The following is a 60,948-nucleotide window of genomic DNA, read 5'->3' as shown; positions in this document are numbered from 1 at the left end:
GAATAAATATAACCAACAATATGAGAGACCTCTACAATGAAAACCATAAAATGCTGATGAAAGAAACTTATCACAAATAAATGGAAAGATATCCCAGATTCATGGATTGGAAGAATATTATTAAATCGAATATACTACCTAAAGTGACCTATAGATTCAATGAAATCCCTATTAAAATACCAATGACATTCTTCACAGAAATAGAAAAAAAAATCCTAAAATTCATATGGAACCACAAAAGACCCTAAATAGCCAAAGCAATCTTGAGCAAAAAGAACAAAACTGGAGGCTTCATACTACCTGACTTCAAAATATACTACAAAGCTTTAGTAACCAAAACAGCATGTACTTACATAAAAACACACACATGGAACAGTGGAACAGAATAAGGGGGCCAGAAATCCATGTATTTACAGACAACTGATTTTCAATAAAGGGGCCAAGAATATAAATTGAGGAAAGAACACCCTCTTCAATAAATGGTTCTAGGAAAACTGGATATCCATAAACAGAATAAAACTAGACCCCTATCTCTCCCTATGTACAAAAATCAACACAAAATCAAAGACTTCAATATAAGACCTAAAACTATGAAACTGTTAGAAGAAAACAGGGGAAATGCTTCAAGACATTGGTCTGAGCAAATATTTTATAGTTAAGGCCTCAAAAGTAATGACAATAAAAGCAAAAATAGGCAAGTGGGATTACACCAAAGTAAAAAGTTTCTTCACAGCAAAGGAAACAAATAACAGAGTATAGAGACAACCTACAGAATGGGAGAAAACATTTGCAAACTATACATCTGACAATAGGTTAATATCCAGAATATACAAGGTACTGAAACAACACAAGAGCTAAAAAAACAAATAATCCAACTTTAAAATGGGCAGAAGATCTGTACAGACATTTCTCCAGAGAAGATTTCCAAATGGCCACAAGTATATTAAAAAAATGACATCAGGAAAATGCAAATCAAAACCACAATGAGATATCTCACCTCAGTTAAAAGGGTTATTATTAAAAAGACAAAAAATAACAAAGGCTGGCAAGGATGTGGGAAAAAGGAAACTCTCATGCTGTGTTGGAGAGAATATAAATTACTACAGCCATTAAGGAAAACATTATGGGGATTTTCCTCAAAAAGCTAAAAATAGAATTACCATATGATTCAGGAATCTTGCTACTGTGTATATATCCAAAGGAAAAGAATTCAGTATGTTGAAGAGATATCAGCACTCTCATGTTTATTGCAGCACTATTCACAATAGCCAAGTTATGAGATCAAACTAAGTGTCCATCAACAGAAGAATGGATAAAGAATATGTGGAATTTATACAAAATGGAATACTATTTAGCTATATATGAAAAGTGAAATCCTGTCATTCATGGCAACGTGGATGAGCCTGGGACATTGTGTTAAGTGAAATAAGTCAGAGAAAGATAAATACTGCATGTTCTTGTTCATATGTTGAAGTTAAAAAAGTTGATCTCATATATGTAGACAGTAGAACAGTGTTTACTAGAGGCTGGGAAGAGATAGAGAGGAGCAGGAAGAGATTAGTTAATGTCTATAAAATTGCAGCTAGATAGAAAGAATAAGTCCTAGTGTTCTACAGAACTTTAGGTAACTATAGTAAACAATAATTTATTGTATTTTTTCAAACAGCTAAAAGATTTGGAAAGTTACTAACATAAACAATAAAGGTTTGAGGTGATAGATATGCTAATTACTGTGATTTGATCATTACACATTATATACATGTATTGAAATGTCACACAGTACCCCACAAATATATAAAATTATGTCAATTAAAAATGTTTTTTAATCTATACATCTGACAAAGTCCTAATATCCAGAATCTACAATGAACTCAAACAATTAGCAAGAAAAAAAACAATTCCAACAAAATATGGGCTAAGGACATGAATAGACAATTATCAAAAGAAGATATACAAATGGCCAACAAGCGTATGAAAAAATTCTCAACATCACTAATAATCAGGGAAATGCAAATCAAAACCACAATGCGATACCACCCTACTCCTTCAAGAATGGCCATAATCAAAAAACCAAAAAACAATAGATGTGGCTGTGGGTGCGGTGAACAGGGAACACTTCTACACTGCTGGTGAGAATGTAAACTAATACAACCACTATGGAAAACAGTGTGGAGATTCCTTAAAGAACTAAAAGTAGAACTACCATTTGATCCAGCAATCCCACTACTGGGTGTCTACCCAGAGGAGAATAAGTCATTATACAAAAAAGATACTTGCACGTTTATAGCAGCAGAATTCACAATTGCAAAAATGTGGAACCAACCCAAATGCCCATTAATAAATGAGTGGATAAAGAAACTGCGGCATCTATATATACACATATGTGTGTGTATATATATGACTATATATATGATGTGTGTATATATGTATGACTATATATAACTATATATATAACTATATATAACTATATATATAACTATATAACTATATATATGTGTGTATATATATATATGATGGAATACTAAGCCATAAAAAGAAATGAATTAATGGTATTTGTAGCAACCTGGATGAGACTGGAGACTATTATTTTAAGTGAAGTAACTCAGGAATGAAAAACCAAAGTCGTTATGTTCTCACTCATAAGTGGGAGCTAAGCTATGAGGATGCAAAGGCCTAAGAATGACACAATGGACTTTGGGGACTCAGGGGGAAAGGGTGGGAAGGGGGTGAGGGATAAAAGACTACAAATTGGGTGCAGTGTGTACTGCTAGGGTGATGGGTGCACCAAAATCTCACAAGTCACCACTGAAAAACTTACTCATGTAACCAAATACCACCTGTTCCCCAATAACCTACGGAAATAAAAAAAAAATGTAAAGCTTCCAAATAAGTAGGAGCACACAGATGTGCATGTATACAGATCTGCATGGAAACGAGTCTGGAAAGATACACACCAAACTGTTCACGGGGATCACCTCTGGAGTAGGGAGCAGAGATAGGGCAAAGGAGGCCTTCCCCTTTCTACTTGAGAGACATCACATTGCTTAAATGTATTTCTTTGCAAGTGTTACAGTAAACATATATATTTAAATATAAAAATATATAAAGATTTAATGATATTCTTTTGAACTATTTATATTAGCTGTTCAATCAAGATATTTCTTAAATATTCTTATTCAAAAGCTATCTTAATTTTATAACACTATCTTTAGTCAATACTAATTTACCTAGTTTACCATTCCAGTAAGGAGAATAGCTGAATAACGATTATGGATAAATCATATGAAACTTACCATGTTAAATATTAGTTGTTATTGTGACAGTCCTAATGGCAATAACTTTATGTTCTTTGGCTACTGAGAATCGTCTCATTATTATCTTAGTGTTTCAAGTTTATGTATTCTAGAGTTCTAATATGGTAGCCACTAGCCACATGTGGCTATTTAAGTTGAATTATGTTAAATAAAAATTTAGTTTCTCAAAACCACTAGCCACATTTCAAGTGTTCAATAGCTAGATGTGGCTGGTGGCTACTCTACTAGATAGCCACAGACACAGATATTTCCATTATTGTCCAATTGTATTGCACAGTGATAGTCTAGAAAATACTTACTTTTAAGGATATTGTTGCTGGATATAGACACTTTGGTTGACAGGGTTTTTTTCAGCACTATAAAAATGTTCCATACTTTTCTGTCTCCAGTGTCTCTGAGGAAAAGCCAGGTGCTAATCACATTATTATTCTTTCAATGCTTATAAGATTTTTGCTTTATCTTTGACTTTTACTGCTTTGACTATGCTGTGTTTTTGTGTGGCCTTTCTGTTTATTCTGCTTGGTATCCTGTGTCAACTTGAACCTGTATATTTATGTTTTTTATCAAATTTGGGAAAATATTGGCTATTATTTCTTTAAATACTTTTTTCTGTTTCATCGTTTCACTCTTCTATTTCTCAGACTACAAGTACATGTAATAAATTAAACCACTTAATATTCTCTAACACAGCAGTCCCCAACTTTTTGGCACAAGGAACTGGTTTCATGGAAAACAATTTTTCCACAGAACAGGAGGGTTGTCGGGGATGGTTTCAGGATGAAACTTTTCCACCTCAGATCATCAGGCATTAGATTCTCATAAGGAATGTGCAAACTAGATCCTTCGCATGTACAGTTCACAATACAGTTCGTGCTCCTATGAGACTCTAATGCCACTGCTGATCTGACAGGAGGTGGAGCTCAGGCGGTAATGCTTGCTCATCTGCTGCTCACCTCCTGCCGTGTGACCCAGTTCCTAATACAGACTGGTACTGAACCATTGCCCAGGGGTTGGGGACCCCTGCTGTAACAGATCTCTGAAGCGCAGTTCATTTTTATTTCAATCTGTTTTTTCTCTCTATTCTCTATATTGAATAATTACTATTGATTAAAGTTCATTTACTCTTGCTTTTGTAAACTCTATTGGCTGTTAGTCCATCAAGTTAAATCTTTTTCATATATTGCATTTTTTAGGTCTAGAATTGTCATTATTATTATTATTATTATTATTATTATTATTATTATTTTGACAGAGTCTCACTCTATTGCCAGGCTGGAATGCAGTGGTGCAATCTCGGCTCACTGCAATCTCCACCTCCCAGGTTTGAGTGAATCCCCTGCCTCAGCCTCCCAAAGTAGCTGGGACTACAGGCAAGCACCACCATGCCCAACTAAGTTTTGCTATTTTAGTAGAGGCAGGGTTTCACCATATTGGCCAGGATGGTCTCAATCTCCTGACCTCATGATCCACCCGCCTTGGCCTCCCAAAGTACTGGGATTACAGGGGTGAGCCACAGTGCCCAGCCCATTGGTTCTTTATCTTTTCTATTTTTTGGCAGAGATTTCTATCTCTTCATTCACTATAAGCACAGTGTATTTACTGCATAGAGTATGGTCGTAATAGCTGTCTTAAATCTTGTCTGTTACTTCCAATACCTGAGCCATCTTGGTGTTGACATCACTTAATGTTCTTTCCTCATGAGGATATACACCATTGTCCTAATGATTTGTGTATCATGTAATTGTGGATTGGATCCTAGATGTTATTAATATTGAGATGTAGAGACTCTGGATTGTTAGTTTTCTCCTATGAGTGTTCTTCCCTTTAAATTTACCACAAAATTATCTTGTTTCACCTCAGAACTGCAAATTCTGATTTCTGGATGACAACTCTGGTCCCAATTCAGATATTTTATCTTTAACTGGAGGCTTTGAATCTGTTTCATGTATATGTGAATCATGGGTAAGCTACCTATGTTGGAGACAGAATATGGGAATCCCACGTGTAACTCTTTTCCTCTCTGGTGGCTGAGGTTTCCCCGGATTCAGTTTTCTGGTCCCCTTTCTTGAAGGACTGTAGATTCCTTCAGCAGCACTCTGTTATCCTGCATGCCATGTCTAAAGAGGAAAAGTCCTGACAAAAAGCAATATCTCTATCTGATTCCCCTCCTCCAAGAAGATACTCCTCTAATAGACTCTGCCTACTTGTGTTTCTGCTATAGTGTTGTCAAGTGGCTGCTTTTTGTATTATATCCAGATTTCATAGTTGTTTTCTTGCAGAGGTGTCAGTCCCTAGGAGCCTACTTAGTCATTAGGTAAAGCAAATCCTTCTTTCCTTTTCCTTTGATACTTGTTTTAGTTTCAGGAGGTCCTGACCTCCAGAGTCACTATTAGTTATTCAACAGAAGTGTTCCTTTCTTCTAGCCAGCAAACAAGATGTTCCATTAGTGTTTAAAGAGTATTTGTTTCTCAATACTCTGTTTTTAAAATTTATTTATTTTCCTACTTAATTTGTTTATAAATAAGTAGCTTTCATAGAGGGTTGGGGGTTCTGAATAGGTCTTGCTGCATTTTATTCTGTAATTTAAGAAACAAGTCATCAAGAAAATTTATAAAGCTGATAGACTTGTGCTTTAGTGATGTGATCTTGTAATCTTGGGATTTAGTGCTTTTTAAAGTTAACGTTTAAAAAATAACAGTAGATTTATGGAAGTGTATTTCCACAGTAACATGGAAACAGTATTTGACTTGAAAACAACAGATGTGGGCCCCTGGTATGGCACCACTGAATCACTTACTATGTTTGAATCTCTATTTTTCCATCGCTAAAAATGTCCGTTTCAACTCTAAGGCTGGAGCTAGCTTTCAGCCATATAGAGAAAACCTCTAAGATATATAAGTCTAAATATTACTATGTTCAATAAACAGTTACACTTTCTTAGTTTAAGGCAATATTGACACACACTAAACAACATAATCAGTTCAGTGCTCTATTCATTCTTTCAAGACTTAAATTCAATGCTATTTTCAAAGAGCCCTATAGCTTGTTATGATGATGGTGGTTATCCCACAAGTTTACAATCATTATTGCTCAAATGTTTTGTGTTACTGGCAAAGTTATAATAACTCCTTTATGAACCTTTAGGGTGTCTATTCCATCTATTCTACCCCAAATTCTGTAATTTTCCAAACATCATGAATCCTGTGGGTAATTGTGTCTTTGGGCATTGTAAGAACTTCGGACTAAATCTACTTTAAGCCATGAACTGCATTAGAAAAGGAAAAATCCTTTAAAAGGCAAGACATTTGGCACTGTAGAGATTAGAGGGACCTTGGAAATTGATTTCAATCTGTTGATTGATTGTGAATTGGTAGCTGACTGTACCCATCTCTGGGTTACTTGTAAGCATTCCAAGTAAGCTTATTAACATTAAAATATAAATGTGGGAGCATAGCTAGCAGCTTCCAGAAGGAAACCCCTACCTCAACCATGAGACTCTTACTCCTCTCAATGACTTCATAGTCACCTGTCATTCCCATATTCTCCAGCACATTCTCAGTGTTCTCAACACACCATGGTATTCACAAGGCTTCTAAGACACAAAGAGTTATTCTCCAAATTAAAAAGGAGTCAAGCTGTAGTATAGATGTAAGCTGTCCGATAGAAATATCATGTGAGCTACATATTTAATTTTAAATTGTCTAGGAGCTACTTTGTTAAAAAGTAAAATGAAAAATTAATAACATATTTTAACCCAACACATCCAAAATATTTTCATTTTAACCCAACACAACCAAAATATTATCATTTTAACCCAACACATCCAAAATATTATCATTTACCTTGTCACAAGCATTAAAATCAATGAAATACATATTTTACCATTCTCTTTTCATTTTACGTTTTCAAAATCCAGACCGTATTTTCTTACAGCACATCTTAATTTGTACTAGCCACATTTCAAGTACTCCATAGCCATATGAGGCTAGTGGCTACTATTCTGGACAGCATACCATCTAGTACTTTTTTTTCCCTTTTTCCTTGAATATGGGAAACAATAGCAGGGCAACAGTTTCTTACAATATAATTTCAACTGTCATGTCTTTAGTCCACCTGGAAACAGACTTCTGTTCATTCACGCTAGTTCACAGACCATGATTGAATAAAGAGATATTTTGGGCACAGCTTCAAAAATACAGGATCACTTTTTCTGGGCAATGATAGACTGTTGGAGGAACAGAACTAGAGGCAACCTCAAGCAACTATCAAAGTGCTATTCTCTCACTGTCTAGAGAGACAAATGACCCAGCTAAGCTCAAACAGCTAGTTAGCAGCAGAGCCAGGTTGGTAATCCACAATTCTAGTTTGCAGTCCATGAACTTTCTGATGCAGTATGTTGAATTTTACCACACTAAAATATGGTACTGGAGGCTACTGTATATATATTTCTATGGCATGGCATTAGTATTTCCTCGTATTTTCCCTATGCGAGCTCTCAGTGATACATTTCTTAGGTGATGAACAAGCTCAAATAACTTCTAAAATATAAGAAATGTAGACCACTTCTGAACTACAGAAATGAGGCCTAAGATATAGCGGGGCAGAACACTGGAATCAAGAAAAAAAGTGAGCTATAGTTCTAGCTCTGATGAAAACTAGCTGTGTGACCTTGGGCAAATCTCTTAACCGCTCCATGACCCAATCTCCTTATCTGCAAAATGACTGGCAGTGGGAGGATTAGATTATTTCTAAGGTCCCTTCCATTCTAAGATACTTATTCTAATTCCTGCTAGACAAATGATTATATCATAATAACCTTTCTAAGTTAGTCTTCTACTCAGAGGGAAAAAAACGGTGCCACCTGTTCTCTTTATGGATACTTCTAAAAATTAATCAAATAATACTGAATGATTTTATAAAGAAGAAAAATGTTAAATCTCAAGTAATCACTACCATAATAGTGTTTATCTATAAGCAACCATCCTACAACACTAAGCATTATAAAAAGCAATAGCATGGTTAAAATTACACTTCTCTTCAGAAAATTTTATTTCACACAAATAAAAGTGAGAAATTCATAAAATTATATTGTATGGATAGACATTTTTATTTTTACATTTTGAACAGAAAGCTACTGGTTTATATGGAAAATTTCAGTTTCAAATATCTTAACACTACTCCCACTTACTTCCAATTCATTCAACAGACGTGTATATGGCATTTTTGCTGGGCCAGGCATCGCATAATGATGAGCCAAATTGACAAACTTGTCCCCATGGATCTTATAGTTTGGTGGATAGGTCTAAAGAAAATTAAACTAAATGCTCCTTTAAGGACTGAGTATATCATACGTCATGTCATCCTTCTAGTTATCAAAAACTGATCCCCCAAAAAGCAGCCGTACAAACATATAGACCATAATCCATGTTTACCTTGCTACCTGTACATGTGACTAAGATGGCAAAAACTGGCACATTGGTTCTAAAGAGAATCCTGGAAATACAAATTCCTGACAATACAGTACCATCCTTTATGCTAAAGTGATTCCTCAAAACTCTAAACAGGACTCCAGAATGAAGACAAGCCCTCTACTCCTGATTTCTAACAATTAGCAACATGGAGAATTGATCAAAAGGAGGGATGCAATGTTCAAATTCTGTTTGCTGGCCATCATTTGAATTGGCTGTAAGTGATTAATATTTTGCTAGAAGACTCTCTCTTTTTATATTTATATGTGTTGCCAAAAAATTCCCAGGCCTTCCATAATTCTTTAAGAGTTCTCAAATCCTAGTGAAGATTAATGATCACCAAACACTGCTCCTGCTACTATTGTGTTTTCTGTTAAAAGTATGAAATGCAACATTCTATAGAAGATGTTTTCCAATAAAGGAGTATAAAGAAATTTCCTTAAAATTATAAAAATTACAAATTCTGTTATGCCTTTTATTCTGAAAATACCATAAAATTAAAAGTATCAGTGGTCATGCTTGGGAAACAATATTGGCATTCCTCATTCTTACAACTAAAAGCCTAAATCCAAAGCCTTTTTGGTATAGACTTTGATTACTACAGTCCTGGAACAAAACAAGATGAAGCAAAGGCTTCCCTATAACAGAACAAGGGAAAACACAGACCTATGGTAGCTAGAGAAGGAAAAAACATTGTAAACCCAGTGTCATCCTCCCCATATCTATCGAGTGTTCTTTGTAAGACTGATGTCTACCTCTGATAACAAGAGGGGTAGGCAGAGTCTAAAGTCAGAATATCAAACACATTTGAAAAGAAAACAGGCGGAAAAAGAATCACTTCTATCAGGCACTAGCCAAATGTCCATTTTTATGTACTGGCTTCTTTCAAAATATTCAGTCACACCTAATAATTGGCAGAGAACACAAAAACGCTCTCACTCCCATGCTGTTGCATTCACTTCCCCTGGGGTACATGGCCATTTGTAGCCACTAGCAGCCGCAAGGAAAAAACCACAGGAAGACCAGACACGTTCAATTACACCCCCACCCCTCCTGCCTTACACCTCTCTGTTATTAATATACTTTAGCCTTGTGGGTTAGGAAAGGGTCCTTAAAAGCATCAAAGTAACATTTTTCTAACATTTCTGTTAGAGAACTAAAGGATTTTTTTATTAAGAAAAATATAAAGGCAAGCTAAAATATCAAATATCACGTTCAATTGATGATTCCTGAACACTTTTCATTTAATAAGTTTCTCAATGGTTTGTTAGAACTGAGAACATGTCTCACTCACAGAATAAGATACATGTTTTATGAAATCCCTACAAAAGAAGAATGATTATCCTTGCTTTGGAATAATTCTTATTCTTCCTGCTTTTCACAAAAAATTGGTTTCTCTTCTTCATCTCTATGCTGCATGCTGTCTAAACAAAAATGTATAATTAGTTGGGTCCAATCTCAGAAGGAGTCACAATAGCATACGCATTTTCTCATCTACTAATTCCAAAACTGTGTGGATAGAACCCTTTATTTTTAAGTAATATCTACAATTACTGGGATAGATTAACTCATGAATTTCACCATCAATTTAGTAGTAGTAGTTACTACTAATAGTTCAGCAATATTCCAAGTGACTTATTTAATATAAATTATTAGAATATGCAGAATGAACAAGGCTCTGACAGTTATTTTCTATACAAATATCTACTGAGCACTTAGAATGTGCCTATGGCTCTTCTAATTCCTGGGAATATCATATTAAGGTAAGCCCTTTGGTATCTGCAGTCTAATGGAAGTGATCAGGGAGGTAAAAACCAAAAATAAGTACTTTGCTTTGTGAGCTCATGGGCGCTTACATAAGAGGACAACCTCGGCCACATTTTGGGGCCATAAAAACTTCAAGGGGAACATAAGAGGCCTGGAAGTGATAGAAAAGTTAGTCAGGTGATGATGAATAAATGTGCTTTAAAAAATCATTGCACACAAAGTCAGCTGAAGACTGATGAATGTTTGTGAGCATGTGTTGCTCCCAAGCCACCTAATCAGGACAAATTTTCTGGAGAAGATCAGCCTTGAGCACAGTTTTAAAATAAGGAAATCACAGCCTTAGGGTAGAGGGGCAGTCCTTTTTGCTCTATCTGTCTTTGGTCTTACTCTAAAAACAGACAAGAAACAAACGGTGTCTCTAGGACAATCCTAAAAGAGAATACGCTAAAACACAGCAAGCCAACAACAACAACAACAAAATTAGAGGTGAAACAGCAAGAACACAAATTCCTTGAAATATACTGGATACCTCCAGACTTATTCTAAGTTCCTGTGTCTGCTCTGCTCTTGGCTTCAAGACTTCTGATATCCGACTCCCCAAAATAAATGCTCTTGATGAAGGCTCTCATTAAGGAGAATTACCCTTAAGGATGCCATCAGGATGTCAAAGCCTAATGCACACTTTCTTGATAGCAGGACAACTCCCAGTTATAAAAACAAGAGCGGTAGTAGGAGTCACAGCACCAGCAGTGAAATTCTGCTGCACATTTAGAAAGTTCTAGGAGGGCTTTATGTTCATAATCTCATCTCACCCTCCCAAAGCCTCTGCATGGTAAGTATTATCATCACCCTTAGTTTATGAATGAGGAAGTTCAAGCTTAGGGAAGTTCACTGAAGTATCTCCAGTCCCACAGCTGGTGGATACAGGAGTGAGATGTACACACAAGGTTGCCTAATTCCCAGGCCTGTGGTTTTTAGAGCATGATCCGTCCTGGTTTACTGCCTCCAAAACCATCCACCAACATATAAGGCCAACACCAGCTGCCCTACAACAAAGGAGAAAGGCAAGGAAAGGCCTCAAGTAGAGCAAGAGAAAGGAGGAAAAGGGTTCGTCCAGAACCTCTACAGTTGCAGATTAATTACTAACAGAGAAGGGACTGGAGAGATAGGACAAAGGAAAGATCTGACCTAGTTTGTTGAAATAGCACAGTATTTACGTTGATTAAAAGAATATGCAAAAGATAACATGATGCACAGTGGCCGTGCTTCCAGAGTTACCATTTCACACGTTTTAAATTTTTTCCAGCTCTTCAAACAAAGAGGCTGGACTTCCTCTTTGCCCCTGGGCAACCAACACTAAAAAAAATAATTTTGAAGGTAAAAATTTTCCATTCTTCCTTTTTACATATTGAGCAATAAAATACCATTATATTTTAAGAAAGAGTAACAATCCTTGCTTTCCTCTTTGAGTTTTAAAATAAATTGTTCCGTGTCATCAATGAGAAAAGAAAATTTGGTTGATTAGCACTGAGTTCTCATCGCAAATAATTAATATTTATCCAACACTTTTTCTTAATTTTTATTGAATTGTTTGAAATCTTCCTCCTTTTTTAATACACTGATCTTCAGTAAACCTATAGGTGTAAATCACATCCTTAAAATATCAAAGGTAATGATTATAACTTGGGGTCTATAACCCACAGGCAAATCCAACCCCTTGCCTCTTTTTGTAAACAAAGTTTGATTGGAACACAGCCATACTCACTCATTTACTATTGTCTACGGCTGCTTTTTAGCTACACCAGCCAAGTTCAGTAGTTGCTATAGAAACCATACAGTCCACAAAGCCTGAAGTATTTACTATCTGGCCCTTTATAGAAAAACTTTGTTGATCCCTGCCCTATGCCATTGATACATCCACAGATAGAAGACTTCATTATTCCTCTTAACATCTGTTTTCTGGATACTCATCAATTCACTCATTCATTCATTTGTTAATCAACTAATGTCTGTGAAACATCTTCTGTGCCCCTGGCACATAGATGAAGAATGGGTTAGAGACTAGTGGGGAAACAGACTAAAGAATACCACCAGGTGATGGCTGGTCTAATAAGACAGGAGCCTGGTAGAAAGGAAGCCCAGGAGGCATCAGGCTGAGGGAATCAGATAAGGTCTCCGGCAGTATACAGTTTGGGTGCTTCAGGTATTATGGTTGAGATACTATTACCCATTTTAACAGTGATGTCAAAAATCACTGGTTTACATTATGCTTTTATGACTTCACAAAAGGCACATTCTGACTTACTGATAGATCTTTAATATTATAAAAGTGTTGAGACAGTTTGGAAGAGATGTAGCTTCTCTGTGACATCAGGAGAGCTGATCATCTCCAAGCATCTGATAGTAAGGGCGCCAGTTCTTCCCCGAAGTTGTAAGGACTAAGTAACATTAGGTGTCAGACAGAATACAGTCAGGGAAACTATCCAACACAAGATTCACCTGCGCTTCGTGGCCCACCACAATCAACTGCTTATATTCCCTTTTTTGTTTACCCACCAATCCCACCAAAACCTCATTGGTCTATGTTGAACCTTATAACTGGAGAAGTTAGCCTCATGTGTGAGCAGAAAATAAATACCTAATAAATAAATGATTGATGCAATCAGTGAGGATGATCGCTCCTTTGGTGTTTTAATGAATGGCAAAGGATGAAATGAATACTATGACATACACTGTCTAAGTGAATATCTAGGATTCAAGCTTAAGTATAAGCTTAAGCTTAGCTAAGTCAGCGTAAATGACATTTTAAAATATGCTTGCTTTGTTTTTGTTTTTGACTTATTGAATACTTACCTCCCTGGTAATGGATAAAAACAATGGGAAATTCTTAGCAACCTAAACAGCCAAATAAGACTTATATTGAACTATTATAATGTGATCAATTTATTTTTAATCAAACAATAAACATTTGATTGGACTGGGTACCTGGAAACAGGCTGTGCTTTACATACAAATTAGCCATATGTTTATTAAAGAATGTTAATAAAAGTATGTTGACATTTTTCCTTTCTTAAGTGATTTTAAAGTGACATTTTATTTCTATATATTTGCATTTAAATATTTAAATAATTGTCCATTGACCTAAGCAAAATAAATACTGCAAAAGAAAACCAAAAAATGTTCACTTATTAAAACAACAAAGAAATTGCTTCATTTTGGAAGGAGAAGTACCCCAGATAATCTTTTATTCAACAAATATAAATTGACATTTTATTCAATTATGAAAGATTGCTAGTGTAGTTGGAAACCTTTACAATAAATGTTTGGGGACTCTCAAAGCCAGTGAGGGTATGATCTATCAATTACAACATCAGAAAATATACTCTATTTTAGCTTGATAAGATTTATATGCTGAAATGTAAACACTCCTGGATTTAAAAAATGTATATATGATTGATAGATTTCTTGGCTCTGATACCATTAGAGGATTTGTTTTGTTTTGACTGTAGTCTCTGCTATAAGTAGGAATCACTGTTTTAAAGCATTATGTATCTAAATAGTTCCAAATATTTTTAAAAATGTAAATGAAAAGAAAAATCTACACCTAAATTTTCTCTTGCCTTTTTCACGTGGGCAAAAAAAAAAAAAAAACTAATGTGACAAGTTTACAAGAATCTCTATTATTCTTCTCCTTTATGTAGCCCAGTTTCTTTTTTACTTGTGATAGCCCAGGGTGTTCTCACAAAAATTAATTTCAAATCTAAAAGGCAAGGATAATCACTACTTTCAGCAGTAAAAGGTAACAGAAAGAAATTGCAGTTTAAGCACAGTTAGCATATAATTAAGAACAAGAAAAATTAAAGTATTCTTAAATATGTGTTGCTTTAATTTTTCTCCTGATGGCTTTTCAGATTACCTTAAAAAGATCTATCAAGACTCCTCCTCTAGAAAAGATCTATTAAAAGCCACAGACACTTGGAGATCCACGAGAAGGAAAAAAATGGGTCATCTTATAAAATTGATTATGTGAGTTGTCTACATGCAGTGCATATGTCAGCAACAAGGAAAACAACCTCCAGATACATTCTGCAGGCAGATTTTCTTCTGGAGAAAAACCTATGTTTTCCTATACATTGTGAAGCCAACAGGGTAGGGTAGGAGCAGTTCAGTTTCATCCATAAGCATCCACATCAGGCTGGTTTTTGAAAAGAGAGCCAAACCCACAATACCCCAGAAAATAATATTTTGTAATAACAAAAATGGTATATATATATTTTTCCTATCTAAATCTGGAATCCTGACCACCTTGTTTTAAACAAGACAGAGATTGCAAGCTTCAATCTGTTTGGATAGAAAATAATTTATATAAATGTTTTGTTCAAGCCCAAAAGGGAAAGAGAGTTTAAATATACAGTGCATGAAAGATGCACGCCCAACTTCAAAACAGCTTAGTGCACAGAAGAGGAAAAATAATCTAACCTTCTGTTAGTCATTCCCAACAGTTTTTAAGCTTAAATATCTTGCAATTTGTGACATCGTTTCAGTGACCCCAACAGTGAGAGATTAACCAAAATTTCATAACTGCCCTGCCCTCCTCCCCTCATGCATCTTGAGGGGAGGGGGAGAGAACAAGAAGGTCAAAGAACAAATGGAAACAAAATCTGTGTTTTGCACTCTTTCTCTGCACTTGAGAAAGAAAAGGAGGCACATAAATCTGTATAATACTAAACCAAATCTCTTTAATTCCAGTCAGCTTTTATCATTCAGCCACTGAGTCTGTGTGTGGAAAAATTCATGCTAATTCCCCCTAGCAACAGCCTCAGCCTATCAGGAGACTTTATGTACCATGCAGCTGCCAGCCAGAGAGAATAACTCTAAGTAGGTCAGGCCTGTATTTCTAAAAATGCTACGGTCTAGTAACCCCACTGTCCCGTCTGTCTGCCCTGCCCCATAATAACCTCAATTGCTTGGTGACACAATGACATACTATCCTGTTAGAGTGCAATCACATCATGCTACATTATTCTGCTGCGAGCATGACTGCTGGGTGAAGGACCCTCGGAGGGGCAGCATTAATCAGGCGGGCATTCATGTCCAGCAGCACTTCGCTCTAGAAATGGGGACTGCATTAATGACCAGCTGTTTGAACTAACACAAACAAAATAATGTCTTCCACCCTGTTGGGTGCACAGAATACACTATTCTGATCTGGCAGGTTCCGCTTCTTGACTAAATCGAAGATGTAAATTAAACAGGCTCAGACAATGTCAGTTTTGGCAACCTCAAAGTGAGTATATTTAAATTATATTACATGTGATTCAAAAAGCTATTGATTTAATATATGCAGCTTTCCATGCTACAATTTTCCCTAATCCACATTTTAAAAAAAGAAAAATGCATACATGGGTAATGCAATACATATGCACATATTACCCAGCAAGCTAAACACACAGAGCTGAACTAAAATTGACTTCTCTTTGGGCAGAGAAACAAAGCAGGTCAGGAGTAATTGTGCAGCATGAACACAAATACAAACAGAAAATGAATGCCATGGAGGAGCACTGAAAACAAATAAGAGTAAACATTCTAAGCCTACGGACCAATCAGCTCCTCCCACTGTCTCTTTGTGGAGGCTGTAGTAGCACCCAAATCTCCAAGCACAAGAGACAAGGGAGGGAAGTGAACGTGGCCTTGAAATCTCAACAACTGTGGTACCCTGACTTCCCATAACGATTACTGACTAGCTGCTGTTTGGCTTCAAGACAACAAAAGCTCCTTCAAGGTTTAAACTCGGGAGATCACCAAAAATCAAAACTCCTTAGTTGTTTTTTAAATTCTAAAGTGGGAATTTTAGAATTTAATTTACCCTATTTACTCGAATGTAACTTTTGACTTCTCTCTATTGAAATGCACAAAAACAAACAAAAAAATTTATGTGTGGATACAGAGATAGGAGACTGGCAGTGCCATTTTTGGCTATTTAGTAAAACATCTTGTACTGATAGAGCTTGCATTGATATTTTCTCGCATGGTTAATTTGCATGTTTAAGCGTTCACAGTTTCATTTAATGAACATATCCCCCCTGACAAATTGATAATTCAGCCTTCAATTATGCAGAATTCAGTTAAGTCTTATCTGTGTAATCCATCAGTATTTGATTTACAAACAGAAAATTTCTTAATCCATTTGCCCTTGTTTGAACTGGGTTTGATAACTTAGTTATGACTATCTTCTTCACTTTGTGGCACACATCACATAGTTATTCTTGGATAGGATACAGTCACTGATGCAACCATGAACCGCTAATTACAAGCTGGTGACATTCTGCTTGTCTATGCAGCTTTGAAGTTCTAAGGCTGTTTTTCTCTTGTGCGCTTGCTCTGTTTCATTCTCTTCTCCTCATGCCACCCACCCCCAATCACTTACTCTCTCTTTCCTCTTTTCACTTTAAAGCTTGTCTGGATTCACTCTAGGACTATCTGGAGAAAGAGGTAAGAATGATCAGATTCTGTAACTTATTGCTTTTCCTTTCCTTCTGTACTATCCCTGCACACAGATCTACAGTTTGAAAGTACAGTAATAAGATCCTCACCCAGCCCCATCCGCAGGAATGCATCAACAGCTGGCCAAACATAATCCAACACACAGAGCTGCCTTTGTAGAATTAGTAACAAACAGTGGAAGGGCCAGACAGGCGCCTCAGAAGAGCTCCCCATGACAACTGGGAAACCTCCTCACCCCCAGGGTTGAGCTGACTCCACTGAGCTGGGGTTGGAGAACCCCAGCTCTCACATCTGAATCTACAACAAGCCTCAAGTGCCTGCCCTCAACCTCACTAGAAGCTATTCGGAGGGCATTCGGCTCTCCATAACAGCAAGTTAGAAGCAAGCATTCTCCATACTGACAACGGCCATACTCTGCCTCATGGCACATGCCTTTTGAAATGCAACACTGCAAATCTCCAAATCACATGAACAGCATTTACACCTGTACCTAACCATCTCAGCTGTGAGCTGGTAGGACCACCTCTCGTCTTTAGAAAATAATTTCTTTTTGCAAATTATAGGCTGATCCCGGCATTCTGAAACATGTAAATATAACACTGTATTCATCTCCACTGAGCATTTAGCATCTGAAGCCTGTGGTAGCCAGCTGGTCTCAAAGTCATCTGGGATACATTTATTTTGATTAAATTGATCAGATTTCTATTTACAGGATAGAATCTTTTGCCATTACTGAATACAGCTGTGTTTACAGGGATTTGTAGAAGAAGAAAACAAAACCCCACAATCGGTCCTAGCAAAGCACAGAGCATTCAGAACTGGAAGGAGTTAAAACAGAGGGGGCTTGCTTTCACAGTAAAAAGAAAATTCTGCATGCAGCTGCTTTGGCCATGCTGTCTCACTAGTCAGGAAATGGGTGTTGAACTGGAGCTGAAAACACAAGCTGCAATCAAGCCCGATCCAGCAAAGTGACAGACTTCCTGTGTAAAATGGTCAGAAACCTTTTTTCATGTCTCTACATGCATGCACATGCATTTAAATCCATGCTGCGAGGCTGCGATTTTCTCTGGGGACACTGGTACAGTCACCTAGCCCATCAGTTCCTTCGTCGACAGCGCCGGGGACATCCAGACTACAATTTACAGTTCCTCTATCCATGTGCTGGGTTATAAATTATGCCATCCTCCCTAGAATGAGAATGCACAGCAAGCGGCAGACAATCACCCGGCATTCGGCATCTCTTTCTTTTCACGCGCTCCCTCGCTCCGCCTTTCTCCAGCTCTGCCTTCTCAGGCAGATACATCAGATACCTTGTTTATCCATCTTCAGCTCCACTCTGAGGTAAAATGCCACCACATCTCGCCATGGGTTGTCCCCCCAGACTAAATCCCTGGGAACAGCCTGAGCTGGGTGCACGCGGCCGAGGCGACGGCTGCCCTTGCCCTGCGGAGCACGGGTGGGCATTGGATGTAAGGTATTCCTAACTTCCCCTTCCCCAGTCCTTGGCGTCCTCTCTAGCCATCCCACCCCAGGTCTTCTGCAGCTTCACCCTGTCCTCCAAGTCCCCTCGCCCAGCTGCGAGGCAGGAGACCCCGGCCGGAGCTCCGCCAGCAGGTCCTTCTTTCGCAGGGCGCAGACGCACGATTCCGGGATCGGGTGCACCTTGGCGAAGCCCAGGCGGGAGACGGCAGGAGCAGCTCAGGTAACCAGGGGAAGCTTGGCGTGCCCACGGAGATGCAGCCCTGGAGCTGTGAGGAAAGACGGTCTGGCTTCAGAATTTAAAAAAAAAAAAATAGAAAAAAGAAAAAAAAAAAAAAGAAACACAAAACAGCGCAGCTCGGCGCCAGCGGGGGTGGAAAAAACAGACACAAACCATAAAAAAAAGCAAGAGTTAAAATCAAATTTCAAAAAAAAAAAAAAAAAGGGAATACAGAGATCAGAGTACTTCATGCGACTTTTATTTCTGACGTTTCTTGGTTTATTGGCCTCCCCACCCCCTCCAAAATCTGTTCTGTCCCTGAACACCACTGTCTGTCCATGAGTGCCAGTCACAAAGACTCTTGCTCCCAAGTGCTGCAGACCCAGCATCACATGAGAAACCACATGACAAACTGCAGTCGGCTGCTGATGTGGTCAACTATTTCACCCAGGCAGGGGGAGCAGGAGGGAGACAAACCTCAAGTGAGACATGCCCCTCTCAGGCGGCCAGGAAGACATTTCCTTAAAAGAACAATGAGAAGCATGCCTCTGAAGCTTGCTTGGGAATACATATACACTTTTACATATGCACACTTACAGAGACTAAAGAGGCCGTGGATACTTGAAGACATTCTGAGGATGCTGTACCACAGACACTAGCTGGATGGCAGCAATATTATTTCTAGTATGTATTAGTCAAAGCTGATTCCACTTAAGTGGATTCCTGAAAAGCACACACCACGTCTTCATAGCATGATCAGGCTTGGAAAACCAATTCTATTATCTCTCCCTGCAATCTGTATCTGAACCTGCATTCTGAATAATTTATTTTTAGACTAATAAGATGCTTGCCAAGACTGCTCCCTTTCTTCGGTAAGCAGCACAGGCAATATTCACCCGAGTAGGAAAGCCTCGTCCCTTTGCAGGGAGAAGAGAAGAGATGGTTTTTTAAAAATGCAATTTCTTATTTAAAGGCAGACAAACACATAGCAATAAAGTTCTCGCAAGTAATCTTAAAAACAAGTGAAATGTTTCTGCTTCATTGAATCGACACGTCTCTTATTTGCAGTTTGGCATCTCATGCTGGCAAATGGTGGTGATATTTTTCTAACACTGCTCATGGCTGCAGCTACAGCCCTTAAGCCACATGGATATTGCTACTTCTCAGCAGGGTGAGAGCAAACAATTGCTTTCTGGAGCACCTTTCTGTGGAGGTGCTGCACTGCCAGGTATGCTTTACTAGTTACATTAAGGCAAGTACAAGTGAGATGGCCTCAGGGTCTGTAGATTCTGTCACTCATCCTGGAATTAAGTAAGTTGCCTATTTGGGACGTCCTTCCCAAGAAGTGAGAGGTATACCTTTTTAGCAAAATTGATTATGCCAGCTAACTAGAACCGGAGAATCATTAAACAGGTGGGAGATAATTGTCTACAACATGTGTTATTGGACTGTGTAGATATCAAGGTAAGTGGCCTTTAATTCATTTGAGATGCCCTTTCAGCCTCTCACTGTATAAGTGTGTCAAGGATGGTCCCAGACCCTGGGGTTCCAATGATGAGCAAGAGATGCATGGTCTCTGCCATCTTGGAGCTCAAGGTCCAGTAACTGCACACATCTTTTGTCCTTCAAGACAACCTTTTCCCAATTTGAATTCTCCAAAGTTAACCAAGGAAGAGATCCAGCAGTCACTTTTTACCCTTGCCTTTTCAACATCCTCTATGATCTCCCAAATCCTATATATTGTTTCTTTACCATCTGCCCTTGGATTTAAGATTTCTTCTCCATTCATTCCTAGAGTCCAAGCTCAGGTACTCATACCCTCCCACCCAGTGATCTCCAATCTGGTCACCCTCTTTTTGTTTCATTCCATTTAGCAGCCTGCCACCAAACTAATCCTCCCAAACCACCACATTCATGATGTCCAGAACTACTGTCCAGATGGGCTAGACAACCCTTTGTCCAAAACCAAGGTGGCTCCTTATTTCTTCACGTTCATACACTACTAGTCAAGACAATCTATTATCTGATTATTCATTGTCTATTTAAACAGATTGGTCTATTAATGATCTTCTGATCACATCCTCCATTGAATCAGAAAAAAAAATGGGGGCTCAATTTTGTTAATAACAACGCATAAAGCATTGTATAAGAAACAAAGACACACGAAGCATTGTCCCTGCCCTCAGAGAACATATACTCTATAGAGCCTGTGCTACTTTTTTCTATCATTACTAACCATTTATTATCTTTTATTGCTAGTCATTTCTTCAGGTTTTATTTCCCATGAAAATAATTAGTAAGTCTCAATCCACTTGCTAAATGTGGGTCAGATAAGTGGTGCCACAGAAGGGCTGAAAAGGGAACAAACACTTCTACCTAAATGTCTGGGGAGGTTCCCCGAGTTCTCTGGGATTTGCAGTGAGCTATAAAATATCAGGCCAGGGAGTAGGGCGGGATTTAGGTATTAAGAACAATAGCAATGGCAGTCGCTAAAAATTAGCACTTACTATGTGCCAGCATCTATTCTAAGCATTTTAGATATATTAACCTACTTAATTTTATGAGAAAATATTTTTAATAAGTTATTTTCAGTGATACACAGACAGAAGCACAAAAGGGAGGTTAAATAAGTTGCCCAAACTACACAGCAAGTAAGTAGTAAAGCATATCTGGCCCCCGAGTGCGTGGTCTTAACCACCATGCTGTCCTGCTTTGGAAATGAAAAAAATTGTGGGAGGGAGACCAGGTAGGTGAAAATACATGCATATGTCTGAAGGTGGATGAAGGAATCAAGTAGGGTGTTAGTTCTGTAGAAGTGGGACTAGGTTGAGGAGAGCCACAATATAAAGCTATTACCCTCTTCATAAACATTGGGACCAACAACCAAATTGTAGGATAATAAGTCCAGTAGCCAAATCTAAGATTGATGGGGGAGGAAGGGATTGGGTATAAGGAGACTAATCAAGAGGCTTCTGCAATTGCCTGGCTAAAAGGGAATGGTGCCCAAATCTTGGTAGCGGTGAAAGGAAAATTGAGATGGATTCTGGAGGTGTTATGAAGAAATGACATTATTGCGGTACTCTTGGAAAACAGAGAAGAGGTGATGGTAAAGCTGACTCTACATTTTTTAAAGCTCAGCTGAAGAAAGAACGCAGGTTCCTGAGCTTAGGAGTTGTGTCGTTCATCTTTTTTTCCCCAGTAGCTAGCAAAATGCTTGATATGCCTTTTTAAAGTAATGAATAAATGAAGGTGATGAAGGTAGAAATGGGAACATCAGAAGTGATGATGCCACATATAACAAAAATCTCTACAGTGAATTTAGTAATTCACAGGGTATCTGAGTGGCTTAGGTGGGTTGGCTTCCATCATGCCATTACTTATATATAAACAGAATTTGTTTTCTCTTTCCACCTTTGGCTTGCTTTTCAGATGCTACCTGATTTCCCCCACCACACGCCTCAGATGCTCTTCCTCAGGCTGATCTCGGTCAGGCTGCGTTTCCTCCACCCTGCCCCAGCGACCCCCATCCTTGCCCACCAGCTGTAGACTCATCCTGTCCAGATCTGCACCCTAATCAGAATGTTGAACTTACCAAGATGATAAGATAAGCGGGCTAACATACTTTAACATTCTTTTATTTATTTATTTTTAATAGCACAGGGAGAAACCACAGACGTTTATCAGCCTTCTCACACAATTTTAGCTAACCAGAATACTAAATTAACGAACGTACCTCATTTCTTGGGCAGTTAATGAAGGTTAATGTGACATACTGCCTCTGGCTCTGGAAGTAAAAAGGGGTGTTACTGCCTCATATTATAGCTGGGAAAAAAAAAGTGTTAATAATCTTTCTCATCAGCAGTAAAGAATTGAGCTTTTAATACCCAGATATATTTTAGTAAAAGGCTAGTATATCATCTGTAAGTGGAGTTCAAGAGCAGTGTTAGATAACTAGGGCATTTCAAGAGCCTGCTTACACCAGAGACCAAAAAAAAAAAAAGAACAAGAGAAAAAAAAATACAGCCAAAGCTGAATTTATTCCAAGAGAAAAGAAAAATGTGAATTTATGTTGGCAATATTTTCATTTATATCACTTTAGATCAACTCTAATAATCTTTAAATAGTAAGAAGAAAACTTGGATCTCACAAATAAGTGACTTTGAGTAAATGGGGTAAATGTGTGAGCAAGGTCATTGTTTGATTCAATGATGTTCACACAAATGCATTAGGTGGACCTGCTAATCTAAGACAGTGTGGTAGGCATTGTCTAGGGCCCTTAAAGAGCTTACAATACACTTACCCAGGAAGACACTTCCCTTCCTTTTACAGAGGGAAGCTATTGCATTTGATGATAGCAAAAAATAGCAGGGGAGGCAGGGTAGGTGCAGTGGCTCACTCCTGTAATCCCAGCACTGTGGAAGGCCAAGGTGGATGGATTGCTTGAGCCCGGGAGTTCGAGACCAGCCTGGGCAACATGGCAAAACCCCATCTCTACCAAAGAAAGTACAAAAATTAGCTGGGTGTTTTGGTGTGCACCTGTAGTACTAGCTACTCAGGAGGCTGAGGTGGGAGAACCACTTGAGCCTAGGAGGTAGAGGTTGCAGTGAGCCATGATCATGCCACTGCCATCCAGCCTGGGCAACAGAGCAAGACACTGTCTCAAAAAAAAAAAAAAAAAAAAAAAAAAAGAAGGGTATGCTCTCTTGACAGGGAGCCAACCCACCTTAGAGATCTTACCATAGCAGAAATGGCTTGCATGATGTGAATATTCAGTGAATGTGACTCGTGACTCTTCAATCCTTTAAGTGAATAAGAATGCTACGCTTTATCTGTGCAAACCTGGGAAATATTAATGATGTGCTGATAGTGTCAAGAAAAGCAGGGTCTATAGGTTTATTTAGCAGAGTTGCTAGAGGACTTAAAACTGCATGTCATGGTTTCTAACCTCTTCAAAATGGATGCTGAATTAAGATGAGCCCTTCCCAAAGCAGACTGACAAAGTGACTAATTGCTGGCTGCTGGCAGAGGACTGATTTCCCCTCTCTCTGCTATCCAGTGTTATTACCCTCGTCCATTTTACAAGGACCAAATAGCAAGTTTAAGGTGGAAGAACTGTGTTTGTTCACCTGTGAGTGGTTTGACCTTAGACTTTGCAGAGCACTGTCAGGAAGTCGGTTTTTCCATGCTCTTTACAGTAAACAAAGACAGTGTGGCTGGGCTCCAAATGTTACAGAAGGTCAGGGACCAAACTGCCTCAAAGACAAAGACTGCTTCCAGAAATTGAAACACAAAATAGATGTGAGCGCCATCAACATTCCACACTGTGCTCCTGTTCATTCTCAGTGTTTGCTTCAAACAATGTGACACATACCCAGCGTAGATGCATAATAGAAATAGAATCATAAAACCCCAGGTGCTGGAAAGCACCTTAAAGGTCATCTGGTCCAACCGCAAATCTAAATTGTGAATGCTGCCCTTTAAAACCTCCTCCATGTAATCATCCAGGCTCAAGGGGAACACCTCTGGTGACTATAAACGCAGTGCCCTGGGAGAGAGACAAGCCATTCCATCTTTTGAATGCAACAGCCTCAGTATTTAAAACCCTGAGCTAAGGCCGGGCGCGGTGGCTCATGCCTGAAATCCCAGCACTTTGGGAGGCCAAGACGAGCAGATCACCTGAGGTCAGGAGTCTGAGACCAGCCTGGCCAACATGGTAAAACCCTGTCGCTACTAAAAATACAAAAATTAGCCAGACGTGCTGGCATGCGCCTGTAATTCCAGCTATTCAAGAGGCCGAGGCATGAGAATCACCTGAACCCAGGAGGCAGAGGTTGCAGTGAGCCAAGATCATGCTACTGCACTCCAGCCTGGGTGACAGAGTGGGACTCTGTCTCAAAAAAAAAAAAAAAAAAAAAGAAAAGAAAAACCTCTGAGCCAAAATGTCCTATTCTATGACAGTAGGAGCCTCACTGGAGCTTCTGTTTATTAGCCCTTGATTTGGGAGCTCAATCTAGTGTGACTTCCCCATGATGGTTCCTCAGTTACTGGAGGGCATCTATCATCCCCCATCCAGATTTTCCTTCTCTACACAAAATATCTGCAACTTCTTTAGACATTACTCTGTGACTTCAAGTCTATTCAACATTCAATTTCCGAGCCTAGGAATACATTCCAGTTGATCGGTAGTGCTTTGAATGATGTGTCACACAAAACATAACACAAGGTCCCATGATGTGGCTACACAAAGCAAAATAGTCCTATTACTTCCATCATTCAAACTGATCATATTTCATTTAGTGCAGACTAACCTGCACTTGCTTTCCTAGTGGGTACCTCATGTTGGTGACTCTTACTGGGCTCACCTGTGCCTTTATTCATACAGTTTCACCTAAATCACATTTCTACCATCTTCAGACAATGTCTTTGTGCATTAATTTGACTGGTTTTGTTTTGTTATTGGTTTTGGTTACCACATATGATCAGATTTTAGGTATATTTTAAAACATTTTTAAGCCAGGCATAGTGGCTCATGTCTGTAAGCCCAGCACTTTGGGAGGCCGGGGGCAGATAACTTGAGCTCAGGAGTTTGACACTAGCCTTAGCAACATGGTGAAACCCCGTCTCTACAAAAAAAGACACAAAAATTAGCCAGGCATGGTGGTGTGTGCCTGTGGTCCCAGCTATTCAGGAGGCTGAGGTGGGAGGATCACCTGAGTGTGGGAGGATCACTTGAGCCTGGGAGGCGGAGGTTGCAGTGAGCCATGATTGCACCACTGCACTCCAGCCTAGGTGACAGAGTGAGACCCTGTCTCAAAAAAAAAAAAAAAAAAATTTGTTTTAAAGGAAAGAAGTAGTAGTAAGTTATTCTTGAAGGAGTCATAGATAAACTTGTAAATACACATATCTATCCATGGTAAGATACGAGACTTATGAGAGCAGAAGTTCTTAGAAGGCACTGAGTACACCTTCTGTTTTTCATCTATCACAACAGCACTGCATAGAATAAAATAACTCTGATTACATAAAATACCCTGGCCTAGTAGGAAAAATACTGGACTAGAAGTCAAAAGCTGTGGGATCTGGTATCTATATTGCTATGGACTATATGTTTATCTGTTATATAATTATAGAAAGGTCATTTTATCTTTTTCCAAGCTATAGTTTCCTTCGTTGTAAAGTGAGAATCTCAATACACACCCTGCGCTGTACCGCATTCTAATAGTTTATATTTCTGTGGAATTCTAATTAAATTTGTAAATCTATTCTTTAATACAATGGAATAAATTGTATATTAGCCAGTGGTTAAGCCCCGGCTAAAATTTTCTATAGACTTTCATTAACATTAGATAAGTTTTACATTAAATTGTGTCTTAAGTGAGTGAATGGCATATTGACAAATCAGAAAGTTCTTATGTCCAGAGTTTTTTTTTTTTTAATATGCCAATTAGGGAAATTAGATAAGTCTGACTGGGGGTCCTGGAATCTTTACCCTCTGATAAAATAACAGTTTTGAATAGGTGAACCAATTACTGAGATTCTTGGGGTAAGGAACAAATGTCATAACGTGATATCATCACTTTCCTATAATCCAAATGTCTTCTTAAAATGTCTTTAATTAACTATACAGAGAGAACCTTTAGGTTGAAAAGATCTAGTTTCTTTCACATTTTTTAACTAGAGCCATGACAACAGAGTGCCTTGATGTCAATCAGCAGTTCCCACAATGGGAATACTATTCACATTCTGGGTGAGGGGGGAGGGAATGATGGCGTATGGGCATAACAAGAGAACACCAGCTCATCTTAAAATCTTGCAATACAGTAAAATTAACTCCATGATCAGATTCTAAGACACATCCAACCCTCATAACATTAACTTCACAGAGTACAATAGTTGGTCTTTTTACTAAGTATATTACTAGACTATGCAGTTTTTCTCTTAGATCAAAAGAAATAAAATAAAAATTGGAACAGTGGGCTTCATTTTCTCAAAATCTGGGCCCAGTTTTGGCCCAGCCTTTCTCTGTGCATGTTCCTTCACCATCCTGACCTCAGCGCCATCTTCTGTAAAACAGAGGAGGTCTCTGAGTGTCTAGGCTCTCTGCCCATATGTCAGAAAAGAGGCATGTTTTTTGGCTTTTGAAGATCCCCTGCTTTCAACAAGTAAGCTATCCAAGCAGCTTATGATCCTGGAGATCCACAAGTCATATTGTATCTTAGTTTCTCTTATTCTTAAAAGCTTCATGGCAAAGACCCTAGTGCAACAATATTGTCTCAGTCTCAAATCCCTTTCTGGGCATCAGGCAGAGGGCTGTCAAGCCAAGACCCTGGGCTTCAGTAGCAGTGGGAATGCAGCACTTCAATGAGCCTAAAAAAAAAAGCCACAGCTATATGATGCACACATAGTACAGACATAGTGATGTGGAGATGGACTGGTGCCTTTTGATGTTTGCAAAATATACCTACGTAGCAAATTGTTACATAATTAAGTGCCCAATGGCATTTGATATGAACAAAAGTTGTAAACATTAGCTTATTGTAACCAATAAAATAGAGATTCTAAAATGCAATTAGCACAAATGACCGCATCTCCATTCAAGTAGCAAGGCAGACTTTTAGAGGAAACCTTAAAATAATTAAAGTGGCCATGTTCAGGATGCCAAATGCATACAGATATATCACTGGCTGCTAAAGCAGTAAAGCTTTCTCAGGCAAAGAGGAGGCAGGCTTATGCCCAAGGTTAGATTGAGTGTCTTATTGAAGTACAGCACCCCCCCCGCCCCCACTGCATTTGATGGCCTTTTCTGCAGGTTCCTCCAAGATCAGTGCTATAGTATTATGGTGTCTATAGGATGTAGGTATATGGAAGGGAGGAAAAGGATGGCAGAACTGGAAAGAAAAGATGTTCATTTTTTACTCCATTAGACTCAATGCATGCTTTATGTAGAATTCATCCCATAAGGTCAAAAATCTAATTAGGCTTTATTTTAAAAGCTCTGAAACATGCAATAAATCACATGTGATTTTTTTCATATGAGCTGTGACTCAATGATTGAATTTATGTTCATGAAAATAGTTCAGCTTACATTAAACACTGGTTCCTGATACTCCCTTTCCCAAAACACACAAACACACACACACTCACTCACTCACAGTTTATATATAAATAGATATGTGTATGTTTTATTGAGATTATAAAGTTATAAAGTATATATAACTGTACAAGTATGCAAAATTATACATATAGAAGATAGTATCTGCATAGATAACTTATCTTAATAGAGTTGGCTTGATTTTTGATACTCTATATTCAAAGACAAAGATTTGTTATTACTGAGGATACTGAAAAGAATCTCTTTTTTCAGAATCTAAGGAAAATTTAAAAATAATTATTCAAATATGTTGATATAGCGACATAAATGTAGCACCTCTTCATATGACTTCTTTGAAAGGAGAAACTTTTGTTTATATGAGTATACTAAAAAGGCCAAAATGATCTTAATACTTTTAGGTTACTGAGGCTGCAAAAAGACGTATTGATCAGTAAGCAGATTATCAGGTGTAGTTAAATGTAAAGTGTAAAACCCTGGGAAAAGAGTAAATCTACTAATACTGGACAATTAGTACTACGTTAGGTACTGCTCTGAGCACTTCGCATTTACTGAGTTAGGCACTATTTCAATCTCCATTTTATAGATGAGAAAAGTGCAGCAACAGAGAAGTTCAATAACCACGAAGGCCACACAGCTAACACATGGGAGAGCCAGGCTGCATATTCAGGTAGTGAGGCTCCACAATTCTTGCCCCAGAGTCCATTACTCTGCCTTGTATCTCTTCCTTCTTTTTCTCTTCTCCCACCTGACCCCTAACACCCAAAACCATATCAAAGGCAGATCCCTCTCTTGAATCTGCTCAGGCCTCATAGTTAGTGTCCATGATACAGAACCAGGCTTTCTAAAGGAGTTTTAGAAACATTGCTGTTATTCTCCTTTGACAGATGAAGAAACTGAAACCCACAGAGATGAAGTAACATCCTCAAGATCAAAAGGTAACAAACGATTGAGGCAGGATTTGGATATTGCTCTACATGACGGGAAAGCCTGTGCTCTTGGAATTACAGTCATAGTACAACAGATCAAGTTCAAAGCATCATCTAAGTCAAGGAAAACCAGTAAAGAGGTTTGGAGAGACAAACAGGGTCAACTCCAGGCATTTGGGTCAGCAGAAACGGCACGATTGAGCAGCACTGTGACTATAGGATCATGGATCAGAGGCTGCTTCCTCTTTGGTTCTGGGCATCAGCCTCATGTCCACTCAAAGTAAGTGGCCCCTCTGATTGGAATCGGAGGTGCCTGGGTCATCTCACAGAGCCAAACAAATACAATTAGCTATTGCAAAGCCTTTTGGGAATTATTCCCAGTGTAAATAAACACATAACCATATAGCAAGAGCCTTGATAAAGTCCAAAAACAAGCAAACTTGGAGTATCTAAGAGAAAAGACCACAATGTAAATGAAAAACCAAATAAACTCGGGCAAACCATAGGATAGGGCCCTGTCTGTGATGGCCTGCATATGACGAGCCATAGAAAAAGGATGGTGAATTCTGGATAATAAGAAATGTCAATGAGATGGAAGAACCACCTGTTTTATGTAAAGCTCCAAATAACCAGATCACAGTGGACAGCCACTCAAATAATGCCTTCATAATACAGAGTATTATTGAGAATAACTCAATTCACAGAGAGCTTAAGGCAGCCAATATTTGATAGCCTGTCAGAAAAAAACAGAACAGTAATTACAGAAAAGAATCATATCCTCGGAAAAACAAAAATTAATCAAACTAAGTTTGTAAAGTCTATCTTACAGACACATTGTCTGGACTGGTCCTCTCAAAAATACTGTTTTTTTTAATGCCAATTTGTTTAGTTAATGATTTTTGTCTTATTACTTCAAAACTGGAAATATCCTATGACTCATAATATCTTACAACCTTTCTACTTTCTTAAAGAATCTCAAGTTTATAATCACAGGGGATCGGATTATTTTTCAAAAATTAAATGGTGATGTAACGATTTCTGTGTCTATTGTAGGAAAATCAACCTTATTACAGCTGCAACAATGGCATTAAGAAATATGAGTAATTCCAATCAACTTGAGATAATGTCTAATCAAACACAAATACAACTGGTAAATTTCATTAAATAGCATGGAGATTAAATTAAAACACTATTACATAATAAAAACCTTTAGTGGTACTAAAATTTTAGAATAGTTCAGATATACAGAAAAATTTCAAAGATACACAGAGTTCCCATTTTTTTCCTATTACTAACCTCTCATATTTGTCACAACTAATGAATATTCAATACAGTATTATTAACTAAAGCCCATACATTTATTTAGATTTCCTTAGTTTTTAGCTAACATTCTTTTTCTTTGTTCCAGGATCCCATCCGGGCCACCACATGGAATTTATTTGTCATTTTAGGTACCTCTTGGCTGTGAGTTTCTTAGACTTTCCTTGTTTTTGGTGACCCTGACAGTTTGAGGGAGTACTAGTCAGTTATTTTTGTAGAATGCCCTAAATTTGAGTTTGGCTGATGTTTTTCTTAGGGTTTGACTGGGGTTATGGGTTTTGGGGAAGAAGACCACAGAGGTGAAGTACCATTCTCACCAAATTATATTAAAGGTACATACCATCAGCATGCCTTATACTATTGATGTGAACTTTGATTGCCTGGCTGTGGTAGTGTTTGTCATGTTTCTTCACTGTAAAGTTACTCTTCTCATCACCCACTTTTCTGTACTGTACTCTTTGGAAGAAAGTCACTATATGCATCCCAAATTTAAGGAGTGGGAAGTTATGCTCCACCCATTTGTAAGCAGAAAATCTACATAAATTGTTTGGCATTCTTCTGCATAGGAAAATTATCTCACTCTCCCAGTTGTTTATTTATTTGATCTTTTTTTATATCAGTATGGACTCATGGGTATTTCTTTGATACTTTGGGTTATAATCCAATACTAACACAATAAAGAAATTTTTAATGGAGATGCATTCAAATTCGTTGCTAAAATGGGCCTGACACCTCTTGACCTTGGCTAAACAGAGATTCTGGATGGAGCAAAGCACTGTGATGTCATGTGGACTTTGAAGGTTAAGAAACTACGGATCATCAGGACATATTTGCTCTTCCATCTCACAGAGAAAATGGGGATATACCTCCTCATTCCAGGAAACTTTCTTCCTATATTTCTAATATATCCAGGATAAAATTCAATATATACAGTCAGTAGCTTCAAAGTTAAGCATAATTTGTTTACTAGAATTCTTAAGGCAGATGTTGGATCAATAACTCATTCTCTTAGAAATAACTTTGGTGCTTATAAGTAGGCATCACATAATCTGATACACTGATATTATATATATAATCGTGAAAAACATATCAGATTATATGATATCACATAATCTGATATATGTGATATATAATCAGATTATGTGATATCATATAATCTGATATATAAATGTTTTTCATAATTATACATATAATTCAAGTATAATTGTGAAAAACATTTGCCAGTTTAAAGTTTAATATGTAGACAGAATAATGCCTGGAGGTATAGGGATATAATTGGGAATTAGAGTAATAAAATAAATATTTTAAGTACTTACTACATATTACTCATTAACACAAAAGTAACTTTACGTATAAAATGCATGACAAGACTCCATTATAAAGAAGTGTCTGAAAGCTATAGGGCAGAAAGGTATAGAACACAGTATAGACTAGAAGGAGATAAAGACAATCAGAAGATTTTATTCATTCATTTATTCAACAAAAATTTACAGAGTACCTCCAATTATCAGCAGCTGTGCTGAAGACTAGGTATATTACCTACACAGTTACAAATTTTGCTTTCATGTAGTCTGCAGGAAGAGAGACATTAATCAAAGAATGGCACTATTGACACTTGTGCAGGAAAGGGTTACGTCAACAGGCCTGGGCTGCTCAAACCTTGCGTATTCCCAGAGTCTCAAGACTGGTCTTGGCCTGGCTCCTGGGAAGATTACTTCTGAGCCCTTGGCTGAGATAGGAGTTTATGCCAACAGTGTGATTTATGGCAAACACCTGTTTTTGTATGCCTGAGGCTTTGGATCATGCTGTACCAATTTGATCTGAGGCCTGAAGACTGGTAGCTAAGGTGCTGCATGCCTACATGACTGACCTCCAATAAAAACCCTGGACACATGCCTCAAGTGAGTTTCGTTGGTTGGCAACACTTTACATATGTTGTCACACGTTGTTGCTGAGAAAATTAAGTGTACTCCATGTAATGCCACTGGGAGAGGACAACTGGAAGCTGGTGCTTAATTTCTCCTCTACTCCACGCTATCCACCTTTTCACTTCGCTGAGTTTTTTCTGTATCCTTTCAATGTAATAAACTTTAACCATGAGTATAACAGCTTTTTTGAGTCCTGTGAGTCTTTCCAACAAATCATTGAGCCTGAGAATTATCTTGGGGATCCCTAACACAATACTACAATTAAAAAATGAGGTACATACTCTAAAGAAGAATAATATAGTTTGTGGGAGTTTATAACATAGTAACCTGAAGTAGACTAGGAGGTCAAGAAAGTCTTCCCCGAAAAAGAGAGGTTTGAGCTGTGATAATGGATGCATAAGACATTGCTTATAAAGGTGGAGAGAGCTTTCCAGCATGATGAATTGCATGTACAAATCCTCTGGTCAGGGAGAGTAAAGTGTGTGTGAGCAGCTGAAAGTGACATGCACAGCTGGAGTGGAGAGAACAGCAGGAGGTGGGATGGGAGATGGGTGGGACAGTCCTCAGAGGCTGGGCTTGGCAAACCATGTGAAGGATTTTGGTCATTATCCTGAGAGTCACGGGAAGCCATGGAAAGGCTGGAAGCAAAGGGGGGCTCAGGGTGGTCTTCTGAAATAAGCATTCTGGCAATGGGGGTTGGGGGGAGAACTTATAGGGGGTGATGAGTCGACAGAATGAAAACAAGGCAATCTCTTTTTATAGAACTCAGAAGAGAGATGATGGTATCTCTGGCTATTGTGCTGGCAGAGAGAATGTTGAGAAATGGAAGCTTTTCATAGAAATTTAGTGGGCCAAATTACTTTGCTGGCTTGTGCAAATGACAGAATGGTTGGACCACTCATTGAAGCAGGACACACTAGGAGAGACCAGGTTTATTTTTGTCAGGATGAAGCACAAGAATGACATACATTTGGTCTTGGATACACTGAGTTTGACGTGCCTTTAGAGTTGAATATGGAGATAGTTATAGGCCACTGAATACATAGGTATGGACTGATGTCATTCAGGTTTCATCCACAAATTGTAACTACAGCTATCGACTCAAGGGGCAACTATCATTTGCCTGGCATTACTTTAAGTACTTTCCATATATGAACTCATTTTATCCTCACAATTATTAAATGAGCAGATCCTATAACTAGCCTATGTCATTCTCATAGCAAGCCAAGGAAGGGCGTTGAAACCAACTTTGGAGACGGTAGGGAGTAAAAAAGAAGAGGGATTTTGACATTGCCAGTATTAGTAACTGATTCCTGGCAGACAAGACTGAGAGTATATCACCAGACCTGAAGGAGGAGGAGGCTGGGCTATCCTGGAAGACAAGGGAAGTTGGTGCTCCAGAGGAAGACAGTTTTTATTTAATGCTGTTAAGTTTACTAAGAAGAGGACTGTGGGATGGACAACAGTCAGTCATTGCAAGTAAAAGTCGTTTTGATGAAGCCGGAAGCTAAATTAGAGAAGGGTGCATGGAAGGCAAGAAAGTGAAGACAGGGAAGTGCTTTCAGCACGTCTCGCTATAAAGAGTAGGAAAGAAAGCAGTACCTGCAGGGAGCTAAAGGAGTCAGGGAGGAGCTGTTTGTTTACAGGTGAGATGGGAGAGCTGTATTCAAGTCTTAAAGTCAATGGAAAGGATTCATTTGAGAGGGAATAGTTGAGTACACATGAGAGAAGTACATCGATTGCAGTGAGCTGAGATCGCACCATTGCATTCCAGCCTGGGCGACAAGAACAAAACTCCGTCTCAAAAAAAAAAAAAAAAAAGGAGTACATTGATAGTGTAAGCTTCTTCAGCAGTCCAGAGTGAGAGAGATGGGATGTAAATATGGTCAAACATATTTGGGCAGAGCCAGTCAGTGAAATGATACTCTTCATAACACATGTCACAGAAACCAGTAATAGATCCAAGCCCTGCCTATGCTCCACTCTGCTCTCATACCCATTGGTTTCCTTATTTCTCTTTGGCTATCCCTGCCTTCCTTCATGACTCCATATGCCACGTTCCTCTCACTTCGGACACATCGCACTTGCTGTTTTTCTCAGCTAAGAATGTTTTTCACTCCATCCAATGCCCCACCTCTTCAACCAGTTTCTAGCCTGATGAAGATGTTCAATAAACAGTCATTGGTTGAACAACTTGTGTTCAAAACATTTACTGAAACAAACCTGTATTAGTCCGTTTTTACACTGCTATAAAGAGCTACCCAAGACTAAGTAATTTATAAAGGAAAGAGGTTTAATTAACTCACAGTTCAGCATGGCTGGGGAGGTCTCAGCAAATTTACAATCATGACGGAAGGCAAAGGGGAAGCAGGTATCTTCTTCACAAGGTGGCAGGAAGGAGAAGTGCCAAGTGAAGGTGGAAGAGCCCCTTATAAAACCATCAGATCTCGTGAGAACTCACTCACTATCAGTATGCTTCAATTACTTCCACTTGGTCTGTCCCTTGATACGCGGGGATTATGGGGATTACAATTCAAGATGAGATTTGGATGGGGACACAAAGCCTAACCATATCAAAACCCAATCTGAAACTCAATCCGATTTTGGATATTTGCTTCTGATTTTGGTCACCAATAAATATTTTTATCAATATAAATTTGAATCATAATTAAAGAAGGCATTGTAGTCTAATATTTAGTTATATTTTTATATCCATGATCATATTCATCCCTCCTACAAATATAAAAACATAAGCATATGCCATTTTATTATTTTATACAAAAGAGTATTTCTAAGCAGACACACACCTGTCAATTAATTCTCTCCTACTAAGCAAACAACAAGGAAAGAAATTCTAATCAGAATGTCAATCTATTAATTTACAATGAGATGTACAACTGTCAATTCAACCAGATATTTTTGTTAATCTGACCAATGCATATTTTTACCCTGGCCAAGCCAGCCACAGATTGGTAAACCTTACATTAAAAAATGTAGATAGGCCCATATCTCTCACCATATACAACAATAAACTCAGGATGAATTAAAAACTTAAATGTAATACTTGAAACTGTAAAAATACCAGAAGAAAACCTAGAGAAAACTCTTCTGGACATTGGTCTAAGAAAATAATTCATGACTAAGACCTCAAAAACACAAGCCACAAAAAACAAAAATAAAAAACTGAGACGTAATGAAATAAAAAGGTTTCTGCACAGCAAAGGAAATAATCAACAGAGCAAACAGACAACCTGCAGAATGAGAGAAAATATTCACAAACTATGCATCTGACAGAAAACCAATATCCGGAATTTACAAGGAATGCAAACAACTCAACAACAACAAAAACAACCCCATTAACAAGTGGGCAAAGGACATGAATAGATATTTTTTAAAAGAAGACATACAAATGGTAAACCCACATATGAAAAAAATGCCCAAAATCACTAATCATCAGAGAAATGCAAATTAAAACCACAATGATATTATCTTACATTAGTCAGAATGGCTATTAGTAAAAAGTCAAAAAACAACAGATGTTGGCGAAGATGAGAAGAAAAGGGAACTCTTATACACTAGTAAAACCTCTATGGAAAACAGTATGGAGATTTCTCAAAGAACTAAAGATAGAACTACCACTCAGGTCAGCAATCCCACTACCATGTGTCTGCCCAAAGGAAAAGAAATTGTGTCAAAAAGATACCTGCACTCTTATATTTATCACAGCACTATTCCCAATAGCAACGATATGGGATCAACCTATGTGTTCATCAACACTGGACAAAGAAAATATGGTATATATACATAATTGAATACTATTCAGCCATAAAACAAGAATAAAATCATGTCTTGGAGCAACATGGATGGAACGAGAGGCCATTATCATAAGTGAAACAACTCCAAAACAGAAAGTCAGATACCGCATATTCCCACTTGTAAGGGGAAGATGAAAAAAAAAAAAAAAAAGATAAACATTAGAGACTAGAAAGGGGGGTGCAGAAGGAGAGTGGGTGATGAAAAATAACTTAGTGGGTAGAATGTAAATTATTCAGATGATGGCTACACTAAAAGCCAAGACTTCACCATTCAATAAATGCACATAACAAAATTCCACTTGTACCCCTTAAGTTTACACAAGTAAATATAATTTTAAAATAAAAATACATTTTTTAAAATGTAGATGGGAACGGAAGACAGAGCAATGGCTTCCAGGTACTTAGAGTAGGAATATAGGGATTGTTTTCAAAGTGGCAGGAGGGATTTGATTATCTTGATGGCTATATGACTCTATGTGTTAAGTGGGTACACTTCAAGGAGTATAAGAAGTTTATTTTACTTATAGCAAATAGTCTTGGTACAAGAAAATTATATAGCACAGTTAGTGAGACTGTAGTCTTTGGAACCCTAAAACCTTGGTTCAAATCCCAGCTTTATAACTGAATTACTTGGTAATAAGAAATTTATTAGAACTAATCCCTGACAGTTCAAAACACAACAGTAGATTCTAAAAAATTGAGGAGGAGGGAATCCTCCTCCCTAACACATTCAGTGAGGCCAGTGTCATTCTGATACTAAAACCTGGTAGAAACACAACAAAAAAAAGAAACTTCAGGTCAATATCCCTGATTAACATGGATGCAAAAATTCTCAACAAAATGCTCACAAACTAAATCCAGCACCACATCAAAATGCTAACCCACCACAATCAAGTAGGTATTCCTGGGAGGCATGGTTGCTTCAACATATGCAAACCAATCAATGTGATTTATCACATAAATAGAATTTAAAACCACATGATCATCTCAATAGATGCAGGGAAGTCTTTTGGTAAAATACAATATCTCTTCATGTTAAAAACCCTCAGCAAACTAGGCATTGAAGGAACATACCTCAAAATAATACGAGCCATATATGACAAACCACAGCCAACATCATACTGAATGGGCAAAGGCTGGAAGCATTCCTCTTAAGAATCAGAACAAGACAAGGATGCCCACTCTCACCACTCCTCTTCAGCATGGTACTGGAAGTCGTAGCCAGAGCAATCAGGCAAGAGAAAGAAACAGAAGGCATCCAAATAGGAAGAGAGGCAATCAAACTATCTCTCTTCACAGATGATATGATTTTATACCTAGGAAACCCCATAGTCCCTGCCAAAAAGCTCCTTGATTCCTTGATCTAATAAATCAGCAAAGTTTCAGGGTACAAAATCAATGTACAAAATCAGAAGCATTTCAATACATCAACATCAACAATGTCCAAGTCAAATCGAGAATGCAATGTCATTCACAATATCCATTAAGAAAAAAAGAAAAAAAAAACCTAGGAATGCAGCTAACCAAGGAGGTGAAAAATCTCTACAGCAAGAATTATAAAATGCTGCTGAAAGAAATCAGACATGATAGAAGCAAATGGAAAACATTCCATGATCAAGAATAGAATCAATATTATTAAAATGGCCATATTGCCCAAAGCAATTTACAGATTCTATGCTATTCCTATCAAACTATCAACAACATTTTTCAAAGAAATAGAAAAAAAAACTATTCTAAAAGTTATGCAGAACCAAAAAAGAGGCTGAATAGCCAAAGCAATCCTAAGCAAAAAGAACAAAGCCAGAGGCATTATACTATCCAACTTCACACTATACTATACACTACAATAACCAAAACAGCATGGTATTTGTAAAACAAACAAAAAAAACCAGACACATAGACCAATGGAACAGGTCAGAGAACCCAAAAATAAAGCTGCACACTTACAACCATCTAATCTTTAACAAAGCTGACAAAAACAAGCAATGGGGAAAGGACTCGATTCAAAAAATGGTGCTGGGATAATTGGCTAGCCATATGCAGAAGATTGAAACTAGACCCCTTCCTTACACTATGTACAAAAATCAACTCAAGATGGATTAAAGACTTAAATGTAAAACCTAAAACTGTAAAAACCCTAGAAAAAGATAAAGGAAATACATTCAGGACATAGGCCATGACAAAGATTTCATTTTAAAGACTCCAAAAGCAATTGTGACAAAAACAAAAATTGACAAACAGGACCTAATTCTACACAACAAAATAAATTATCAAGAGAGTAAACAGACTACCTACAGAATGAGAGAAAATATTTGCAAACCATGCACCCAACAAAGATCTAACATCCTGGATCTATAAGGAATGTAAACAAATTAACAAGCAAAAAACAATACCATTAAAAAATGGGCAAAGGACATGAACAGGCACTTATCAAAAGAAGACATACACGCAACCAACAAACATATGGAAAAATGCTCAACATCACTAAACATTATAGAAAAGTAAATCAAAACCACAAGATATTGTCTCACACCAATCAGAATGGCTATTTTTAAAAAGGCAAAAAATAACAGATGCTGGTGAGGTTGCAGAGGAAAAAGAGCACTTATACACTGCTGGTGGGAATGTAAATTAGTTCAGCCATTGTGGAAAGCAGTTTGAAGATTTCTCAAAGAACTTAAAACAGAACTACCATTTGACCCAGCAATCCCATTACTGGGTATATACCCAAAGGAACATAACATGTTCTACCATGAAGACACTTGCACACATACGTTCACTGCAGGAATATTCACAAAAGCAAAGACACGGAATCAACCTAAATGCCCATCAACAGTGGACTGGATAAAGAAAATGCAGTACATATACACCATGGCATACTATGCAACCATAAAAATAATGAAATCATGTCCTTTGCAGCAACATGGATACAGCTGGAGGCCATTACCCTAGGCAAATTAATGCAGGAAAAGAAAACTAAATACCACATGTTCTCACTTAGATGTGGGAGCTAAATAGTGAGTACACGTGGACACAAAGAGGGGAACAATAGACACCAGGGCCTATTTGAGGAGCTTGAGGATCGAAAAACCACCTTTGGGTACTATGGTTATTAACTGGGTGACAAAATAATCTGTACACCAAACTCCAGTGACCGTAATTCACCCATGTAACAAACCTGCACATGGATCCCTGAACCTAAAACAAAAGTTGGAAAGAAAAAAATGCAACAGTAGGTCAAAAGTCCTTTTAAGAAGTTATGAGAATAGTGCAGATAAAGTTTTTAGCATATGCCTGGCACAATAGATGCTAAATTTATCAGTAGTTTTGCTGGTAAGGTTCAAGTCTTTTATTCAAGACTTCCTCTCCACCAGACTTTGCTTACATGAACATCAACAGTATTTGCCTTTGTGACTTTCCTTTTCTACATTTTCTTAGTTGCTAACCTGGTTATATTTGTATAGCCCTTTTCAAAACAGGATACAATACTCCGATAATGTTTCTGATTAGCAAATGATAACCACTTTCCAGTCCTGCCTCTCAGATTTTTCCCAGAGTCCACCTTGATTAGCATCTATGGGTTCTGTAATTTCTTGAGTCTCTATTTATAGAAAATTTTGAGTTAACAATTACTCATGATAAATCACTTTGTGCAGATTTATGCAAGTTGACTCTTAACAGGCCAATCTAATGTCTATGGTAGTAAGGTATACTTTCTCATCATGCCCACAGACTAATAACATTGTTTAAATGCCTTCAGAGAGCTAATGCCAGTGGTAGAACCTTTAGACTCATCTATAGAAATCAAGACCCAAAAGAAAATATTCTGCAAAGATATTGCTTAAAGCAGCAAGCTTCAATCTGATAAGATTGCTATTGCTAAATCAGGATTGAACAGGGGCAGAAAAGTGGATAATTAATGTATATAGAGCCCATTCTGGGATGCACCAAGCAGATGTGATGTTCTATCTATAATCTAATTGGTAGCATCACAAAGCCAGAAAGGATAAGATACAGAAAGTTCACATGAGATCTTGAATAAAAACCTAGGAGGTACTAAAAGTCATCAACAAAAATCAGAGTGAAACAGGAGTAACAGTAATTTGGACCCAGAGGACATGTACAATTTTCAGGACAGTAGCAGGGGCCCTAATCAATCTGCCTTACAATGAAGCAATGTTAAAAGGAGTGTGCCCATCAGTTCATGTTCCCCAACCTCTTAAATGTGCCACTCAGCCTTTGCAATGGAGAGGATTAATGAATGATCATAAAACATACTTTCAGTTGTGGTGCGTGATATTTGATAATCAAGGATATGCAGAAGTTCATGGACAAAGTCAGGTATCTCGAGACATTCCTATACTCTAACATAATCCAGGAGACAACAGTTCAAGCTTTCAAAATTCCTTCCAGAGAAATGAAAAAAAAAATCCAGTGCATTTTATCACATTTATAAAACTAGGCTCCATTCTTGTACAAAAGAAAATACATATGAGGTGGCCACAACTAACATGAATCAAATCAGTCTGAGACTAATGCATAGACTCATGCCAAGACATGACAAGGTAAGGAGGCAGAATTTGGATTCAGATGTTTTGTAACACGACTCTTTGTAGGCTGAAAGGAAGTTTGAAGAAAAAGTTCCAGGTAAGGCCAGTGCAGTGGCTCATGCCTGTAATCTCAGCACTTTGGGAGCCTGAGGCTGAGGCAGGTGAATCACTTGAGTCCAGGAGTTCAAGACCAGCCTGGGCAACACAGTGAAACCCTGTCTCAATGACAACAACAAAAAATTAACCAGGCATGGTGGCACATGCCTATAGTCCCAGCTACCCAGGAGGCTGAGGTGGGAGGATCACCTAAGCCAAGGAGGTCAAGGCTGCAGTAAGATGTGATTGCACCATTGCACTCCAGCCTGGGTGACAGAGCAGGACCCTGTCTCAAAAACAAAAACAAAAACAAAAGTCCCAGGTAAAAGAGAATGGCTTTGATTCAAATTCTGTCTATTCAAACCCAAATATTAAAGCATTTAAAAGGGAAAAGAAGTCTTTTTGTTTGTTTGTTTGTTTTGATATGGAATCTCGCTCTGTTGCCCAGGCTGGAGTGCAGTGGTGCGATCTCGGCTCACTACAACCTCTGTCTCCTGGGTTCAAGCAATTCTCCTACCTCAGCATCCCCGATAGCTGGTATTATAGGCGGCCGCCACAACACCCAGCTAATTTTTGCATTTTTAGTAGAGACGGGGTTTCACCACGTTGGCCAGGCTGGTCTTGAACTCCTGACCTCAGGTGATCCGCCCACCTCGGCCTCCCAAAGTGCTGAAATTACAGGCGTGAGCCACCGCGCCTGGCCAAAGAAGTGTTTAGGCATTCAGAAAAGATACCAACAGCAACAACAACAAAAACCAGAATGTCCATCACCTAATTAATCTACCTAACAGCCAAATAATTAATTCCTTTCATATGTTAAGAAGTGTCAGAAAGAAAATTAACTCTTTCTATACCTACTCCTTTTACAAAAATCTTTGTTTCCTTTTTAAATTTTTCATAAAAATATGAATAAGAATCTCTGTGTTATTTTTCTCTACATAAGATGAAGAGAGCCGCTGGGTGAGGTGGCTCATGCCTGTAATCCCAGCACTTTGGGAGGCCAAGGCAGGTGGATCACTTGAGGCCAGGAGTTCAAGACCAGCCTGGCCAACATGGTGAAACCCCATCTCTACTAAAAATACAAAAAAAAAAAAAAATTAGCCAGGCGCAGTGGTGGATGCCTGTAGTCCCAGCTACTTGGGAGGCTGAGGCAGGAGAAGCACTTGAACCCAGGAGGCAGAGGTTGCAGTAAGCTGAGATCACACCACTGCACTCCAGCCTGGGCGATAGAGCAAGACTCCACCTCAGGAAAAAAAAAAAAAAAGATACAGAGAGCAGAAGGAAAGATGGAAGAGGGCTCAATGGATCAGAAGGTATTGTACTCTAACTTCGCACTGTATCTAGAAACTATTTACCAGGTTGACTTAAGGATAAAGTACTAATACAGATGATTAAGCACTACATTTTTTTCTAGAAGAAATTTGCTGTAACTTTTAATGATATCACACTTAATGGTTCTCTGACAAAAACTCCATGGAAAGTAATTTAACTTCTCTGTGACCTAGTTTCCTCATTAGCAAAAAATGTTACTAAGATAGTGATAGGTGAAAAAATGTATTTCCCTAGGATACATCTTGTTAATAAATTACCTCAACAAATCTAACAAACTCTCAGAAAAGAGAAAAATATCCATCACTTTTATTAATATGTGACACTGTGAAATTTAAGGCACAGAGATATCAGTTGCTTTGGTCTGATGTTGCCTTAACCATGGGCAAGAAGGAGAACAAGAACCATGGAAGGGGGGAGTGGGAGAGATCTCTCCTTGCACAAAGTTGCTCAAAAGTCGCAAAATACCAAATTACCACTGAAGTCACACATCAACTATCCCAGAGCTGCTGTCAACATACTCAAGATTTACCTTCTCTTTAAAAAGTGTATCACAGAAAATATATTATATGCTTATATATGCTGTTTATCTTGTTTCATAAAATAGATCCAGGACTTTCTGCTAGATCATGCCACTGCACTCCAGCCTGGGAGTGATATATATATATACGCACACACACACATATATACACATATATACACACACATATATATACATATACACACACACATATATACATATATACACACACATATATACATATATACACACATATACATATACACACATATATACATATATACACACATATACATATATGCACACATATATATACATATATACACACATATATACATATATACACACATATACACACATATATACATATATACACATATATACATATATACACACAATATATACATACACACACATATATACACACATACATATATGCACACATATACATATATACACATATATACATATATACACACATATATATACATATATACACACATATATACACATATATTACATGTATAACAATATATATTACATATGATGCATATTTACATAGACTACACCATGCGGAGAATTTCAGGGATGGCAACTGCGGTTTTAACCACAGCTGTTGGAGTCTCACTCAGAAAGCAAATCTGAAAAAGTTGATGTGTTTGTTTGATCCAAAAAATGATCTAAAATGCCTTTTATATCTAAATAAATGTCCAATTGAAGTTCAGAGTGTGTGATCTGTCAACATGCACTTCTTGAAGTGCTAAGGAGACTCAGATAACAAAAATTTGCTGCAAATTCCCTGGCCTCTCATATTGTTGAAGAGAGAGATAGGAACAAAGTGAGGATATTGAATAGTTGTCAATGCAACAACAGAGTTATGGACAAGAGGGAAGCCATGCTGAACGCTGGCTGGGACCAGGGTAATGGCTCTGCTGGATCGTGGGAGATAAATAGGAAACATCTATGTAGATTCAAGACAAGAGGGGTTCCTTTCAGGGAGAGAAAACTGCAGCATAACACATCTGGGGAAATGTTAAGGAAACCAAAATATTTCACCCCAAAACATACTTCTTTGACATATTTGAAGATGGCTATTCAGAAGGGCTAGAAATACAAGAAGAGCCGAAAAGCTGTCTTCTGTAGGGGAGATTTACATCTGCAGAGAAAATTGGCATGGATGCATCCATGCTTTTTCTCTGAGCCTCTCCCTTGTGCAGAGTTAGGAAACATGACCTGAGAGTCTGACACCTTATAAATCTAAAGAGACATTTACCATCTATTCTCTCTGAGGGCTGCTACCTGTGAGGTTTCATCTACATAAGAAGACCACCCTTGCTAGCCAGGCCTGCTCTTCTTGCCCTCTCATAACCTGTTTTGCCGTAATCAAAGTTTTCATTCTTTCTGTAACCTCAAGATGGTATGAAAGTGTCAACCAGGCTAGGCGCAGTGGCTCACTCCTGTAATGCCAGCACTTTGGGAGGCCGAGGCGGGTGGATCATGAGGTCAGGAGTTCCAGACCAGCCTGGTCAACATAGCGAAACCCTGTCTCTACTAAAAATACAAAAAATTAGCTGGACGTGGTGATGGGTGCCTGTAATCCCAGCTACTCAGGAGGCTGAGGCAGGAGAATTGCTTGAACCTGGGAGGTGGAGGCTGCAGTGAGCCGAGATCGTGCCATTGCACTCCAGCCAGGGCAACAGTGTGAGACTTCATCTCAAAAAAAAGTAAAAGAAAAAAAAAGAAAAGACAGTGTCAACCAGTACAGGCACAGTGGTTCATGCCTGTAATCCCAGCACATTGGGAGACCAAGGCAGGAAGACTGCTTGAGCCCAGGAGTTTGAGACCAGCGTGGGCAACCTAGTGAGGCCCTGTCTCTACAAATTATTTATATATATATATATATATATATATATACAAACACACATATATATTTAGTCAGAGTCTCACTCTGTTGCCCAGACTGGAGTTCAGTGGTGCAATCTCAGCTCACTGGAACCTTCGCCTTCTGGGTTCAAGTGATCCTCCCACCTCAGCCTCCCAAATACCTGGGGACCACAGGCACATGCCGCCACGCCCAGCTACCTTTTTTGTATTTTTAGTAGTAACGGGGTTTCACTATGTTGGCCAGGCTGGTCTCGAACTCCCAACCTCAAGTGATCTGCCCACCTCGGCCTCCCAAAGTGCTGGGATTATAGCTGTAAGCCACCGTGCCCAGCCCAAATAATAATTTTTTAAAAACTATTTGGGTGTAGTCATGTGAGCCTGTGGTGCCAGCTACTCAGGAGGCTGAGGCAGGAGGTTCACCTGAGTCCAGAAGGTCAAGACCACAGGGAGGCAAGATAGCACCACTGCACTCCAGCCGAGGTAACAGAGGGAGACCCTATCTAAAAAAAAAAAAAGAAAAAAAGAAAAGGAAAAAGAAAAAAAAAGGGTCAACCATCTGGCCATTTCTTTGAGTTCTTATATTTTGTTAAGACTCCAGTGCATGTTAATAAACATGTATGCCTCTTCTCCTATTAATCTGTCTTTTGTCAGTTGATTTTTAAGCAAACCTTTAAAGGGTGAAGGGGGAGTTTTCTCTTGGCTAATTGCAAAGGGTTCAAAGTGTTCATAAGTTGAGGAAGAGTGATATAAGTAAGGAGAATTATATTGAAGGCTTTTATAATTCAAGTGATTTCTCACCTGGAACCTGACCTGTAGAGGAGGAGGGAAAGAATGTACTCAAGAATAGTAAGTGAGGGAAAATCCTAGGAGTAGGCTTTTTAATTTTAGGATACATCAAAAGATATTTCTGGAGATATTGTGCAGATTGGACCAGGATGGTGAGAAATAGGTGACAGGGAATCTAACTAAGACAAAACCATGACAGACTAATTATATTTCTGAATCATAATGGAAAGAATTTGGCATAAAACTGAGTGTGGAAAGAGAAGACACTGGAAGATTCTTTAAGAACTTAGGTCAACAGCAATGTGTCAGCCTGAGATAGAATACAGTACAAACGCAGGTGAGAGTTTGGAGCAGGACACCATGGAAGAGGATGCCACCATTCAAAGAATGAGGTTTCAGCTGTAGCTTGGTCTTTGGCACCTGTTGAGAATCACATGAAAGCTACAAACCCTTTTCTCAGAAAAATGTAGGTACCCACACCATATATGTTAGCATATGATTTTAGGGCATTCACAGTTCACCTTTGAAGCCTCTTCTTTTAAGAACCTCCTCACACAGAGTAAGTAAAGAAGAATACTAAAGTTGAAACCCTGAGGGACATTGTCACCAAAAGGGTTAGCAAAAAAAGGACAACTCAGCCTAAGAAATTGAGGATGAAGAAATGACACCATAGATTGAAGACAGCTGCCGATTTTCAGAAGTAGGAAAGATGCAGCAATAACAAATGTTAGTACGAGGCTAAGTGAAGTGAGAAGTAAACTTTGGCCACTGGTGTGTTTTGGTCTAGAGATTTGCTGGTCCAGAAGCCAGACTGTTGTAACAAGAGACATGAAGAAGAAAAATCAGAATTTGTGTAGGCACACTTTGAAGAAACTAGCAACTAGGAAGTTTGAAAGAGTAACAGGTAAGATAACAGATTTTTTACTTTTTGTTTCTGGATAGGGTTGAGCTAAAATGTGAGCCTGCTTGTTGGCCAAAGGGAAATAGCAGAAGAGTAAGAAAGATTGAGATAAAATAGAAAAAAATTATGCAGGAAAGAAAAGAAAAGAAAAATTATTGCAAAAAGAGAAATTATTGGAAAAATTAATGCATAGAAACATTAAAGAAAATTTATCTTAATCATGGCAATTTAATGGAGGAGATGTGACACTTTCTATGAGACAGAACAGAAAGAAAACACCTTTCAGCTGCAGATAATGGCAGATATGGAAGAAAGGAGAAGATAGAGGAGATTGTACTAGAGGATATTTATCTTCTCTGTAAATTACAAGGCAAGGTCACAAGTGCTGGGAAGGGATGTTACGTGCTTAATGGTGGAGGTGGGAAAGGCAGGCATATGTTATAGATATTAGCACAGTATCCTTTTTCACCACGATGTGTCCAATACCTAGCACAACGCATGGCACACGACGGAAAATCTCTAGATATACATTGAACGAACAACTGCAATTTGAGAAATTTAGGTGCATGGAAAAATGTAGAACAAGCTGATAGGTCAAATGGAATAAAAGTCAACCAGGGAGAAGTAAAAGGTGTTCCAGATATTTTTAAGAGGTTTAAGAAAAGGAAGCCCAGGAGTACTGTAATTTATGACCTAATGGAGAGCTCCAGATGACCTGCAGTGATCCTAGGAAGAAAAGATCTACAGCCTCCTCAGGAGCTATTCAAACTTGCAGTCCTCGTATATCCTTGGAAAACAGGTATCCATTCAATGAATAAGTAATTACTGACAGTTGGCAGATAAGGCATGTAAGTTTCTTATCCAACACCAAATACTCTTAGCAGAGATGGACAGTGTAGAAAAATTTGTTAATTACACTGTCAGCTAGTCACCTGGACTCTGTGGGTCCCACAAAAGTAAAAGGAATGACAGGTAGGACTGACCCACAGCTCTGCAGTGGGTCAGTCTAGATAAACGAGGGGCCTCACTCATCTGCGCTTTGTATCCTTTCTCATGTCTAAAACCGTTCAAAGTGAAAAACAAAAATCCCTCTCAAAATCCAAAATAACAGTCACTGAACAATGGAGAATGGCAGGCATATTATTAAATCTCTCCCACTAAAGGGCTGTTGAACTAGAGTCCCAGTGACTTGGGCTACACGATGTGTTACAGATGCTGTGTCCAGGTGTCTTTTGAATTCACATTATATCTAATAAATCACAGTATGTTCACTTGTCCTATTAAAACTGTATTCTACCTTACCAGGTCTGAATAATTTGTATAAAATTGATTGCTACAGTTCTCACTAGAAGCTCTAATTGCATTCCTGGTATAACTTAAAATGATAACCTTATCTTAATTAGTAGCATGATACAGAAATGCTTTTGAAAGCTTCTGAGAACTAACCTGCATTTTAAAACACAAGCCCTGGGGCTTAGAAAAAAAAGATTCCTGTTGAATATTGCTGAATACATGAGCCAATGTTAATTTATCAAAACTACAAAAGAAAATTATCACACAGCAAGACAGACTAAAGAATGCAGCTCACACCTCCTCTGATCAAGCAGTTTGCAACTCTCACTGTAGAATCACACAAGATGTCATTCGAATGCTTAGTTAGACCTCTGCTGATTGTTGACACCCACAGAAGAGTCTTTCTCTCGTTTTTCTAATGACACTATTGATAATCAGTAGAGCACGACAATGGTGGAATGAGTAGACAAACAGATTGGAGGGTAGGTATTGTCTTCACATGGGATTAATTACCATACAGATCCCCAGTAATAATCCCATAGGCTCCCATACCAGTCTTCTTCCGCAGTCAATCCTAGTTCATTTAATTCCAGCCCTCCTCATCCATCGCAAGCTTTCTAACACCGCCTTCTGGTCTGCCCATGTTTAGAATGTCTGAGTGACGCTCTAGAAGATAAACGTTCCCTGTGGGAGAGGTTACACTCTGTGTACGTGTTTTCCGTATTATCACTCTGGTGAAAAGATGTCCAATGGCTCACCGATGATAACCATTACCTAAAAGAGCACCTCAGAACATCTGAACATTAACATTTCAAACAATCACCTTAAACTATATTATGGCAAAATAAAAGACTTTGCAAGTAAGTCATTATTGTAAATACCCAAAGTAGATGTCACAAGTTTCTCAATATAATGCTTGTAAATTGAGGCATTTTCTAATAACCACTATGCAGCTGGGCATATCTCTTCAAATTTCCACCAAAAAAATAAATATTGGGTAGACTTTTGCTTATCATCCAGAATTATTAACTACAGCTACCCCCAGAAATGTTGAATAGATGCTATTTCAAGAGGAATACTCTTTCAAGCTTGGCTTCTGAGGTCTGTGGTTTCTCCCTATAAGCCGGGACCGCTTGGGAAATAACTACCTTCCTATAAAGCAATTTAGCATTCCCTTCTTTGAAAATGTAAATGGTTCAAAAATTTTAAAAGTATCTTCTCCTTACTAGAAGTTAACAATTTTGTCTAGATGTCAGTGGTTAGCACTAACAGAGGATATTATAGTATGATATTATCATTAGAACTGAATAACTAGTGGAAAGCAATATGATATAAACACCTAACATTTTATTATAGTTCCATCTAGCTTAGTTTGTAAGCATAGAATATAGTAAAATTAAATAGGAGAAAATAGGTACATAATAATATTAATGTGTGCCAGTATTAATGTGCTTTTAAAAAACAATTTTTTTAATTATCAAGGTTTTTTCAATAAGAGCATTAAAGCACTATTTTAAAATACCCGCTACATGCAAGAAGCTATGCATTGTAATTGATGTGAAAGTAAACTGCTCTTACAAGATAGCAAAGCATCGATTTAATTTATGTTAAGCTTGTCTGCAATAAGATATGTCATTTCAGAGAAGTATTAGTATGTGTAGTGTATATGGGCATATATTTACATAAGCAAATTATCCATACCTTGAAAGTCCCATAAATGTGTGTATTACTAGGCACATTTCTTCTTATTTAAAACTGTATCTCTGGACTTGAGTAAGGAGATTAAAGACTAAACATATATTAGCACTGTGAAAATTCAGCCTGAAAAACTTCAGGATAAGAGATATTTTCATTAACAGATATTTCAAACTGAGTGACCCCAAATCTGTTTAAGACTGTTCTAAAGTAGGAAAGCCCTCATATAATTTAACTTGCTTTTCATTTCACTGGTCTGACAGCCACATACTGATAACATCTTCAGGTTACAAATCCTGCCTTTTTACCATTGCAGTTATAGTCTCATTTACAACATTAGTGTGCTAAATAGGGACTGCATCAAAATCTTCAATTATTTTCAGACAGTCTATGCAACATTGCTGCTAATTCTAATGCCCAGGAAGCAAATCATCGTAACCTCTGCTATGATCCCAACGAGGATTCCTCAAGCTCCTTATAAATGCATTAATCGCCCCTATGAAAGTCACTGCTTGCTTTTAACGAAGATAATGTATGTTACTGGGATTATACCACTGCATGCAAAATCATTAAAGAAAGGGAGACCAGAATTTATGATTAAGCCTTTGGACAGCAGGGCACTATTTTAACCATAAAAATCACAATCTGCAGAGACAGTGGCCGAAGCAGAGGAATCATTAAAGACTTATAATTAGCATCAATCAAGGTGACACTACTGTTGGCATCTTTATTACTTTAAATACACTAATCAAATACTTCTGCATTGAGATGGAAAGATTGATAGGCAGCTAGACATAGAAAACACCTCTATGGACAACAACTTTAAATTATCTGTTTGAAAGGTTAAAAAAAAAAAAAAGTATTGGTATTAGTCAAGTAGGATCCCAACACACAACTCCAAAAGAAAAGTACTCAGAATGGACCTATGACATTGACAGGATCCTCAAGTGGATGCTTTAACACTAAGCATTTGCATGTCCCCTCTGGGAACCCACTGGACTTGCTTAATTTCGAAGAAAAAAAAAATAACTCAGGGGAACACAAGCTTCAGGCTACTCTGTCCTATAAATAAATAGCCAAGCACTCCTGCCCCACATTTATATATTTTCTAGCCTTCTCCTTACATGTGCACATGGAAATGAAAGATAAAAGGAGAGCTGAACTTACTGCTGTTTACATAATTACAATAGGGGCTGTCAATATTATCTAATTGCATCGCTGCTCAATTTCATACCACACAGACTCTGAAATATGCTGTTATTATTACTGCTCATATAAATATTTCAGTCTTAATGAACAAGAAGCCACTCAGCATCTCTGCCACCCCTTGAGCCCATATGGCATTATACCTTAATGACTGTAATTTTTAAAGGGTGCTCTTCTCCAAACACTTTCTGTGAACACTGTTTCAGTGTTCACAAACTGAATTCTTGAGGTTAAGGGCACACACCATAAGGAAAGGATATGAAGTAGTTTTCCGATAACAAAGTCTGGCTGGAATCAATTCAGAATTATGGATAAAGATTTGGCAAGGCATCTCCCAAGGGTACAACTTCATCTCTGCCAAATGAAATTATAATTGCAAAGACTTTCATTATGAAGATGATGAGTCCCAACAATTGTTTTGGCTCCAAAGTTCAACTTTTACTTACAAGTTCCTTAATTGGCACCCCCGCCACTAGGTTTAAAAAATATATTACATTTTCTTTGAATTAATACCTGCCTCTTTAAAAAAAAAAAAAAAAAAAGGTTTGTTTGTGTCCATAAAAAACTGGGCAGAGTCAAAGGAAGTTCTTCATTGCTTCCCCTCAGCAGCGAATAAAGGATGAGGAAAGAGAATGAATGATAAAGATGAAACAATTGGAAGAAGCAAATTACTTAAAAGGAAATACATACAATTTACTGAAGGAGTACTAGCTAACTCAAATCCAGTTTCATTTTAAATTGTGTGGTCAAAGAAAGATTTTCCAATGTAACATGATAATCTTACAGAGCCAAAGACTAAGGAAAATGCTACAATTTGACTACTGAAAATCCTATTAGTTGGCTGGGCACGGTGGCTCACGCTTGTAATCCTAACACCTTGAGAAGCCAAGGCAGGAGGATCACTTGAACCGAGGAGTTTGAGACCAGCCTGAGCAACATGGTGAGACTCCAGCTCTACAAAAACTACAAAAATTAGCCAGGTACAGTGGCACACACCTGTGGTCCCAGCTACTCAAAAGGCTGAGGCAGGAGGATCACTTGAGCCCAGGAGGTTGAGACTGCACTGACCCTTATCACACCGACACCACTGCATTCCAGCCTATGTGTAGATCGAGAACTTGTCTCAAAAAAAGAAAAAGAAAAAAGGCAAATCCTACTAGTTTAAGCCAATATTTAACAAATCACTCCAAGACATTATGCTGCAATTTTTAAAAGGTTCCAGTATTCTCAACTTCTCTCAAATGATGATAGCAAACACTTGTGCTTCTTAAAAGGATAGCAGTCCCTTATATATGAATAGGGTTTTACATTTTACCAAGTAATTGTATACATATTCACTTTTGCATCAACCTTGTGAAGCAGATAAGATTATTTCCATTTTACAGATGAAGTTATAGACTAAGAGAAGGTAACAGGCCTCTCTCTCAATGAGCACCCAGATGGTAGACGTATCTATTGACTCAACGCCTCCACTATACCATGCTGACCCTGAGTTGCTTTGAAATATTCCATAGCCTTGTTAACTGAGGAGAGAAATCACGAATTACAGATCCTGATTACCTGTAGTAAAGACAAATATTAAAGAGTACTCTTACCAAGAGAAAGCTCTTCATAAAGAACCAGTAAGATGCATGTTAAGCATGAGAGAATCCTAGTCAGTTTGCTTGTTTAGAGATGGGTCATCTTGCTATTCCAGTCCAAGAGTTTGCTTTTCACTGTTGAATCATTTGATTCTCACTGACGCAAAAGGAATGGGAAAGGCTGTGCAATACTGTATGAGGCTGACCTTACCACTTACGGAAAAGCTGCCAGCCAGACACAAAGTGTTGGCTAATAATGAGTCAGAGATGGACTCAATAATATCAAAGACTTTTATGTTGAATCCTTAACAAAGGAACTTGATGTAAAAACAAGGGTTTAAGACTGGGAAATGGCAAAAGAAAGGAACAGTCACTTCCCCATCAGAGGACACCCTTTTGCCAAAATTTGCTGAAATGTGTACACAATACTTTCAATACTTTTAAATAGACATGTGTTAGAGAATTCTTATCAGTAAGTGCTGCACGCTAGATCCAAATGAGGAAATAATTTGAAACCTGGCAAATTCTCTTTTAACATATTAAATAGCTCAAATCTTATTGGTTTATATTTTCCAGTTACTATCATTTTCGTATCAAAAAGAGGAGGAAAAAGATAATAGGAAAACCAAACGACAAAAATAATTGCATATAATTATATAACACTTGGAAAAAGAAAACCTTCATCTAACAGCAATGGCAGGAGTAGGCTTATTACAAGGACAACATTACCACCCTGGTCCACTGCACTCTCTTTTGCAATGTTTCAATGACTCTCTTATCTTGTTGCTCCAGCAATAATAACTGAAGTTATGTAACTACAGTCCTGAGCTGACTACAAAATACAATGCGTGTGAAGTAATTGAGGTTTCTCAATTTTGAATACAGGTAGGGATATTTTTCATTATATTTATATGTTTCACAATGGAGTCATTATCATAGGAAAAATGAGCTGTGGATATTAAGGACATGGAGTTAATTAACAAATAATATGGAAAACTCTGATAAATCAAAGGAGCTTCTTATCAGTAGAAATGTTCTCCCAATCTAGCAATAAATATTCCAACAAGTCATTTTCAATTACATACATGCTGTGTTGTCATTTTTCTAAGGTGATGGATAAGGAGATTTAATTTCTTTAACTTGGGCATGTTTTCATTTGTTGGAATTCTATCAGATAACGACCAATATAAAGTGTGTAACAAAGAGGCTAGCCATTACAGGCACACAAAAGCATGGGTTTGCCCATCTCATGCCCTGTCCTCAATGGTGATCAGTGGAGAGGGGATGGAAAATTTCTGCTTGCATATGAAGACTCTAAAAATATTAATATAAAAAGAATTCCAAACAAAGGTAAGGTGTAAATTTACAGCACTCTGATGGTTTGTTTGGTCTGACTTTGAAAATAAAAGTTAAGTAAAAGGGCCAACATGCTAACATCCTAAAAAAAAAAAGTCATTTAAATAGTAAGAATAACTTATGAGATAATGGAGGTACTAAATGGCCCACTGAACCCTGAAGGAAAATTAAAATTCCTAAGTGAAGAGGAAAAAACTGCTTTGATGCATACCTCTCAGAGAAATACAAAAACTGGGTTTATCCATAAACCTGGCTGGTCACAGAATACATTAGCAATGAGAAATGCCATTCAAGAAAACCCTATAGATCTATTTCTCTACTCATGACCAATAGCTCCACAGATTCAACTAGAATGAAGATCATGAATAAAAAGCTTACAATAAATGGTAGCATGCAGTAGGCAAACATATACAAAGGAGGTAATCCCTGAGCACCAAATTACAGCCTCTGTCCACAAATTATAACAGCACCCTTCTACTATCTAAGATCTGGGTTATGGACATGTAATGCACACCCACTCTCCTAAAATGTAGCCATAGAAGCATGGCAAAGACACACACCTCTTAGGGCTCAAGGTCAAGAGCACAGGACATAAATTCACTAATGCTAAAAATGAATGGAAAGCCAAAGAGAAGAGATGGTCTCTATTACTTTGTATTGAAGCCCATAAGTGGTTTGCAATTGTACGAAATACGTTTCCTCTCTATCCTTTGTATTCTGGTGTGGGGGTTTTATTTATTTATTTATTTATTGGCCATTATATGGCCCAATCTACTATACGTCGAATAAAAATGGATCATTTCTAATGTAATAGTGACACAAATCCTTTGGAACTCATACACTATTGACATTGCATACAATATTGACCCTGAATTTATAAAATATTGACTCATTTTTGTTTCTCTGCACTTTTCTCTAGGATGTGAAATGATCAGAATAAGTTTGCCATAGGCTATTGTTTTTGTTTTATTTTGGTTGGTTTTGATGCTCTCAACTAACCTATCACCTGGACAGACTTCTGGTAAGATTCTGACTAACCAAACCAACTTGAAAGAGTCAGTTGCATGCTAGATAACAAGAGACTATTTTCATTTTAAATACATCCTGATAAAGCTTTATGGCACTACTTCTTTAAATTTTAAAATAAATGTGTAAGAACTAACAAAACATCCATACCCATACTGCTGCAAACAAGGTACACATGTGGTTTCCAGAGGGAAACAAAATGAGACTCAAGGCAGTAGCATTTGTAGTGGTTCCTAAGCATGGAGAGAGGACCTGAGCTGTAAGCCATTCTCTCTTCTCTCTCTCTCTCTTCAGCTATCTGCTCCTGGACAAATCTTCAACTTCCTGAAACATAAGCATAATAATATTGACATTACCTCATTGTGTTACGGTAAGGAACAGATGAGAGGGCGTATGGGAAAGCGTTCTGTATACCATAAAATGCTCCAAACACATACATTACAAATGGGAACACTATACATCCACAAGTTAAAAAGAGAGAAAGACACACTAGTGTGGCTGATTGGAAATGTATTCATTATAATACAAATGTGCAAAAAATAATTTTTTAGAAAATGGTGTTTCCCGTCACATAACTAACTTCATGTTGCTCACAAGTCTCCATTCTCCCTTGGTGATAAAAATGCAAAACAAAACAAACATTTTAAGCTGGTTCATTTAGTAACACTCGGGTTCTCTGGAAAATGGTCAATTTGGGGCAGATTTTCAGTCTTTCAGGTTGTTTTCTCTCTTCCCCCTCCTTCTGGCATGCTAGCACCTCCTCAGAGGAAGCGCATGTAACGCTGTGGTGGCAAAAGAACATCTGCTCTCATCACTGCCCTTCTTGGGTGGGCTGCTAAAGTCTGAGTAAGGCACAGCTAATCTTGCCTGGTCGCTGGTGGGTGTTGGCTTCTAACTTCACTGTAACTGTTTCTGAAGTGCCTGGGATGGTCCTCTGGTCATAGGCACCAAACAATGCCTGCTGGTGGCCATCTCCCCCGACTGACTAGACTCCTCATCTCAGCTCTATCTGACGCTCAGACTCAGCTGTGACTCCAGCTTGGAGAGGGGCACCCTGTAATCTCTGCCACCGATTCCCTTGCTTAGAGCTACCAGGACCCTGCAAGGTGTGCTGATGCCTACTTATTAGGTCACTTCATCATCTGTCTCTCCAGAACATCTGGCTCAATTATAAGACATGAGGTACCTGGAAAAGACGTGAGTAGAATGGCTTTTTCTTCAACAGGCCACTTTTCAACTCTACTACCTGTGCCAAGATGGTTTGGAGATCCTCAAAAGGCACTCCCCCAGGGTTCCAGAGGATCAGGGAGACACGGCCTCCTCTGCTTGTCCCTCCTCAACCTTCCGAAGTGTTTTGTGTTGTTTTTAATCACCTTGTTCTTGATCCCCATCCTCAATCTCTCCTCAAGCATCACTTTGATCCACTGGAAGGATCTTGCTTTCCTATGTGGTTGCATCTCACTTTACATAAGATCCTGTCTCAGATCCTCAGGGTTTCTTCTTAATATTTAAATGTAAGCTTTAGAATTTTCAACAATCCTGGTTTTTATAAGAACTTCTCTGATGACTAGCAGGGCACATTTGTTCTAGAATCTAGGCTGTCCCTGCCCTACTCCTAAAGCAACAGAGGCTCTCAATTCCCCATCCATGAGCATGGCACCTGCAGAGCAAGATTCACAGGGATTTATTTTTTTAAAGCATCATGAAATCTTTCAAAATTGTATCCTTACTATATTAGCTAGGCAGTTTAGGATTATGGGAGGTTTTCAAGAGTTTCCTGAATAAAGAAAGATAACTGTGAAATAACACTTGTATGGTGTAGATATTATTAGCCCATTTTACAGATGAAGAAATGAAGGCTCGAGGAGGTGACACCAAAATTTAAACTCAGGTATTGGTATTATTATTCCAGCATTCTTTTCATTACTAATATCATAGTTCCTTGACAGCATCAGTAAATACAAAAAAAGAGAAATATAAATATAAATTCCTGCCACTTACCTAAGCAAAAAAATATAATGATTTTGGTAAAGATAACAAAATAGAGAGACCTTGATGTTTCATTAAACTTCATTCATCATTTTCTTCATTCAACTATCCTTTATTGAATACTTCTGCTATAACAAACTGTGAAATTTAAAATCTGGAAATTTAAAATTTGTCCCTGCTCTTAATGAAAGCACAGTATGGGGGTGGGGGGAGACAAACAAATGTAATTATAATACACCTAGGCAAGTTCAGTGCTGTATGATTTTTATTATCATAGGGCTTTCAGGGTTTCCAAATCAATTTTTTCCATGCTTCCAATGGTTACTAAGATTACACAGTAACTCTACAAGTAGGAATTTCATTACACATGTTAGGATGTGAAGAATTACTTAGTTGAAAATATTTCTCAATAAATCTGCAAATTACCAAGGGAAAGATAGAAATACAGGGTATATAGTGACATGGAAGTGATGAGGGCCACCCACTCCAGCTACCTACACATGTATCAGTGGTCATTTTCTTTTTCAACAATCTCAGTGCCCTAAAAACTGTACCTCTCTGGAGCAGCCACAGTTAGCCCCATTTGTTCCCATAGCAGTGTTAGAGAAATCATCTGCACTTCACATCTGTACCCAGCAGTAATGACTCACTGACCTGAGCTAACCAGAAACAAAATGCAGGCTGGGCGCAGTGGCTCACGCCTGTAATCTCAGCACTTTGGGAGGCCACGGCAGGCAGATCACTTGAGGTCAGGAGTTAGAGACCAGCCTGGCGAACGTGGTGAAACCTCTTCTCTACTAAAAATACAAAAATTATCCAGGCATGGTGGCAGGCGCCTGTAGTCCGCTGAGGCAAGAGAATCACTTGAACCTAGGAGGTGGAGGTTGCAGTGAGCTGAGATTGCACCACTGCACTCCAGACTGGGCGACCGAGTGAGAATCCATCTCAAAAAAAAAAAAAAAGAAAAAGAAATGCAAAGGCGTGTGTGTGTGTGTGTGTGTGTGTGTGTGTATACATGCACACACCTGTGTCAGAGGCCTTTGGATATAAATATATATGTATACTTACATATATAAATATACATACATATGTATACATACATATATATACACACATATATATAAAGATGTATAACTTTACTCATAATCCTCATACATCTGTATTAGGTGAAAGATAAGATGTCCAAATAAATGATACTTCAACTGGTTTATTCTCTGCATGTTTTAATCACTGAAATACATTCTCTATAGTGTGCGTCTCTTTTTCACTCAACACATATATACACACACAGAGCATTAAAAATAAATTTGGTAAACCTCATTAAAATATTTTCCTCAAACATTTCCCAGATATTTCCCAGTGATCTGAGAAGAGTTACAGAGAGACTAACTCCAGAAGTAAGTTATGACTTTGAGATAGTATTTAGGTGTCTGGTTGTATGAAGGTTTTATGAAAATAATGGAAAAAAATTTGATAAAGAGTGACTGTAGTCTTCAAATACTAAGTGTGGTGAAAGGGAAAAGTAATATAAATGTGTTCAATTCTATTCCTTCAAATTCTGAAACTCAAACACCTGTCCTGAAACATTAATGTCTTTGACTTAAAAACGGGACTTAATAAGCTGCCACATGACTCAAACTAATAATTAAATAGAAAGAAAATACAATTACTGTCTAAATAACAAATAGTCTAGAAGTATAGTATTAAACAAAATAAAAATTCACAGCCATTTGACCTATTTGGGGAGTGGGGAGCATTTACATATCCCACTATGGAATTATATGTATGCTAATTACATGCTAATGTAAACATGAAAAAATATTATATGGAAATTGCAAGTTGAAGAACCACCAAAAACATACAAAGGCAAAAAAATAGGTCTGCTTGAAAACAGTTTCTGCCATCTTGCTTATTCATGTGTAAACGTTCAATATGCTCAAGGCTTTGACATCTCTATTCATTTTGGGATTTGAATCAGCTATAAATATATAACCTCTAATTATATGATTTGTCAAAAATTCTGAAATTCTTTTACATATCAGGCTAACTTTATAAAAATATATATATATTCATGCTTCCCATTTTAAGTGATAACTTTCCGGGAAATTGAGAGCCCCCTAATAAAGAGTACATGTTTGTTAATTGGCTCATTTGCCTGACCATTCACACCTAGAACTGTATTCTTCCCAATACAGATAACATTTTTAATCTTCCTTTTTTTTTTTTTTTTTTTTGCGACTGTGTTCCCAAAAATGCTTGACAGGTGCATTCTATAAATCTCTCGTTTACGGAAGGCAAAGAGAAGCCTCACTCTCCCATTCATACTCTATTGTACAATCAGATCTCTGTAGGCAAAATCTCAGCAAAAAGAAGACCTCCCAATGGGTTAAACAGCACAAGTGCCAAGGCTTTCCTCCAGATTTTTGTGCCCTCCAGCAATAAACTGGCTGTTGCACCTGGCAAACATATGCAGAAAACTAGGCCAAATATGGTTGACAAATTTGGCCAGGTTCTTTCCTGTGACCCACTGTGACAGTTAACCTAAAGTTCCCAATGTCAATTCAATTTCCAAAGGTAAACTTTTAATTTTTTCCTTAATACGTGTTAATATTTGAGATACTGGTGTAAACAAAACCATCTCATGTTTGAAGTAAAAACTAATGCATTTTAAAAAAATAACAGATGTGCTACACTTGTATCAGTGGAGAGAGTGAATATTGAGAATAAGATGGATACTATGGAACTGGACCTGATGATATCATCTCAAGGTTTAGAAGCATAAGGAAAGGATGTTTCCAGTGCTTCTGCCAGGTGCAACGCCTTTTAGGTTGCCCACAGTAATTGGCCATCAAACTAAATCTCTAAAGTCAGCTGAAACTTCATGGAGGTAGTTGAAATTCCAGGGCTTCCGGAGGTTCTACTATTTGTCAAACACGGGATTAAATCATTTAAAATAGCCATATGCTTTAAAATATTGATAATAAACCTAAATAAATTTATCCTCTTTTCCCATACCTCTGACATTTTCAGGCATCCACCATTCTAGGCAATGGTGATAAAGACATGAAAGTTTTCACAGTCCTTGCCTCCAAAGGTATCAGCTCCGAAAGTATTGACTACAACAATAGAAAGCCTAACACCTGTGCTAACTAGAGTTTCAACCTTGTTCTTTAGGCTGTGTTTTTCAAGCCATTTTTTTATTATGTCAAGTAATATGGAATGATTGAGTTATTGTATCTATTACATGTTACCACATTAGAGTGACAGTTTATTGCAGCATTACCAAAAAGCTGTATTCTGACAGAATGCATATCAACACACAGCAGCAAAGATGAAACAACTTTTTCCTGGCTAGTTCACTCAAAAAAAATTTACACAAGAGGTATGTGAAATTCACATATGTATTTAAGTTTGGATAAAAACTTAGCTCACATAAGGAATATACTGAAATTGAGCAAATTATATATCACTTAAAATAATACTACAAGAAGCTAAAACAAAGTAAGGGTGTTTGTACACTCAGAAAACTGCCACAAAACATATCCCAGATAAATCAACAAACCTCCTTATGCCTATTTTATAAACTATTACCAACTACATTGTACTCTGTTTACTCTTCTTTCTTGTGAGGACAAACTTTCTCATCCTACTGGCTTTGTCACCCTGTCTCGTAAGCAAGCCCAAATCACTTCTTTTTTTTTTTTTTTTTTTTTGAGATGGGGTCTTGCTCTGTTGCTGAGGCTGGAGTGCAGTGGTGTGATCTTGACTCACTGCAACCTCTGCCTCCCAGGTTCAAGTGATTCTCCTACCTCAGTCTCCTGAGTAGCTGGGACTACAGGCCCATCACCACACCCGGCTAATTTCTGCATTTTTAGTAGAGATGGGGTTTCACCATGTTGGCCAGGCTAGTCTTGAACTCCTGACCTCAGGTGATCCACTCACCTCGGCCTCCCAAAGTGCTGGGATTACAGGAGTGAGCTACCACACCCAGCCCACTTTTATCTTTAAAAACCACTCCTCTTTGCATGTCACTCCATACCTATGCTCCAACTCCTTGTCCTCTCCAAACTTTTGGTGAAAGTGGGCTATTTTTACTAACTCATCTTCATCACTCTATATTCATTTCTGAATCCAGTGAATTCTGGTTTGAATCTTCACAATTATAGTAAAATGGCTTACTGTTAAAAGTTAAACAAAATCTTCTACATTGCTAAATCCAATGGACACTTTTCATTTCTCATCTGTTTCAACAGCTCTGTTAAATTTGGTTTTGTCAATTGCATCCTCTTTCCTAAAACTACATGCTCTGTTGGCCACTTCTATCCGTTCCAGGAGAGTCACTCTTCTGATTTGCCTCATTCCCTCCAAGTCCCCATTCTCTTGCCTCTGCAATACTGCATGGCGGTTATGGGGACTTTGGCACCAGACTATCTGGGTTCAAATCTGTTTTTCCATTTACCGGCTGTGAGACTTTGGGCAACCCATTTAATTCCCTGTTCTTAGTTTTCCATTTGCAACCTGGGGATCATCCTGGTATAGCCACTTGTCACTTGTCAGCCAGGTGATGGGGATGGGAGACATTCTCTGTTGCAATGATTAACTGGGCAGACAGTGAGTCCTGGGTCTTGAAGGTAGGGCTATCCTTTGGTTCCTGCTCCTCCCCTTTCTATAGGTCTGGGCCTAAGATGTATTCCTGCCTCATCCCAGGGGAAGAGAGATTTTTCTGTACCTCCCTTCAGCTGCAGTAAGTTTTCCCCAGTTCCCTAAGGACAACAGGGTTTGTTGCTCTTCCCCATGAAGTTTAAGGCTTTTGTTCCGTAGGAGAGAGAGGGGAAAGCGATACAGGTGGGTCTTCATGCCCTCCCCTGAACACCCTCTCAGGCC

At 38.1% G+C, this 60,948-nt stretch overlaps 1 long non-coding RNA gene across 2 annotated transcripts; it reads left to right on the top strand.

The window, feature by feature from the left end:
• The first annotated feature begins 18,254 nt into the window (after nt 1-18,254).
• LOC100987034 (uncharacterized) lies at nt 18,255-34,164 on the top strand. 2 transcript variants are annotated; one of them, XR_004671849.3, is made up of 4 exons: nt 18,255-18,394; nt 18,683-28,531; nt 28,749-29,070; nt 30,199-34,164. It is a non-coding gene; the product is annotated as an uncharacterized LOC100987034 (long non-coding RNA). The 2 variants fall into 2 exon arrangements; XR_010112385.1 differs by having other exon boundaries at nt 18,683-29,070.
• Nucleotides 34,165-60,948: the final 26,784 nt, after the last annotated feature.

Source organism: Pan paniscus, chromosome 5, assembly GCF_029289425.2.
Source record: "Pan paniscus chromosome 5, NHGRI_mPanPan1-v2.0_pri, whole genome shotgun sequence".
Classification (NCBI taxonomy): Eukaryota; Metazoa; Chordata; class Mammalia; order Primates; family Hominidae; genus Pan; species Pan paniscus.
This window is presented reverse-complemented; position numbering and strand designations above follow the sequence as displayed.